At 40.6% G+C, this 71,686-nt stretch overlaps 2 protein-coding genes and 1 long non-coding RNA gene across 9 annotated transcripts; 2 read left to right on the top strand and 1 right to left on the bottom strand.

Moving 5' to 3' along the window:
- The first annotated feature begins 14,813 nt into the window (after window positions 1-14,813).
- On the top strand, window positions 14,814-36,920 carry MAMU-DQA1 (major histocompatibility complex, class II, DQ alpha 1). 5 transcript variants are annotated; one of them, XM_078000325.1, is made up of 7 exons: window positions 14,814-14,872; window positions 16,376-16,515; window positions 28,602-28,721; window positions 32,552-32,800; window positions 33,213-33,494; window positions 33,843-34,017; window positions 34,184-36,920. In XM_078000325.1, exons 3-6 carry the CDS (start codon window positions 28,637-28,639, stop codon window positions 33,995-33,997), a joined length of 771 nt encoding a protein of 256 aa, XP_077856451.1. In that variant the 5' UTR covers window positions 14,814-14,872; window positions 16,376-16,515; window positions 28,602-28,636; the 3' UTR covers window positions 33,998-34,017; window positions 34,184-36,920. The 5 variants fall into 5 exon arrangements, with proteins under 5 accessions (XP_077856451.1, XP_077856449.1, XP_077856450.1 ...); XM_078000324.1 differs by lacking the exons at window positions 14,814-14,872; window positions 16,376-16,515 and adding exons at window positions 18,849-19,036; window positions 24,079-24,282; XM_078000323.1 differs by lacking the exons at window positions 14,814-14,872; window positions 16,376-16,515 and adding an exon at window positions 18,783-19,036.
- Window positions 36,921-41,633: 4,713 nt separating this feature from the next.
- On the top strand, window positions 41,634-43,862 carry LOC144340461 (uncharacterized). Its single transcript, XR_013416572.1, has 2 exons — window positions 41,634-41,816; window positions 42,246-43,862. It is a non-coding gene; the product is annotated as an uncharacterized LOC144340461 (long non-coding RNA).
- Window positions 43,863-44,041: 179 nt separating this feature from the next.
- On the bottom strand, window positions 44,042-50,811 carry MAMU-DQB1 (major histocompatibility complex, class II, DQ beta 1). 3 transcript variants are annotated; one of them, XM_078000322.1, is made up of 5 exons: window positions 50,633-50,811; window positions 48,935-49,204; window positions 46,146-46,427; window positions 45,526-45,636; window positions 44,042-44,409 (listed from the first exon to the last, which is right to left on the bottom strand). In XM_078000322.1, the coding sequence occupies exons 1-5, from the start codon at window positions 50,739-50,741 to the stop codon at window positions 44,396-44,398; spliced, it is 786 nt and encodes a 261-aa protein (XP_077856448.1). In that variant the 5' UTR covers window positions 50,742-50,811; the 3' UTR covers window positions 44,042-44,395. The 3 variants fall into 3 exon arrangements, with proteins under 3 accessions (XP_077856448.1, XP_077856447.1, XP_014991568.3); XM_078000321.1 differs by lacking the exon at window positions 44,042-44,409 and adding an exon at window positions 44,941-45,044; XM_015136082.3 differs by lacking the exon at window positions 44,042-44,409 and having other exon boundaries at window positions 45,437-45,636.
- Between the last annotated feature and the right edge of the window lie 20,875 nt (window positions 50,812-71,686).

The following is a 71,686-nucleotide window of genomic DNA, read 5'->3' as shown; positions in this document are numbered from 1 at the left end:
CACTCTAGACTGCTACGGCCCAGAGCACAGGCCTCCCTCTCCCCACAGCTCCGTATCAGAGGGATTTATTTCTAGGAAGGGCAGGAATTCAGAATCCCTCATCCTGCCCCCAGCTGCCTGTTGCTGAGACTGTGCTCCAGACAAGTGCAGTTGAGAAGTGAGAGCACCCTTCTTCTGCCCAACTCCCACTTGTGGAATGGAGAGTCTGCCTTGGGTGTGGTATGCTAAGACTACTGGGGCCCTAATAACCTTTTACCTGGCTCATGAGGGAATGACTCCACTCCAGGAGAGGCAAGCCAATAGGACAGCAGGCTGCTGGCCACATCCTCCACTCAGTGCTCTGTTCCTAGAATTGAGGAGTCACTCAGATAGAAGCTTGCCACAGATACACCCAGCTCCAGAGCCCTGACTTACAGAGTTTGCCTGGAAGGAAAGGCACTGTATTAGGAAAGTATTTTAGGAACATAGAATGTATTTTATATCTATTCTATATGAAATAGAGTAGATATCCTAATACATTCCCAAAGGAAGTGACTTCATTTGGAACAGAGCATTGAGAAAATTAAACCTAAGGGCACTCTCAATTACAGTAGAGGTTGTGGTGAAAAGCAGTGGGGAGGAGATTTGTGCATCTAATGCAGGTACAGTTTAGACTGTAGGTTGGTTAGTTTATAGAAGAGATTTAGAGAATAAAATAGATGGGAGGAGCCCTCCTGAAGTAGAACAAATATCGAACACTAACCTCAGAAACTTTCATAGAAGGACTCACTATTTTATTGGATTACTTTGTAGAGGAATTTTGCCCCAGGGTGTTATTGAAAACAGTGATAATTAACAGACTTCAGTGGCTGGGTTGGTGAGGGAAAGAGTGAAAAAGAGTCCTACAGGACCACTGTCATTTCAGGGTAACCCTGGATATACTCAAAGGTGGGCCTCCTTGAGGTAACATCAAAAGCTTAACACTGTGGGATGAGGAAATGAAGACAGACTTTATTAAAAGAATCCAGATGATCATTGTTAATCACATAAACAAACAAGCAAATAAGCACGGTGTGGGAGTAGTACCCAGAGTTGCTATAATATAGTTCCTAAAATGTTCATTTTTCAACAAAAATTATGAGCTATGCAAAGAAACAAGAAAGTATGACTAATACACCAGAAAAATAGAAGGCAGCAGAAATTGCTCATGAGAACAAATTTAACAGAAAAATATTTAAAGTAGCCACTATACATATGTTTAAATATATTCAATGTTTTAGTCAGGATTCTCCAGAGAAACAGAACCAAAAAGATATGTATGGTGATTGACTTGCTCAATTATGGACGCCACAAAGTGCCACAATATGCCATCTGCAAGTAAGAGACCCAGGAAAGCAGGTGGTGTAATTCGGTGAGAGTCAGAAGGGTTGCAGATCAAGAGAGCCAATGGTACAATTCCCAGTCTGAGGCCAAAGGCCTGAGAACCAGGACGTGGGCTGGAGTCATGGTGGGAGGAGGGGAAGAAGGAGTTCTGGTGTCCAGGGCTAGAAGTAGATGTATGTCTCAGCTCAAAGAGAAAGAGAATTCACACTTTCTCCCCTTTTTTGTTCTATTTGGGTCCTCACTGGACTAAATGATGACCACCCATATTAGTGAGGGATATCTTCTTTATTCAGTCTTCTGATTCAAATACTAAAATATTCTGGAAACACCCTGACAGTCACACTCAGAAACAATGTTTTACCAGCTGTCTGGGCATCCCTCAGCCAACTCAAGTTGATACATAAAATTATCCATTATATTCATAGATCTTAAGGAAAGGATGACTAAAGAAGTGAAGGAAGGTGTGATGGTAATGTTGTATCAAAGAGAGAATAACAATAAGAAGAGGTGCAGCTGGGCTTCCTGGTTCGAGTACAGGCTCAGAAAACTGTGAAACTCACTCATTTCCTGCATCAGGACTTACTTCGGTCCTGGATGAATAACACTGAAGATATACGCTTAAAATATTGCTAACACCAGGATTTGTGTATGGGTTTTCTTCCCCAAGAAAGCTATAAACAGCGAAAATTTTGCTGTTTCCCTGTGTCTTTCTTTCCCTCTCTCCCTTCCCCCTTACCCAAAACTAAAGACAAAAGGAATGTTAACTGCCCGTTTTTTCTGTAACCAGCAAATCTTATCTAACTTCTCAATTCCAATTCCTTGTGAACACACTTTATAAAGTCCTGTAAGATCCTGTCTCTTTTGCCATGCCACTACAAGGTCATAAAGTAAATAAAACCTAGGTTGCAATTCTGGTTTTCCTCAAGATCTAAGACATGGCACAAAATAATTTACTGCCTTTGTTTCTCACTCTGGTAACATCTTCCCACTGCACGTATTTCCCGCCTTTCTGGTAACATCTTCCCACCAGCACGTATTTCCTGCCTTAAAGAGTTTAAAAGGCAATCACCCAAAACCAGCAGTGGCTACCCATTCAGGACCGCTTCCACGCTGTGGAAGCTTTGTACTTTCACTCTGCTCAATAAAGCCTACAGCTTTTTCTCTCTATTGGTCCGTGTCTCTATCACTTGCCGCAGGCAGCCGCCACACCACTTCTTTGGCGTTACAACAATAGTGATAATAGTCAGTTGTCTTAGTCCATTCAGCTGCTATAATAAAATGCCTTAGACTAGGTAATTTATATACAACAGAAATTTATTGCTCACAGTTCTGGAGGCTAGGAAATCCAAGATAGAAGAAACAGCAGTTTCAGTGTCTGGCAAGGGCTTATCTGTTTCTCGGACAGTGCCTTCCACCTGTGTTTTCATACAATGGAAGTGGTGAATAAGCTCCCTCAGCTTCTTTTCCAAGAGCACTAATTCCATTAATGAAGACTCTACCTTCATAACCTAATCACCTCCCAAAGACCCCACCTCTTAATACCACATACTAAAAACTGGGAATTGGGCTTCAAAATATAAATCTGGGGGCAGGGGACACAAATGTTTAGACAATAGTATAATAAAAAGGAACCAAATAGAAATTATGGAGTTGAAAGTACAATAATTGAAATAAAAATTCACTAAAGGGGGCTCAACCATAGGTTTGACCTAGCAGAAGAAAGAATTACAGAAAAAAGTTTAAACTATATTTCAAAAGATTTTGGTAGGTCTATGCCGTACTTCTTCCTCATTATCTCTGCCTTTTAAAATCTAAAGACATATTCAAAGTGTATTTAATTGTAACATTTCCCTTCAAAGTACGCATTATTCTCCAAATGTGCATAATTTATCTTTTTCTAAGAAACCACCTACTACTTAACATTATAAATGGGTACTTCTTTTGTGTCCTATTAGACCATAAGCCCCTTAAGTTTAGACCCTGTTTTCCACAAGTCTGCATATTCCACCGAGCCTAGAAAATACCCTTTATTCAAAAACGATTTCTTGTGTCTTTAAACAAATTGAGCTGAGTTTCACACAGAGGGGTGTTTTTCTACAACTCTACACTGTCCCTACATTCTCTAGTGTTTTCATATTATACTTACCTCCCACACATTTAATTGTTCCTGGTCTCACTCTTCTTCAGTCATAAGTTACAACTAACAAATGAATTATATAAAAACAATAACAACTGCTTACCTCATTCTCATGTGTGCTTTTTTAGGTACAAATTTCTAGGGATTAATTCAAACACAAGGACTTGCATCTGTAAATTTAGAAGCTGGAATTCTCTAATGATAGAGATTGCCTTGTAAGTCTTGTCTGGCCAAGACTAGCACTGTCTTTAGTCAAGATGCAAATGTATACTTCCTCTCCCATTTGTCTATAAGCTCAATCACACGTAGATAAGTCAACTTATCATGTAATATAACTGGTTGCAAAAGAAGGGTACCAGGGCTTTGGAATTAGGCAGAACTTAGTTTAACTTTTACCCTGCTATATCCTGGATGTCAGACTTTGGGCAATTTTAATGGTCTCTCTGAATTTCAACTTTCTAACCCACACAATATGTTAAGCAAGTCTTATATCAACAAATAATTGGACAACATTAAAATTAAAGTTAGGTATACTATCTATAAATCTAACAAGTTATAGAGATCTGTTACATCAGGGTTTTACATTGAACTAAATAAAATTGGTCAAAATTCTTTTTGATCAAAACCAGATATTTGTTGGTAATTTTAGGTAGTTTAAGCTAACATTTCATTAAAAGACATTAGAGACGGGGTGCAGTGGGCTCATGCCTGTAATCCCAGCACTTTGGGAGGCCAAGGCAGTGGATCACTTGAGGCCAGGAGTTCAGGACCAGCCTGGCCAACACAGCAAAACCTTGTCTGTACTAAAATTACAAAAATTAACTGGGCATGATGTCGTGAGTCTGTAATCCCAGCTACTCAGGTGGGTGAGACGTAAGAAAGGCTGGAACCTGTGAGTCAGAGGTTGCAGTGAGCCGAGATTGTGCCACTGCACTCCAGCCTCTAGACAATGTGAGATTCTGTCAAAAAAAAAAAAAAAAAAAAAAAAAAAAAAAGACATTAGAGATACCTATGTAAATGGAAAGATATACTATATTCATGAATAAAATATTCAAAAAATGAACAAAATTTTTCTCTGAATTAATCTATAGAGCCAATGCAGTTCTATTCAAAATCCCAACATAATATTGTGGACTCACCATGCTGAGTCTAAATAATTATAGAAGAGCAATTGTTTAAGACTAGCCTACAAGATAGTTACATAGGCAATAAACAATTTGGTTTCTTTACTAGTTATAGATAGAAAGAAACAGCTTGGTAAGATTTTGCCCAGCTAGTCCTCACTTTATTATCAAACTTAAGTATAAATAGGAGAGTGATATTGATGCATGAATATAGACAAATGAACAAAAGCAACAGGCCCAGAACCAACTCACTCATATGTAAAATCATATTTGTGTTGGAGTTGGCCTTGGAATTTATTTATGAAATAGTGCAGTAAGTCATCCTGAGATAATTTGTTCTCCAGAGGGAAAACTCAATTTTGGATTCATACAACATAATATCCACAAAAATTAATTCAATTCAGACTAATCAAACATGAACAGGAACCACAATGAAATATCATCTTATCCCAGTCGGAATGCCTACCATCAAAAAGGCAAAAAAAAAAAAAAAAAAAGTTGGCAAGGAGGAGGGGAAAATGGAACTTTTATACTCCATTGGTAGGAATGTAAATTAGTACAGCCATTATGGAAAACTGTATGGAGGTTTCCCAAAAAAATAAAAATAAAGCTATCATATCATCTAGCAATCCCATTACTGAATATTTAGCCAAAGGAAAGGTAATTATTAAATTTTTAAAATAGAAAATTTAGAAGATTATTTTATGGGGGTCCTGGAGCAAGATGGCCGAATAGGAACAGCTCCAGCCTCCAGCTCCCAGCACGAGTGATACAGAAGATGGGTGATTTCTGCATTTTCAACTGAGGTACAGGCTTCAGCTCACTGGGGAGTACCAGACAATCGGTGCTGGTCAGCTGGTACAGCCCGACCAGTGAAAGCTGAAGCAGGGCAAGGCATTGCCTCACCTGGGAAGTGCAAGGGGGAAGGGAATCCCTTTTCTTAGCCAATGGAAACTGAGACACACAACACCTGGAAAATCGGGTAACTCCTGCCCTAATACTGCGTTTTACCAAGGGTCTTAGCAAATGGCACACCAGGAGATTATATCCCACACCTGGCCAGGAGGGTCCCACACCCACGGAGCCTCTCTCATTGCTAGCACAGCAGTCTGTGATCTAACTACAAGGCAGCAGCGAGGCTGGGGGAGGGGCGCTTGCCATTGCTGAGGCTTAAGTAGGTAAACAAAGCCGCTGGGAAGCTCAAATAGGGTGGAGCCCACAGCAGCTCAAGGAGGCCTGCCTGTCTTTGTGGACTCCACCTCTGGGGACAGGGCATAGCCAAACAAAAAGCAGCAGAAACCTCTGCAGATGTAAATGACCCTGTCTGACAGCTTTGAAGAGAGCAGTGGATCTCCCAACACGGAGGTTGAGATCTGAGAATGGATAGACTGCCTGCTCAAGTGGGTCTGGAGTGGACCTCAAGCAATCTCCAACAGACCTACAGCTGAGGGTCCTGACTGTTAGAAGGAAAACTAACAAACAGAAAGGACACCCACACCAAAACCCCATCAGTACGTCACCATCATCAAAGACCGAAGGCAGATAAAGCCACAAAGATGTGGAAAAAACAGTGCAGAAAAGCTGGAAATTCAAAAAATCAGAGCGCATCTCCCCCTCCAAGGAACGCAGCTCATCGCCAGCAATGGACCAAAGATGGACGGAGAATGACTTTGACGAGTTGAGAGAAGAAGACTAGAGTCGATCAAACTTCTCAGAGCTAAAGGAGGAACTATATACCCAGCGCAAAGAAACTAAAAATCTTCACAAAAAGAACGGAAGAATGGATAACTAGAATAACCAAGGCAGAGAAGGCCATAAACGGACTGACAGAGATAAAAACCATGACACGAGAAATACGTGACAAATGCACAAGCTTCAGTAACCGACTCGATCAACTGGAAGAAAGAGTATCAGCGATTGAAGATCAAATGAATGAAATGAAGTGAGAAGAGCAGTCTAGAGAAAAAAGAGGAAAAAGAAATAAACAAAGCCTCCAAGAAGTATGGGACTATGTGAAAAGACCAAATCTACGTCTGATTGGTGTGCCTGAAAGTGACAGGGAAAATGGACCGAGTTGGAAAACACTCTGCAGGATATCATCCAGGAGAACTTCCCCAATCTAGTAAGGCAGGCCAACATTCAAATTCAGGAAATACAGAGAACGCCACAAAGATACTCCTTGAAAAGAGCAACTCCAAGACACACAATTGTCAGATTCACCAAAGTTGAAATGAAGGAAAAAATGTTAAGGGCAGCCAGAGAGAAAGGTCGGATTACCTACAAATGGAAGCCAATCAGACTAACAGCTAATCTCTCGGCAGAAACTCTACAAGCCAGAAGAGAGTGGGGGCCAATATTCAACATTCTTAAAGAAAAGAATTTTCAACCCAGAATTTCATATCCAGCCAAACTAAGTTTCATAAGTGAAGAAGAAATAAAATCCTTTAAAGACAAGCAAATGCTTAGAAATTTTGTCACCTCCAGGCTTGCCCTACAAGAGACCCTGAAGGAAGCACTAAACATGGAAAGGAACAGCTGGTACCAGCCATTGCAAAAACATGCCAAAATGTAAAGACCATCGAAGCTAGGAAGAAACTGCATCAACTAACGAGCAAAATAACCAGCTAATATCACAATGATAGGATCAAGTTCACACATAACAATATTAACCTTAAATGTAAATGGACTAAATGGTCCAATTAAAAGACACAGACTGGCAAATTGGATAAAGAGTCAAGACCCATCAGTTTGCTGTGTTCAGGAGACCCATCTCACATGCAGAGACACACATAGGCTCAAAATAAAGGGATGGAGGAAGACCTACCAAGCAAATGGAGAACAAAAAAAAAAGCAGGGGTTGCAGTCCTAGTCTCTGATAAAACAGACTTTAAACCATCAAAGATCAAAAGAGACAAAGAAGGCCATTACATAATGGTAAAGGGATCAATTCAACAGGAAGAGATAACTATCCTAAATATATATGCACCCAATACAGGGGCACCCAGATTCATAAAGCAAGTCCTTAGAGACTTACAAAGAGACTTACACTCCTATACAATAATAATGGGAGACTTCAATACCTCACTGTCAACATTAGACAGATTAATAAGACAGAAAGTTGACAAGGATGTCCAGGAATTGAATTCAACTCTGCACCAAGCGGACCTAACAGACATCAACAGAACTCGCCACCCCAAATCAACAGAATATACATTCTTCTCAGCACCACATCACACTTATTCCAAAATTGACCACATAGTTGGAAGTAAAGTACTCCTCAGCAAATGTAAGAGAACAGAAATTATAACAAACTGTCTCTCAGACCACAGTGCAATCAAACTAGAACTCAGGACTATGAAACTCAATCAAAACCACTCAGCTACATGGAAACTTAACAACCTGCTCCTGAATGACTACTGGGTACATAATGAAATGAAGGCAGAAATAAAGATGTTCTTTGAAACCAATGAGAACAAAGATACAACATACCAGGGACATGTTTCTCTGGGACACATTTAAAGCAGTGTGTAGAGGGAAATTTATAACACTAAATGCCCACAAGAGAAAGCTGGAAAGATCTAAAATTGACACCCTAACATCACAAGTAAAAGAACTAGAGAAGCAAGAGCAAACACATTCAAAAGCTAGCAGAAGGCAAGAAATAACTAAGAACTGAAGGAGATAGAGACACATAAAACCCTCCAGAAAATCAATGAATCCAGGAGCTGGTTTTTTGAAAAGATCAACAAGATCAATAGACTGCTAGCAAGATTAATAAAGAAGAAAAGAGAGAAGAATCAAATAGATGCAATAAAAAATGATAAAGGGGATATCACCACCGACCCCACAGAAATACAAACTGCCATCAGAGAATACTATAAACACCTCTACACAAATAAGCTAGAAAACCTAGAAGAAAGGGATAATTTCCTGGACACTTACACTCTCCCAAGACTAAACCAGGAAGAAGTTGAATCCCTGAATAGACCAATAACAGGCTCTGAAATTGAGGCAATAATTAACAGCCTACCACCCAAAAAAAAGTTCAGGACCAGACGGATTCACAGCCAAATTCTACCAGAGGTACAAGGAGGAGTTGGTACTATTCCTTCTGAAACTATTTCAATCAATAGAAAAAGAGGGAATCCTCCCTAACTCATTTGATGAGGCCAACATCATCCTGATACCAAAGCCTGGCAGAGACACAACAAAAAAAGAGAATTTTAGACCAATATCCCTGATGAACATCGATGCAAAAATCGTCAATGAAATACTGGCAAATGGAATCCAGCAGCACATCAAAATGCTTATCCACCATGATCAAGTGGGTTTCATCCCTGGGATGCAAGGCTGGTTCAACATATGCAAATCAATAAACGTAATCCAGCATATAAACAGAACCAAAGACAAAAAGCACATGATTATCTCAATAGATGCAGAAAAGGCCTTCGACAAAATTCAACAACCCTTTATGCTAAAAACTCTCAATAAATTCGGTATTGATGGAACGTATCTCAAAATAATAAGAGTTATTTATGACAAACCCACAGCCAAGACCATACTGAATGGGCAAAAAACTGGAAGCATTCCCTTTGAAAACTGGCACAAGACAGGGATGCCCTCTCTCACCACTCCTATTCAACATAGTGTTGGAAGTTCTGGCTAGGGCAATCAGGCAAGAGAAAGAAATACAGGGTATTCAGTTAGGAAAAGAAGAAGTCAAATTGTCCCTGTTTGCAGATGACATGACTGTATATTTAGAAAACTCCATCATCTCAGCCCAAAATCTCCTTAATCTGATAAGCAACTTCAGCAAAGTCTCAGATACAAAATCAATGTGCAAAAATCACAAGCATTCTCATACACCAGTAACAGACAAACAGAGAGCCAAATCATGAATGAACTCCCATTCACAATAGCTTCAAAGCAAATAAAATACCTAGGAATCCAACTTACAAGGGATGTAAAGGACCTCTTCAAGGAGAACTACAAACCACTGCTCAATGAAATCAAAGAGGACACAAATTAATGGAAGAACATACCATGCTCATGGATAGGAAGAATCGATATCGTGAAAATGACCATACTGCCCAAGGTAATTTATAGATTCAATGCCATCCCGATTAAGCTACCACTGACTTTCTTCACAGAATTGGAAAAAACTGCTTTAAAGTTCATATGGAACCAAAAGAGAGCCGCATTGCCAAGACAATCCTAAGTCAAAAGGACAAAGCTGGAGGCATCATGCTACCTGACTTCAAACTATACTATAAGGCTACAGTAACCTAAACAACATGGTACTGGTACCAAAACAAAGATATAGACCAATGGAACAGAACAGAGCCCTCAGAAATAATACCACATATCTACAGCCATCTGATCTTTGACAAACCTGACAAAAACAAGAAATAGGGAAAGGATTCCCTATTTAATAAATGGTGCTGGGAAAATTGGCTAGCCATAAGTAGAAAGCTGAAACTGGATCCTTTCCTTACTCTTTATACAAAAATTAATTCAAGATGGTTTAGAGACTTGATGTTAGACATAAAACCATAAAAACCCTAGAAGAAAACCTAGGTAATACCATTCAGGACATAGGGATGGGCAAGGACTTCATGTCTAAAACACCAAAAGCAATGGCAACAAAAGCCAAAATTGACAAATTGGATCTAATTAAACTAAAGAGCTTCTGCACAGCAAAAGAAACTACCATCAGAGTGAACCAGCAACCTACAGAATGTGAGAAAATTTTTGCAATCTAGTCATCTGACAAAGGGCTAATATCTAGAACCTACAAAGAACTCAAACAAATTTACAAGAAAAAAACAAACGACCCCATCAAAAAGTGGGCAAAGGATATGAACAGATATTTCTCAAAAGAAGACATGCATACAGCCAACAGACACAAGAAAAAATGCTCGTCATCACTCGTCATCAGAGAAATGCAAATCAAAACCACAATGAGATACCATCTCACACCAGTTAGAATGGCAATCATTATAAAGTCAGGAAACAACAGGTGCTGGAGAGGATGAGGAGAAATAAGAACAGTTTTACACTGTTGGTGGGATTGTATACTAGTTCAACCATTGTGGAAAACAGTATGGCAATTCCTCAAGGATCTAGAACTAGAAATACCATATGACCCAACCATCCCATTACTGGGTATATACCCAAAGGATTATAAATCATGCTGCTATAAAGACACATGCACACGTATGTTTATTGTGGCACTATTCACAACAACAAAGACTTGGAATCAATTCAAATGTCCATCAGTGACAGACTGGATTAAGAAAATGTGGAACATATACACCATGGAATACTATGCAGCCATAAAAAAAGGATGAGTTTGTGTCCTTTGTAGGGACATGGATGCAGCTGGAAACCATCATTCTCATCAAACTATCACAAGAACAGAAGACCAAACACCGCATGTTCTCACTTATAGGTGGGAATTGAACAATGAGATCACTTGGACTCGGCAGAGGGAACATTACACACCAGGGCCTATTATGGGGATGGGGGATGGGGGAGGGATGGCATTGGGAGTTATGCCTGATGTAAATGACGAGTGAATGGGTGCTGACTAGTTGATGGGTGCAACACACCAACATGGCACAAGTATACATATGTAACAAACCTGCACATTGTGCACATGTACCCTAGAACTTAAAGTATAATAATAATAATAAAAGAATATTGTAATGTAAAAAAACATGTATATAGTGTATATACATGTATATAATTTTATAACGAACTTAATAAAAATTAAAAATAGAATCACAGTTCAAAATTAAAAAACAAAAAAAAAGAAGATTATTTTATGAACTGAAATAGGGAAGCATTTCTTAACAGGGACGAAATAGCAAAAAAAACAACATTTAAGATTTTTAACAAATATACTTTAATACATAGTTTTAAAAACTTAATCAAAATACACTTTAAAAATATGACACAAATTGGAAGAAGTTATTTTTAATACATATAATATAGGAAAATTAAATTGTAAAAAGAGTCTTAAAGCTTATTATCTATACATATGACTTTATATATATATAAAAATAATAAGAAATTCAGTGCCACTCCAGGGATGAGAGCTAGTTTATGAAAAGGAAGCATAGCAGGTCAATACATAATGTGAAAAGATTTCTGCCCTTATTAGTAATCAGATAAACACATTTTAAATCACTAGGAATTATTATTTAATTCTCAAGAGATGGGAAAAATGAAAAGTCTGACAATAATTTATTGGCAAGAAAATTCATTAGTGTGAACAATTGAACACTTCTAGTGGGAGTACAAATTCATACAACTAGTTACAGTAAAGTTGTAAACAAAAATATAGTACATAAAACTTCTAGTCTTAGGCATTTGTTCTAAAGAAACATTAGGTATGTGGACAAGGAAGCATGCACAGGGATGCTGACAGAGGTGTAGGTCATAATAGTAAACAAAGAAAGAAAAACAGAAATAACCAGAATTCTATCACGGGAAAGGTTCTCAGAAGCAAAATTCCTGCACCCTTGGTTGTGGATCCACAGGGGTTTAATGTGAAGTGGCATTCAGATCAAATGCTCAAAGTGGAGTAAGATATCATTGTCTTTCACAGAATCACTTAATAGACTGCAGTAAATCTCCCTTGACCAACCCCCTGAAACCAGTCAAATTCTTCAGTTTCCCCAAGGTGAGGACTCCCACATTAAGAAGCCCTCAGTACTGAGATAACTAGCAGATAAATTTATCCATTGCAAGGGTGGTCCTGATGCAGGGCCGGCAAGCCTCAAAAATTGGGGTTTTGAGAGTGTTCTTGGCTTCACTTGGGAAAGATACCAAGGATGCGACAGTGATTTTAGACAGCAACTTTTATTGAATCAAGCTATTCCTTGCAGAGCAGAGTTATCCCATAGGCAGTGTGCGCAGAATAGTAGTTCAGAGGCAGTTCTGCAGTCATATTTATATTCACTTTCAGTTACATGCAAATTAAGGGGTGGATTATGCAGAAATGTCTAGAAATAGGGTAGAAATTTCTGCATAATTCACTCCTTAATTTATAGATGGTAACTCCAATTACCACTTCAATAACCCCAGTGGGTCATTATTGCCATGGAAAGATGTGGTAGCCTCTGGGTGTTGCCATGGCAATGGTAAACTGACATGGCACACTGGTAGGATGTCTTATGGAGAGGTGCTTCTGCCCCATCCCTGTTTTAGTTAATTCTCAATTTGATCTGGTGTCTGAGCCCCATCTACTACTTCAGTCTTATGACCCCCAGACTCACCAGTTAATAAGAAGATGCATGAATAAAGGAGGAAATTGAGAAATGCTTCCTTTCAGTGTCCAAGTGCCAAAAAGGATTCCTAGTCTTAATTAAAATTTAGATACAAAAAAATCTACTGGAAGAAAGTGATTACAGAATTTACAAGTTGACTTGGTGATGCCTCAGCAAGAGTGAGAAAGATACAAAAACTACAAGACAGAAAATTCACAAGAGCTAAAAATGAGCATTTTGTGCTACCAATCTTGCTGTAAAAGTCTTAATGTTTTGTGTATCTTTCTCAGCACTAGACTAAAACATATATGCCAACGGGTAGTGAGACACATCTGTCACTGGTAAAGTTGTATACCAATTCACAATCCTATTCTCATGCCCCAGCTACCACTACACATTGCTCTTGAGTCAGTGACTGCATTTGCCACCCTGGCTCAAAATATCAGCCGTCACATTTAGTAAATTCTGTAATACAAAGCAAATTAGCACTGATTTATCAGATTTACCATTGGTGGGGTGAGGAGGAGGAGGGTGCTGGCTGACTTAGCCCAGACCCTGAAGAGCCCTGTTCCAGAGAATAGACTTGTGCTCTTCCTCATGGCCCAGCATATGCACAGGGCTCCAGGCATTTGCCTCCAGCAGGGGGCTCTTCACACTCACTCACAGTCAGCTGGGTTCCAATCTCTGTTCAAGTGTGAGCAATGCAGATCCAGCCCCTGATTAATGTAGTCCTCACTGTTCAAACCCAGTCTCTTTCAGATGTTGAGACAATGGCCCTAATTCTGTGTGACTGGCCCAGAGCTGTACACCTACCCTCACTGTTATACCACATGATTTCAGATCCTTGCTGTCATGGGTTGCCCATCTACTTTTTTTTCTTCGGGTGAAACCTCCACAATGTAGTTTCTAATATGTTGAATTCATACTCCAGAAAGTGTCCTGTAGAATAACGTCGTACTGAAAATAGCCATCACAGCCAGGAGTGCTTAACTACACTCTTTTGATACCCTTAGTTACAGAGAGTTTGCTGTCATGTTCTTCACATCTTGTGTGAAGATGGTTCGAGGGTTGGCCGAAGGATATGTCACTATCTAAAATTCACATTGAGAACCTCAGAGTAACTAATAATACGTTTGATGCTTGTAGGAAAGGAAGAGCTGTTTGGTCACAGGATGTGGTTCTTAGAACAGGGTTGCGGTTGAAGGGGAAGGATGGTGACATAGATCTTTGCATAAACCACATTAACATGAAACCTTGACATTATAATTACATACTTTTCTTTTTATCTAATAAGGCAAAGTAGGGAAGTCAGCGTCATTTGTCTCTGGCAGACTGAACTGTCAAGAAGGCATACCCAAGGTTGATGGTAGGGGGAGCTTCATTAGCATTAGGAATAATAGAAAATATCAAAGAATAAGTTTTGTAAGAAATATATAGACTCAACAGAAAGTAAAAAATGTACTTTACTGAAAAGAAAACAAACTACAAATGAATCATGAAGTTGCATGGAGATACAATCTATAGATTTAAAACTACTTTTATTAAAAATCCTCATGAGATTTTAAAAAATAATAAATGTCCTGAAAGTCTAGGATAAGTATACTGTCCTGTATTGTTAATTTTTTAAAGAGTAGTAGAGTGTATTATATAGCATATTATATAAAGGCATGGGCCTGAGTTAGGCAGTCTTTTTGTTTGTTGAGGTAAAATTCACATAACAAAATTAACCCATTTTAAGGTGCACAACTCAGTAGCATTTAGTGCATTCACCATGTTGTACAACCATCACTTCTATGTAGTCCAAAACATTTTCATCACCTCCAAAGGAAACCTTGTACCCGTTAAGCAGTCACTCCCCATTCCCACTTCCTCCTCAGCAACCACAATCCGATTTTAGACAGGCCTTGTTTTGCATCTAGGGTAGTGATTTCTACATCAATCTATGCAGAAGGAGCTTAGGCCCAGAATTCTGCATGGTGGGTAGGGGCTGTGGCTTGTCTTGAAGCTGGGTTTGCTCTTTATTTATGTGTGTTTGGGTTATTTAAAAAAGAATGTCTTACAAATATTATGGCTATATTGTTAATTTTCAAAGTGTTTTTGTTGTTTTACCTATGGAGAAAAGATTAATAGCAATTTGATTTGTTTTACAAAGGGACTACCTTCTCCAATGTTTGTGAAAATAATAATTAAAATTTTGTTTGGCTTTGTTCTGTGTATATATTTAAAACTGTCTTGAATTTCTAATCTCTCTGTTTTAAGTTTTTTGTTTTTGTTTATGCTTATGTCTCTCTTAAAATGTCTTCTGTTTCTTCATATTATTTTACATGTAAGAGTGACTAAAAAATGGTCATAAGTTCGAAGAAATCAGATGAAATTTGGTAGGAATTTGGGGCTAATGTTTCAGGGTCTGATTCCTTCACTGGGGGACCATGAGGGCCATAGCGTGGAATTATTTTCTCTGGGCCTATTCAATTTCTTCTGAGAGGAAACTTCATGTATTTTGTTTGAGGGATAGATGCCAGCCACCCATGTGGCAGAGGTCAGAATGGAAGAGAGGTGGGGCTAACTATTCTCCATATGATCTTTCAATTAATTTCCTTAAGTGTCCCCAAGTTTTTTTTTAAAAATGTTTAAATAAATACTATTTCAAGTGTATGGTGATTTTTTTTTTTTTTGAAACGGAGTCTCAGTCTGTCACCCAGGTTGGAGTATAGTGGTGTGATCTTGGCTCACTGCCAGCTCCACCTCCTGGGTTCCTGCCATTCTCCTGCCTCAGCCTCCCCAGCAGCTGGGATTATAGGCACCTGCCACTATGCCCGGCTAATTTTTTGTATTTTTAGTAGAGACGGAGTTTCACTGTGTTAGCCAGGATGGTCTCGATCTCCTGACCTCATGATCCACCCGCCTCAGCCTCCCAAAGTGCTGGGATTACAGGCGTGAGCCACTGCGCCTGGCCATGGTGATGTTTTTATAGCCACTAAAGATTTTATGAGACTGTTTAGTGATGTAAAAGATTGCCTAATCTGCAGGAAATTATCCACAGATTAAGTTAAAAAAAAAAAAAAGAAAACTACAAAGACCAAATATACATTTACCAATATGTAAATGTATCTATACTGTGATATTCATATTTATAAAAACAGGAAGGATCTTAATGACACTCAAAAGACTAGAATTAGGTGATAGAAGAACTACTACATTTTTCTCCTCCCAACAGTCTTAATAGGGCCTGCAGGTCTGAGGTGAGTGGCCTTGAAAAATCTCTGCTCAGGGAAATTTGTATGGAACATTTTAATGTGGAGCATTGTGTAGAATTTCACATATACTGTCCCTGTAGTGTCTTTTTTCCTCTCCTGCAGGTCTTCATGGTCCCCTGGGATCATTGCCACAAAATTTCTGTTCTCAGTTGAGCTCTCAGGTCTACTTTTCAATCCTTTTACATAACTTTACTCATCTCTACCTCTCCCTTCCCTCCAAAGGGTTCTTTTTTATCCACTGTCCTCATGGAAGTAAAATGACGACCTCACTGTACCTCACAAATAAACAGAAGAAGAAAGATGTGAATCCTCCCTAAATCTGATATCTTCAACTTGAAACCCATGAACCCTGTGGTACTCAGGTGAGCAGAGATAGAAGAACACTACGCAGGTTCACACTCTTTTCCCCGAAGAAGGAAAAATTCAGAAAAAAACTCCAGTCTGTAGTTTTAGAGCAACTTTTGTGGGGGACTCTCCCAGATTGAAAATTTCTGGTCCCCCTCTTCTGGGGTTGGGAGCAAGCCCTGACTCTTCAGTGCCATGTAGCCTCGTCTAAGCTCAGGAACATTTGGTTTTTGACAAAGCTGCAACATTGTATTAGCCATAACATGTTTGAACCTGTGAGATTTCTAAGTGAGTTTGACAGTAAAATTTTGGATTCTTCTGCTGACCATGAAGACTTCAAAGTGCATTCTCTCTTTAAGTCACCTGTAGATGAATTATGCTGGACTTGACCAAGAGTGTTTATCTGTGCATAAATCTAATACAGTCGACTTTCCCTATCCAAGGTTCTACATCTGTGGATTCAACCTACCATGGATTTAAATCCACAGCCATGGGTTATTACAGCATTTCATAGAAGAGACTGAGCATCCACAGATTTTGGTATCAGCTGGGGTCCTGGAACCAATCTCCTGGGGGTACAGAGCCACAGTCAAGTATGAGAAACAAAGGGAAGAGGAAGGGCCCATTTCTGTCCATAAGGCATCTACAGGGGAGGGCTTAATCAGCCACATTAATGCCAATTTCCACCTCAGGGCTTGCCCTGGAGAAACACCTCTAAATGAAGACAGTTGGATGTATAAGTGGCCAGATCCATGTGCAATTACTTCTTTAGAAGAATTAAGTTGTAACTTGACAAATGGTTCCTTGCCTGTGATAGGAATTGTGGCATAAATTCGATTCTGGGCTACAGTATAGCACAATTGTCCTCTTTCTATCCTGTCACTCTGAAGTTAGACTGCCTGGGTTTGAATTCTGGCTCCATTTCTTACTAGTGGTGTAGCTTTAGTCAAGTATCCGACTCTTCCATGCTGCAATTTACTAATTGGTAAAATGGGGGAAGGAGATATAATAATACACCTACTTAATGGTATCATTCTAAAAATTAAGTCAGTTAATACTAGTATGGTAAAGCAATTAGAAGAACAGCTGGCATGTGGTAAGTACTCAATACATATCAGGTACTATTATCATCATTACTATCAATTATTATTATCATCATCATGACTGGGAGGTAACACGGCAATTTGTCGACATTTTCTCACCAGCCTGGCTAATAAACATCCAGTATATCTGAAGAGAAAGTTTCAGAGTCAAAAGCAAAAAGAGGCCTGGCTTTCTTTATATTGGGAGGGAATAAGGAGGAGGGAAGGAATGTGAGAGGAATAGGCAATTTGTCCTTTTGGTTTTATTTTAACTACCTCCAGGAAATTAACCTATTCTCACACATCTGGAGAAACAATCGAGTCCATTCCTTCACTTTAATTCTGATTTTTTCCCACAATGTACACATCCCAGGATTTTTGGCTGACTTTAAACTGCAAACATCAGGTTCATACCAGTAAGCCAAACTCATAGTTGATTTGGAGGTTCATTGTCAATTTAGTAAACAGTGCCTAGACCATAGAGTCAACTGGCACATCCTGAAACTCACTGGAGACTGCGTGGACTCAAGAAATGAAGCATCCTCTACTTTTTCCACAAGTGCAAACACATTAAGATGCTGCTATTTACAGCAGTTACTCTTTCCCTATAGACCTGTGGGCATGAGCTGTCCTTGTTTAAGTCACTTGGTAGTGACTCAAAGCACAAAGCACAGGGTAATGCCTGTTCTTTTTTTTTTTTTTTTTGAGACAGAATTTCGCTCTTGTTGCCCAGGCTGGAGTGCAGTGGCACCATCTCGGCTCACTGCAACCTCCATCTCCCAGGTTCAAGCAATCTCCTGCCTCAGCCTCCCAAGTAGCTGGGATTACAGGCATGTGCCACCATACCCAGCTCATTTTGTATGTTTAGTAGAGATGGGGTTTCACCATGTTGGTCAGGCTGGTCTTGAACTCCTGACCTCTGGTGATCTACCCACCTTGGCTTCCCAAAGTGCTGGGATTACAGGCGTTAGCCACTACGCCCAGCCTACCTGTTCTTTAATCTGACTGTTGAACCCTTCACTTCTCTGGTTAGTTAATTCTCCAGACAGAGAGCGCTGAAAGGACACCCATCATTTGTTATTTACAATTCCTCACCCCAACCCCCAATCTCCACAATTTCACTCCCTTCTAGTCAGATTTTGGTGACAATCGGCCCTTGCAGAAGCTGGGTTTAAGTGAAACCAAAATAAGACATTAAACATTTTCCTCTTCAGCAAATCAGAACCCTGTGGGAAGCAGCATCATCTGTCTCTGGCAGACTAAGCCATAAAGATTGTAAGAAAAAGTATTTAGTGATGGAGGAAGGAAAAAAGTATCTGTTAACAAGAGCAAAATAATATAAAAAGTATTTAACAAGGAATATAAAGAATCATCAGAGAAAATGTTACAAAACTTTGAGACCACAAGAGAAGATGAATAAGTGGAGAAGAACATGATGTTCATAGAGAGAAATATAGTAGGTAGAACCAATACAGTTTCGAATTATATATTTTCCTGTTGTTGGGTGGAGTGCTCTGTAAATGTAACTTAGTCAAGTTACTTGATAGCATTGTTCAGTTATTCTGTATCCTTACTGACTTTCTGCTTAATTTTTCTATGAAATACTAAGAAATTTGTATAAAATCTCCAATGATAATTTTGGATTTTTCTATTTCTCTTTCTTTCTTTCTTTTTTTTTTTTTTTTTTTTGAGATAGAGTCTGGCTCTGTCTCCCAGGCTGGAGTACAGTGGTGCAATCTCTGCTCACTGCAAGCTCCGCCTCCCGGGTTCACGCCATTCTCCTGCCTCAGCCTCCCGAGTAGCTGGGACTACAGGTGCCCACCACCGCGCCCTGTTAATTTTTTGTAGTTTTAGTGGAGATAGGGTTTCACCATGTTAGCCAGGAAGGTCTCGATCTCCTGACCTCATGATCCGCCCGTCTCGGCCTCCCAAAGTGCTGGGATTACAAGCGTGAGCCACCGCGCCCGTCCTTCTCCTTTCTTTTATGTCAACTTTGTCTCCTGTATTTTGAAGCTCTGTTGTCAGGTGCTCATGCACTTAAGATTGTTATGTCTCTTTGGAGAAATAACCCTTTATCATTGAGTGATGTCTGTTTTTATCCCTATTAACATTTCTCGCTCTAATTTCTACTTTGTCTAGTATTGCCATAATCATTTCGACTTTCTTTTGATTTCTTTTGCATGGTATATATTTCCCTTCTTTTTACTTTTAATGAAGGTATGTCTTTACATTTAAAATGGGTTGCTGATAGGTTACAGTTCAATATTCCATTTTTATTCAGTCTGTTCTTCTCTATCATTTAATTGGTCTGTCTGGACCAACTATATTTAATGTGCTTATTAATATGGTTGAATTATTTTTGCTAGATATTTCTATTAATTCTATGAAATATTTATTTTTAAAATAAATTTTTTGCTTTCTTTTGGATTGGTTGTTGTCCTAGAATTTTACATATATGTATAATCTATCGTCAAATCTACCTTAGATTAGTATACTCCAGATTTCTCTCTTATTCATTGTGCAATTGTTGTCGTATACTTTCTTTCTCATATTCCATAAACACACAATACATTGCTACTATTTTTATTTTAGAGAGTCTATTACCTTATAAAGCAATTATTCTTAAATGGGGGCAATTTTTCTCTCCAGTGACATTTGACAACATCTGGAGATAGTTTTTGTTGTCACTACTGGGGAGGGTGCTACTGGCATGTGTTGGGTAGAGGCCAGGGGTGCTGTTAAAAGTCCTGTAACACACATGACAGCCTCCCACAAAAAAATAATCATCATCTGGCTCAAAATATTAATAGTTCTCAGATTGAAAAACCTCATTTTAGAGCATTTTTTAAACTTTTAAGTTCAAGGGTACATGTTCAGATCTGTTACATAGGTAAACATGTGTCATAGGGGTTTGTTTTATAGATTATTTCATCACCCAGGTATTAAACTTAGTAACAAAGAGCAAGTTTTCCTGATCCTCTCCCTCCTCCCACCCTCCACTCTTCAATATGTCCTAGTGTGTGTGGTTCCCCTCTATGTGTCCATGTATGCGTTGCCACAATTTCGCTCCCACTCGTAAGTGAGAACATGTGGTATTTGGTTTTCTGTTCCTACATTAGTCTGCTAAGGATAATGGTCTATAGCTCCATCCATGTCCCTGCAAAGAACATGATCTCATTCTGTTTTTTTTTTTTTTTCTTAAGACCCAGTCTCAGGCCGGGCGCGGTGGCTCAAGCCTGTAATCCCAGCACTTTGGGAGGCTGAGACGGGCGGATCACGAGGTCAGGAGATCGAGACCATCCTGGCTAACACGGTGAAACCCCGTCTCTACTAAAAAGTGCAAAAAACTAGCCGGGCGAGGTGGCAGGCACCTGTAGTCCCAGCTACCTACTTGGGAGGCTGAGGCAAGAGAATGGCGTAAACCCGGGAGGCGGAGCTTGCAGTGAGCTGAGATCCGGCCACTGCACTCCAGCCTGGGTGACAGAGCGAGACTCCGTCTCAAAAAAAAAAAAAAAAAAAAAAAAAAGACGGAGTCTCGTTCTGTCGCCCAGGCTGGAGTGCGTTGGCACGATCTCTGCTCACTGCAAGCTCCGCCTCCCGGGTTCACGCCATTCTCCTGCCTCAGCCTCCCGAGCAGCCACCACGCCGGGCTAATTTGTTTGTATTTTTAGTAGAGATAGGATTTCACCGTGTTAGCCAGGATGGTCTCAATCTCCTGACCTCGTGATCCACCCTCCTTGGCCTCCCAAATTGCTGGGATTACAGACGTGAGCCACTGCATCTGGTGGATCTCATTCTTTTTTATAGCTGCATAGTATTCCATGGTGTATATGTAACAAATTTCCTTTATCCAGTCTATCATTGATGGTTATTTAGGTTGATTCTATGTCTTTGCTATTGTGAATAGTGCTGCAATGAACATACGTGTACATGTGTCTTTATAATAGAATGATTTACATTCCTTTGAGTATATAGCCGGTAATTGGATTGCTGTGTCAAATGGTATGTCTGCCTTTGGGTCTTTGAGGTATTGCCACACTGTCTTCCTCAATGGTTGAACTAGTTTACACTCCTGCCAAGTGTATAAACGTTCCTTTTTCTCCACAACCTCCCGGCATCTGTTAGTTTTTGACTTTTTAATAAGTCATTTAGAATGGTGTGAGATGGTATCTCATTGTGGTCTTGATTTGCATTTCTCTAATGATCAGTGATGTTGAGCTGTTTTTCATATGATTGTTGGCTACATGTATGTCTTCTTTTGAGAAGTGTCCATTCATGCCCTTTGCCCACTTTTTTATGGAGTTGTTCATTTTTTTCTTGTACATTTGTTTAAGTTTCTTATAGATGCTGGATATTAGACCTTTGTTGGATGCAAAGTTTACAAAGCCTTTCTCCCATTCTGTATGTTGTCTGTTCACTCTGCTGACAGTTTATTTTGCTGTGCAGAAGCTCTTTAGTTTAATTAGATCCCATTTGTCAATTTTTGCTTTTGTTGCAATTACTTTTGGCATCTTCATCATGAAATCGTTGCCCACGCCTATGTCCTGAGTAGCATTGCCTAAGTTGTCTTCCAGGGTTTTTATAGTTTTAGGTTTTACATTTAAGTCTTTAATCCATCTTAAGTTAATTTTTGCATATGGTATAAGGAAGGGTTGCGGTTTCAATCTTCTGCATACGGCTAGCCAGTTCTCCTGGCACCATTTATTGAGTAGGAAATCCTTTCCCCATTGCTTGTTTTTGTCAGGCTTGTTGAAGATCAGATAGTTGTAGGTATGAGGTCTTATTTCTGGGTTCTCTATTCTGCTCCATTGGTCTATGTGTCTGTTCTTGTACCAGTACCATGCTGTTCTGGTTACTGTAGCCCCGTAGTATAGATTGAAGTCAGGTGGTGTGATGCCTCCAGCTTTGTTCTTTTTGGTTAAGATTGCCTTGGCTATTCAGGCTCTCTCTAGTTCTGTGAAGAATCTCAATGGTAGTTTTTAATAGGAATAACATTGAATCTATAAATTTCTTTGGGCAGCACTTTCTTTTAAAGTTTTTATCAAAAATTATTTGTCATTTGTTTAATGATTAATGCTAAGGAAAGGTATCCGTATATCCTGGTGGCATGGTGTGCCCCTGTAGTCCCAGCTACTTGGAAGACTGAGGTGGGGCCTGGGAGTTTGAGGCCAGCCTAAGCAACACAGTGAGAACCCATCTCTAAAATTAAATAAGTAAATAAAAAGATCTATACAAAGAATGTTTACAATACATACATTAGGACTGGGGAGTTCCTGGGAAGAGAATCAGTCACTACTGGACGTGAGGAGTATCGGTCTTCAGGCAGTCAGCTCTGTAAACTGATTCAGATGATTAAGAATTTCAGTCCAAGTCAACAAGTATTTATTCATTACATACCATAGTCTCTGCAAAGTCTTCATGGAATAACCTATTCGGTTTAGCTGTAAAGTACTCTTGAGCTATGGAGAAGGTAGATCTGGACATGGAGGTAATTTTGCATGTTTTTCAGTAGAAGATCATTACAAAGCAATCTTTCCTCTTATTATTATTATTATTATTTTTGAGATGAAGTCTCGCTCTGTCACCCAAGCTGGAGTGCAGTGGCGCGATTTCGGTTCACTGCAAGCTCCATCTCCCGTGTTCACGCCATTCTCCTGCCTCAGTCTCCTGAGTAGCTGGGACTACAGGCACCCACCACCATGACTGGCTAATTTTGTTTTTGTATTTTTAGTAAAGATGGGGTTTCACCGTGTTAGCCAGGATGGTCTCAATCTCCTGACCTCATGATCCACCTGCCTTGGCCTCCCAAAGTGCTGGGATTACAGGCGTGAGCCACCGTGCCCAGCCTCCTCATATTATTTTGTATTGTGCAGTTTATTCGAGTGAGTTATTTAAAGCAACTAGTTCATACACGTAGGAGTTGTTGCTGACATAATTGGTGGAAATGATATTAAATAAGAAATAATTATTTTTATAAGTTTCCTCTGCTTCATTAATTTTATGATTGTAGGAGACCATGTGACTGGATATCAGCATACAGGACTTTGTATCAGAATATGAGCTTGGCAGTCATAAGAGATCACTTACAATTCTCCACATTTCTGTATTTTCATCTGTAAAACTCCATAAAGTTTTTTATAAGAATAAACTGTAGCACCTTATTCATATTGGAATTCAACAGTTCTTAGTTCAAGTCTCCTTTCAGAAAGTTTCACTGTGTTTTTAAAGCAGATTAATAAAAATAAGATCTTGACTGGTAGGTGAGTGGGTGTAATGTATTTTAAATATGAGGGCTGTCCAACGCTCGCACACCAAATTCATTTACATATTGCCAAAAGCCAGAGGATATTTACGATAAGTTGCAAAAATAGCTACAAATTATTTGTAGCCCATTTTGTCAAGAAATGCAATGTATTAACCCACCTCTTGATGTGAGCTAGTACTATGACTTGCTTTGAATAATAGAATGTAATGGAAGTGATGTTGTGAGTTTTTAAGTTTCAGCTCAAGACACCTGCTGTTTCTATCTTGCACAGGAGAGCTTTGCAGCACCTGTGATAAGCCTCAGCCGGCCTGCAGGATAATGAGCCCACATGGATGGAGACAGGCACCCTATCCCTGCCAAACTTATTGATGCTACAGAGATGTGAGGGAGCCCACCTGAGAAAAGCTGAACCTGCCCAGTACATAAAGACCACTCAGGTGGGCTGAGCACAATGTGCTGTCTTACAGAATCATGAGGAGATACTAAACCATTATTTGAAGTCATTAAATTTTGGAGTACTTCGTTACATAGAAAAATCTGACAGATATAACAGTCTTCAAAAAAATTTTGTTTTTCAGCAATGTCTGAGTGCTTCTGTGGCTCACAGGCTCCCACATGCCTGGAGAGCTACAGGGAGGAGGTTAAATGAATGAGGAAAAATTGATAGGCTTTCCCAGCCCAAAGCATGATGTTATTATCATTATCATTATTTATATTTGTCTTTATGTAGCAGCTACCACTCGGGAATAGTTGCTTATGTCAGACACTGGATTGTATTTAACTTTATAATTGTACTTATCTATCATTTCATTTTACCATATTAACTGTCATCTAATAATTTTCCTTCTGTTTTATAGAAAATAACCTTAAGGCTCAGGTATTTTGAGTGACTTGCCCAAGGTGCTGCAGCTGATAAAATCAAAAGCAGCATGGAATACATATTTATCTTATTACAAAATCTATATTCTTTTGACTTCGCTACACTAGATTCTGTTATTGTTGTGAAGCACCTTTAACTACTGCAAGATAGAAGTCTTGGCCTTCAGAGTAAAACTTCACCAGTGCATAAAGTCAGACTAAAACAATTTGAAAATATACAGAGTCTTAGAGAATGTTATAACTGTTTATTAGAACTAACATAAATTCTGCCTAATTTCTTAGAGGGCTCTTAATGATGTCAACTATAATGGCACATCCTATTGCTATTTGGTTATGGAATCAATGGTATGTCAATAAGTGCTTTCTAAGAAAATTATTGGACAAAGTACTATTTTGAACTCCAGATTTTATTCCCACTATTAATCTATAAAGAGGGCCTTTTCTCTTTCTACTACACAAAGATAACAAATTAGTTTTTGTTAAAATGGTATACTGTTCTTCTGAGTTTCATTTACTTACTATTTTACCTTACATTAAAATTATGACCTGAAGACAGAAGCAGCTGGAACAAGGTTCACTGTGTTATGGCTGGATGAAGCAGGAAGAGGAGAGAGACAAAACTAGGTTAAAGATAGAAAGGGCATCTATTATCTCTTCAATGACTTTGCCTTGCTTGGACTTTCCCTTTACCTCACAGGATGTGAGATCTGAAACAGCACCCTCAACTTCCCATCCAAGATACAATTCTAATCCCACATTTAACACCCTAACTTCTTAACTGGAGCTAAGATATTTAAACTGTAATATTAATAGGTGGAATTCTGGAGTACCATCGCAAAACATTTTGTTCATTTGCCAAAATCCTAATGAATTTCCATGAGATACATAGCAGGTAAGTCTGGATACAGGAAAAAAGAAACAAATGTGTTACTTGCTACACAGCAAGAAGGATATTGAGTGGTAAAGGGAGCACATCTCAAATGGGACCTCAAAAACCCTCTTCATTCACAATGGCAGGAGATAGAAAGAATAAAGCCACCTATAGGGTCAAATATCTCTCCTAACCATGTTAAGGCACTGGATTCTGAATCCACACAGAAGGAGACACTCGCCTATCACTCCTCACAAGGATCCATGGCTTGCCCCATAGCATCTCATCTTTACTACTTACCAGCTGTGTGACCCTGGAAAAAGTCCTTCAACTCTCTGGGCTTTAATGTCCTTGGAAAATGAGGATGATATTAAAATATGACAAGTATATATATGTAAAGAGTCCTAGGAACTTTTCACTCCAGGTACAGTATATGTACATTCCTCACAACTGCCTAATGAGGTACCTCAATGCCTCCAGCCAAAGACCAGCAGTAGCATACCTTTGAATAAACAAGTCAACTTTATTGTTCATTGAATGATGGATAAAACTCAACATGAGAATCGTGCAGCCCCTCAGTAAGAGATTGTTGGAACCAAAGAAGTAGAACCAGGAGAATACACATATTAAGAGAATGATACAAGGAATTAATTTTTGCATCCACAGTGGTGGGCTAAGCAAGTCAGAGATCCACTGGGAGGTAGTTGTCAGGAAGGGCAGGCTGGAACTCTCAGCACAGGCTGACATGATGTCCAGAGTGGAATTTCTGTTTCCTCAGAGAAACCTCAGCTCTGCTCTTAAGGCTTTTCAACAGTTTAGATTAAGCTCACCCAGTTTTTCTAGGATAAATTCTTAAAGCCAACTGATTATGAACTTCAATGACATCTATAAAATATCTTCACGGCAACATCTAGATTATTAGTGTTTGATCTGATAACTGGGGATCAGAGTCTAGCTGACACATAAAATTGACCATTAGTCAATTGTAAGGTTTGTGCTTGTTTTAGGTGATTTTGGGGAGGATTTAAGAAAGAGGGATTTTTGCTTTTAATTGGATTCTGACAGAAAGTGGAGGGTTGGGGTGGCAATGCTATGATTGGGTAGCTTCATAAATCCTACCTAGAGGGACGGAAGACTATCCTGAGGCTACAGATGTGATTGGTAAAGAAGCAGCAAGCACTCCCTAGAGAGATGTGCCTGGTCATTTTTGTGGTTTGGACAATATTCATGTTTTGTCTGGGTTCAGACGTGATGACTGAGCATTCTGGTGCTCTCTCTCAATCCACTGTGCTCACAAAGTACCTGCCTGCTTCTGATGTCCTATGAAATCTTTTATCTTCAACAGGAGAACCAAAACCACCTGGGAGTGCCAGGCTAGCTCCTAGCAACCATGAGGACTTGTTAATCGCATCCCGGCAGCTCTCAGGTGTCAGGGCACGTTTTTTGTTTCATCTTTTCCTTTTTTTTTTTTTTTTTTACAGTTTCTGCCAGTGGGAGGTAAAGCATAGTGCTGAGAATCTCAAAAGGCCATTTAGCAAGGACAGAGTGATGCTAAATAGAAGTTCCATTAACTCATGTTTTCTATTACATACAGAAAATAGATGCATCTGAAAAAAAATAACAAGTTTCCCTCTAACGACTAACTTTAGCTCAATCCTTAGTCCCTTGCAAATATCTGGAATTTTAATATGGTAGGATAACAAATTTTAAAAGATCTGGTAGTTTAAGAAAAGAAAACCATTTTTCTAAGTCGGTGCAATTCTCCTTATTTTACCCTCAAGTTTTGACTTGACATTCTTAATTTTTTTAAACAATTCTTAGAGTAATTGAGCCTGCCAAATTTTAAATATAACCAGTGTCCCTAAATTTCCTTTAAATATATTCAAGAAGCACCAAAACACAGAATGTAAACATTACTCAACGCAAAGAAAAACTGTATAAAATATCATACAGTTACTATAGACAACACCATCTGACATTATAACCTCTTTTTATTGCCCTGGCAAAAACCGACTGGATCTTTTGAGAGCTTGAGAAGAACTTGCCAAACTGGATTTATACAAGTAGAAAAAGCAAAGGTATTTCTCGGCTACCACCAGCAGAGATCCCTAGGTAGGTGGGGTCAACTTAACATTTGGAGAATTCCATATGCACTATGGAAGCAAAAAGAAAAACAGCTAACCCACATACAGAAGCTAGAGAAAGGGGAGGGGATGGGGACTGCCAGGGAGGAAAATTGACTCAGGGAAAAATTCCTGGAGGTTGTAACCCAGAAAATCCTGAAGAATGCCATTTAATTGATGACCTCGTCTATCCATGAGGCTGCTCAGAAACGCCCACCCCGCCTGGGCGACAGAGCGAGACTCCGTCTCAAAAAAAAAAAAAAAAATGCCCACCCCTGGCCAAGGCATGGTGGCTCATGCCTGTAATTCTAACACTTTGGGAGGCTGAGACAGGCAGATCACGAGGTCAGGAGTTCGAGACCAGCCTGGCCAACATAGTGAAACTTCATCTCTACTAAAAATACAAAAATTAGCCGGGCATAGTGGCAGGTGCCTGTAATCCCAGCTACTTGGGAGGGTGAGGCAGGAGAATCGCTTGAACCTGGGAGACAGAGGTTGCAGTGAGCCTAGACCATGCCATTGCACCTCAGCCTGGGTGACAGAGTGAGACTACATCTCAAAAAAAATAAAAATAAAAATAAATAAAAGAAATAAATGCCCACCCCTTTTGCCACTGGCAGACATGCACACACAAGAGAAGATTCCAATTTAGTGTCCTCCCTCTATTCATAGAACATTTCCTCAAGTCCACTCTGAATAGAGGCTGCATCACAACCAGGGGATTGCCCTGTCTCCTCCCAGGGCTCTTAATACAAACTCTTCAACTAGTAATTGAGGTGTCATCAGAGGAGATTTTTCTGATTGGCCAAAACTTGACCTGGCAGGGTTTGGTTTGGGTATCTTTAGATTTCCTTGTCTCGAGGTCCTCACAATTGCTCTAGAGCTCAGAACGGCAACTGCTGAGGCTACCTTGGGAAGATGATGATCCTAAACAAAGCTCTGTTGCTGGGGGCCCTCGCTCTGACCACCGTGATGAGCCCCTGTGGAGGTGAAGACATAGTGGGTGAGTGCATGAGTGAGGGATGTTCTCTGGAGCTGGAAGACAGGAAATTGAAGGAAAAGAGAGAAAACAATTTGCAGAGAAACTAGAGATTTCCTAAGGGCCCTTTCAGTATTAAGAGATTTAAAAATTATGGCTGTTCCTCCTTCAGGAAACCAGAGCCCCAACCTACTCTTTTTGTTATCTATGATGTTGACGTTCACTAAGGACGCTATTCTGTTTATATTCTATTCAGTGACTACAGCCTGGAGGTCTCTATGTCATTCCATCATGATTTCCTCAAAAATGAGTGAGATTTGCATTGGTGGAGAATTTTTTATTATTAAAAATGTGTGAAGTGTCACTCTCAAATTTCTCTGAACAACTTTTGAAGCTTTTCGTATGTCTCCTGTAGTTGACCTTGGGGTAAATAGTTCCATTAATTATATACTGTATAGATATTAAGAAAAATGCCCTTTTCTTTCTCTCAGACTTACATTTCCACATGGGAACTGGCACAGGTGGGGAGTGGGTAAAGGAGTCCAGCAGGCTGAATGCCTTCAACAATCATTTTATCACATGGTCCTCACTTACTCTCAGCTGCCTCATATGTGTTACCTCACAAATAATCAAATAAAATGGGCATGTAGCTAAACTTTATAAATAGTGAAAACATGAATGTCAATTTTTTCCATATTTCTATCACAGGTGTAACTTCACATTTCTTTTCTTTAGCAAAATAAGGAATCCTTTTATTTTAAAATTGAGAATTTATAGCAGAAAAACTTGGTAAATTAAATCATTTTATTATCAAATTATCAACCCAAATTACCTGTTCTTCACCTCATCTAATGAAGTCCTATAAAAAGAAAAGTGATCCAGACATGGTGGCTCATGCCTGTAATCCCACCACTTTGAGAGGCCGAGGCAGGAGGATCATTTGAGCCCAGGAGTTTGAGACTAGCCTGGGCAATATAGCAAGACCTCATCTCTACAAAAAAGAAAAATAAAAATTAACCAGGCATGGTGGTGCATGCCTGTGGTGCCAACTACTCAGAAGGCTGCAGTGGGAGGACCACTTGAGTCCAGGAGGTAGAAGCTGCAGTGAGCCATGATGGCACCACTACACTCCAGCCGGGGCAACAGAAAGAGACCCTGTCACAAAAAGAAAGAGGAAAGAAAGAGAGGAAGGAAGGAAGAAAGGAAAGAAGGAAGGAAGGAAGGAAGGGAGGGAGGGAGGGAGGGAGGGAGGGAGGGGAAAGGGAAGGAAGGATGGAAAAAAGAAAGAAAAAGGAAGGAAGGAAGCACAGTTCCTTTTTATAAGACACCAATTATTTGGTCCCTTATAATTATTAGTCTCCTCTGTCTTTGTCGTCCATCTCTTTCCACCTCTCTTCATGCATTCCCTTCTCCCTCTTCCTTTTCAGGATCCATCTCTGGCTCCCTGCTCCTTTATAGAGATGGACAGTGGGTTTGTAAAACAAAAGTTGAAAAGTCAGATAGTTAAAGGGGAAGTGAAATGGAAGATACTCTAAACTTTCACAACCTTATTAACCGTGGCTGCTCCCATTCTGATTTTGTTTGGCAGTGGAAGTTTCACCGGCTTCTCCAGAGCACTTGACTTCTTTGTTCCAAATTTCCTTTCTTCAATCTCACACCAGAGTGCGCTGGTCAGGCTCGGCTCATCCATTAGGCACAATGTGGACAGTGCAGGGGAGCCTCCATACTGTAAAGCCACATGAGAATGTTTCAACTCCTTTTAAAATTAGAAAAAAAATGAAGTTTTGGAGCCTAAGAAAATGTTTTAACTTTTAATTCAGCCTAGATTATATTGCCTTTATACCAAATCAGTCATAAAACATAATTTTCCATATTTTTATGGAATAAGGGGCCCATACAAGCAAGAGTGCTTGGGGATCACAAGTCAGAATGCAGCCCTGGTCATTGGCTGATCCTGGCCTTCCTATGGTTCTGCTACCTGTGTGCCTGTCCATCTTCCCCAAAATCTATGTGGTCCTCCAATACAGCAACTGTCATTCAATACACATGTTTGAGCACACAGTGAGCTAAGTTTTAAGGATTCAAAGATGGAAAGTCATGCTGCCTCCCCTGCAGAGGGTGCTCAGACTAGTGATGGAAACTGTATGGGGTGAAAGAAAGCAGAAGGCCATTGCTGAGCAGGCAGTGGACTCAGCAGAGGCTGAAACTATACAAGTGACTTGGTTCCAACTGGGCCAGCAGGGTGACCAGATGAAAAGAAGGATTGCATATATTCCATATATATTTATGTTTGAACAAAAAGTCAAAGTTTATTGCAAGGATAAGAAGGTTTTGTTGGAGGCTCTGTTAAGACCATCCGGGGCAGTTATACTGGATAGGGAAGAAGGTGAGCTGGAAGAGGAACAGACAAACTTGGACGGCCAGATGTTGAGATGGAGGAGTTGGAGGTCATAACGTGGTCAAAAACATGTTGATGAGAGGCCTTAACAACTACAAAGTTGTTAACTTAAGCAGAAACCTCAAGGATGGATTTTTGGATTTCTCCAGAAAGTCCTAAAAGATAATTTCATTTCAGGGAAAAAACAACAGACCACTGCAAAGACCAGGGAACATGAAAGGATAATGTAGTTTGGTTTGCTTGGCAGATACTTGTGAAGGATGTTGGACTGTAAGACTGTCGATATCCTCCTCACAGAACTTACTACAGTACATTGTAATCTGCTCCCTTACCTACCTGACTCTTCCACTGTTCAGTTTGTTCCTTAATAGTAGACCATGCCTGATTGGTGTTTTACACATCCCCTGCTATGTCTGACACTTGTGGATGCTCAGAAAGTGGGGAAGGAAGGAAAGCTACGATGGTAAAAGGCTTACACATGTCTTGACAAGAATGTCCAGTTTGGCTCATTTGGCTGGAGTTGTACTGCATGGCTGCCATTCTGCTCTGGCATCCTCAGACAAGCACACTGCCCATTAGAGGAAAAAGGGTTTAATTTACCTGAGTCCTCAAGTGAATATAAATGTTGAGTCAGAATGCTGTAGACATTTAGTAACCTCCTTCAAAGGAAAAAAAAGGTGGGAAAAGGTGGGGGGAATGACAGAAATCCAAAACCTAGTAGAGCTTCCACTTTTCATTTCAGAAGAAATCAGTTGCTCTCCTCCAAGGATCATTACTATTAACAAAACAGAGACCTTAGAAGGAAGCATTGTTTATTTCTTATATATTTATTGTTATATATTATATGTTATTTTTATATATTTTAACAGTAATGTTATTACCACTCTTATTATACTCTTTCTTATACCCTACAATTGTTAGCAGAAATTATTTTGAATTAATAAGATCATGCATGCACTTCCTTTTTTAAAAAAAGAAAGATCTCTGTGTAGAGTGTCCTGTTCTAAGCCAGTCCTGAGAGGAAAGGAAGTATACTCAATTTGTTATTAACTCATGAAAGAATTAAGTGAAAGATAAATCTTAGGAAGCAGAGAGAAGTAAACCTAATCTATGACTAAGAAAGCTAAATACTATGATAACTAATTCATTCCTTCTTTTGTTCATTTATATTATTTAATAACAAGTCCATGATGTGCCAGGCACTCAGGAAATAGTAAAAATTGGACATGCAATATTCTGCCCTTGTGTAGCGCACACTAGAGTGGGAAAGAAAGCGCACTTTTAACTGGACAACTACCAACACGAAGAGGGGAGGAAGCAGGGGCTGGAAATGTCCACAGACTGTGCCAAAGAGGAAGCCCTTAATATTTGAATGTCAGTTTCTCCATCATTTTGTGTATTAAGGTTCTTTCTTCCCCTGTTCTCCGCCTTCCTGCTTGTCATCTTCACTCATCAGCTGACCACGTTGCGTCTTACGGTGTAAACATGTACCAGTCTTACGGTCCCTCTGGCCAGTACACCCATGAATTTGATGGAGACGAGGAGTTCTATGTGGACCTGGAGAGGAAGGAGACCGTCTGGCAGTTGCCTCTGTTCAGCAAATTTAGAAGTTTTGACCCGCAGGGTGCACTGAGAAACTTGGCTGTGGGAAAACACAACTTGAACATCCTGATTAAACGCTCCAACTCTACCGCTGCTACCAATGGTATGTGTCCACCATTCTGCCTCTCTTTACTCAATCTATCCCTTCATGCCAAGTTTCATTATTTTCTTTCCAAGAGGTCCCCAGATCTTCTCATGGCAATTGCTGAAGTTTTATCATCTCCCATCTCTAAAATCACATATTCCCATGGAATACAAGGGTCTTTCCATTATCCATTAATTAAATCCTTCTAGGAGAGGTCTCATCAACCTCCTACTTTATTAAACATGCCCACAGAGAGAAGGGCACAGGAATAAAGCAGAGGCAAAGTGTCGTTACTCCCAAGAGAAGGTACATAAGACCTCTTTGACCAGCAGGAGAGGAAATGCTGGTAGGAGGGCTCTTCCAGGATGTAATGCAGAAGCTCAGGGCAGAGCTACTCACACTTCACATCAGTGCTGTTTCCTCACCACAGAGGTTCCTGAGGTCACAGTGTTTTCCAAGTCTCCCGTGACACTGGGTCACCCCAACACCCTCATCTGTCTTGTGGACAACATCTTTCCTCCTGTGGTGAACATCACATGGTTGAGCAATGGGCGCTCAGTCACAGAAGGGGTTTCTGAGACCAGCTTCCTCTCCAAGAGTGATCATTCCTTCTTCAAGATCAGTTACCTCACCTTCCTCCCTTCTGCTGATGAGATTTATGACTGCAAGGTGGAGCACTGGGGCCTGGACGAGCCTCTTCTGAAACACTGGGGTAAGGATGAGTTCCACCGTTTTTTGATGCTTTCTTGTCTGTCAAGTTCAGAAATTCCTGCCTTTTACTCTTATAACCCAAAACTTGTTTTCCACCCTTCATTAGTCTCTTTTATCTTTTTCTTGAAAGAATAAAGCAACAAAAGTGGAGATGTATTAAAAATGAAAGTACACTCCACAGGGTGGGAGCAGGCCTGCCACTTCATGGATTTCTAATGATAGACTTCACTCTCCTCCCTAAGCCGGGGGCCTTGAGTCTTTGCAGAGCCAACCCTCCACCCCATGCCATCCCACACACGTGCACACGAGCACACTCTGCTTTCTCACCTCAACAACTTCACTTCCACAGAGCCGGAGATTCCAGCACCCATGTCAGAGCTCACAGAAACTGTGGTCTGCGCCCTGGGGTTGTCTATGGGCCTCGTGGGCATTGTGGTGGGGACCGTCTTGATCATCCGAGGCCTGCGTTCAGTTGGTGCCTCCAGACACCAAGGGCCCTTGTGAATCCCATCCTGGAAGGGAAGGTAAGCATTGAGACTTGTTAGAGCTGAAGCCTCAGTATGAGAGGAAGGAAAGTGGGAGGAGGCTGTGGACATGAATGGTTGAAAGTTGTAGGGGAATTGGGAAGTGGTATGATGATGACATAGAAGTGGCCTAGCACCCACCGATCTCATGTCTGTCCTGTTGCAGGTGCATCACCATCTACAGGAGCAGAAGAGTGGACTTGCTACATGACCTAGCATTATTTTCTGGCCCAATGTATCATATTCCTTTTTTCCTCCAAATATTTCTCCTCTCACCTCTTCTGTGGGCCTTAAATTGCTATATCCGCTCAGAGCTCATAAATGCCTTTGAATTCTTTCCCTGACTTCCTGATTTTTTCTTTTCTCAAGTGTTACCTACCAAGAGATGCCTGGGGTAAGCCACCCAGCTACCTAATTCCTCAGTAACCTCCATCTATAATCTCCATGGAAGCAACACATTCCCTTTATGAGACCTATGTCAAATTTTTCCATTTTTCATCCAGGGCTGACTGAAACTATGTCTAAGAATTGGGAGGCTCTTATGTTTCAAGCCAATTTAACCTCATTTCCCAGACCATTTGTCATGTCCAGTAACACAGAAGCAACCAAGTACATTATAGCCTGATAATATGTTGATTTCTTAGCTGACATTAATATTTCTTTCTTCCTTGTGTTCCCACCCTTGGCACTGCCACCCACCCTTCAATTAAGGCAACAATGAAGTTAATAGATATCCTCTGCCTTTGGCTCAGAATTGTTACAGCAAAAATTTTTAAATCAAAAAGTAAGTCTGTACTAATTTCAATATGACTTTGGAAAGTATGACAGAGAAATAGGTTAGGATAAAGGAACTTTGAATCTCAAAAATATCAATAGTGAAAATTTATTCTCAAAACTTTAAGTTTGTGAAGAATGATGACAGTAGAAAGCTTCCTCTGCCCTCCTCATCTTGAGGGAATAAAAATTCCTTAGGCAGGAAAAGAAATGGAAGTCAGAAAAACATTAGAATAAGACGATAATGTGGGTATCTGAAAAGGAATAAGTACTTATTCCTCACATAGGGTTAGTGACAATGGGGAAAAAGGATGGGAGTAGAAGCTGCAGACATATCTAGGAGCCCTAGAATAGAGGCGCAGTCTGCCTCACCTCCTGAATGAAGCTTTGCTAGATAACCATGTAGCTTTCCCTGTGCCACCCTGGCATGAAGGAGACAGTATAATAGATATGGCTGCAGGATGTTTCTAGAAAGCATGCCGATAAAAAAACAATGCCAATATCTTCAGAAATCCTCAGCCCTTTCACCTCACCCCTCCTGGCTAAGGAAAGCACTAGCTTATGAGACAAACCCTAGGAGGAACAACACTGTTGAGACAGTGTAGCAGCAGCTGTGGGTGCTGTGTCCTCCACTGTGTTGGCTGTCTCCTGGCAGAAACTCTTGCAGAGGAAATGGGTCAGCAGTGACCTCATGGCTCTAAACAGCTATGAAATCTGTGAGGATATTTCTAACTGCGCTACCTGCATCAGTGAGTTTAAATTTTAATTGGAGAAAAAAACCCAAAACATTAACACAGTAATTGATACAGTGTAGTTTGGTACAAAGAACCCTAAATCCAAATCCAGGACTCAGCACTTTGAAGCTAGTATTTTAAACTTTATAAATGGGTAAAGTAGCTAACATTTCTGGCCTTATTTTTCTCATCTACAATGTAGGAATGATAATAATTTCCTCACAGAGTTATCGATGGAATTTGAATAATCTTGATATATAGTCAATGCCTTACATATAGTATATAAATACACAAGAAAACATGGTGGTTATATTTATAATTAATTTATTTAAAAGAATGGATCACGTTATATGAAAAGTACTTTTGTTTTTCTCAGTCCCTTAATGATTTAGGAGATACAAATGTAGAGCTATGAATGAATTTCTTTTCATATGATCATTGGAGGGTATTTTTTTCTCCAGAATGAGAGAGGCTGAGATCGATTGCTAAGAGAACTCTTAGGACGAGAAATTGTAGTATTTGATTTTGGTTTTCAACTCTCTAAGAAGGGATATATTCCCTCCTTACAGCCCATAAGTGTTTATTCAAGGTATTTCATATGCAACAGATGTTAATGCATGTTTACTTTGGGGAGGAGAAGAAAGTTCAAGGAGAAAATGATTTAAAATGCAGACTGGGAATCAGCACAGGAAGTCGGAACCAGTGATGATCATGAAAATGTGAGCACAGAGGATTTTTAGGGCAATGAAACTACTCTATTTGATACCACAATGGTGAAAAATGTCATTATGCATTTGCCCAAATCCACAGAATGTACAACACCAAGAGTGAGACTTAATATAAACTGTGGACTTTGGGTGATAATGATGTGCCTGTGTAAGTTCATAAATTATAGCAAATGTACCACTCAGGTGGGAAACGTTGCTAATGGGGGAGGCTATGCATGTGTGGGAGCAGAGTGTGTCTGGCAGCAGTCCCTAGCCTTTTTTTTGGCACCAGGGACCAGTTTTATGGAAGACAATTTTTCCACAGATCGTGGGGGGAATGTGGGTGTGATTTGGGGATGAAACTGTGAAACTGTTCCACCTCAGACCAACAAGCATTAGTTAGATTCTCAAAAGGAACATGCAACTTGGGTCTCTTGCATGCACAGTTAACAATAGGGTTCGCGCTCCTATGAGAATCTAATGCCACCACTGATCTGACAGAAGGCCGGGCTCAGTTGGTAATGCTGGCTCACCCACTACGTGGCTGTTTCTAACAGGCCACCAACTGGTACCGGTCCATGGCCGGGGGTTTGGGGACCTCTGGGGTATCTCTGTACCTTCTGCTCAGTTTTTCTGTGAACCTACAACTGCTTCAAAATAAAGTCTATTTTTAAAAAGGAGAAGAAAAGGTAACTAATTATGATCCCAAATATATAAAATAAAAATTTTAGTTTGAAAAATAGTCACATTAAAATGCACAAATGTGCTAAGAAATTTATAGCAATAGGGTTTCAAATAAATTGCATATAAATTTCAATGATTCATGAGGCAAGAACCCAGTATTTTGGGGTTGTGTGCTTTTGTGTGCATGTGTGTGTGTATGTGTGTGTGTGTGTGTAATATAAGGGCTGTACTGAATGGCATAATGATCAGAGTTGTGAAGAAATCTACAAATGCTGCGCAACTCAGGCTTCTTCCTCAGGAAGTATTGTGGAAAGCTTTTAATAAAATGATAGTTGCATTTTGTTAAAAGTATGTATTCAAAAAATGAGTATGTCATGTTAAAATAGCAGAATTAAAACTAATTCTAAAAAATAAGAGTAAATATTTCTATCAGCTAAAAAAAGAGTCATTATTGACATTACTGTAAATAGGGTTACCAATCCACCTGCATGATTTTAAATCATGCGATTCTTAAAACCTTATTTGAGTTGTTTGAATTATTTCAGATTACATACATAAAGTATGACTTCATTAATATTTAATATCACACTGTTTAAAATTTACAAAATTAGGGGGTCACAGAGACTCATGCCTGTGATCTTAGCACTTCGGAGGCCAATGAGGGAGAATTGCTTGAAGCCAGGAGTTCAACAGCTGCCTGGGCAAATTAAAAAAAGTTAATTTATTTGTAATTAAAAATAAATTAGTTAGCCCAGTGTGGTGGCTCACACCTGTAATTCCAGCACTTTGGGAGGCTGAGGCGGATGGATCACCTGAGGTTGGGAGTTTGAGACCAGCCTGACCAACATGGAGAAACCCCATCTCTACTAAAAATAAAAAAGAAAAAGAAAAAAAAATTAATTCTCAAAAATAAATAAATAAATAAATAAATAAGCTCATGGTGGCGCTCCTGTCCCAGCTACTCTGGAGGCTGATGTGAGAGGAGTGCTTGAGCCAGGGAGTTCAAGGCTTCAGTGGGCTAGGATTGTGCCACTGCGCTCACCCCAGCCCAGGCAACAGAGCAAGACCCCATCTCTAAAAATAAATAATAAATAAAATTTACAAAATTCTAAAAATCACATGAAATATTTCAGGCTTGTACTTACCACATACAAACTAGAGATTTGAAGAATTAAACATTTTATTACAGATGAAGCACTTCATGCACAGACTGGCATATAGTAAGTAGTCAATAGGTGTTAACAACTGGTGTTATTGTTATTTTCTGGAGTCCAACTAACAAATCCCATGGTGAATGACACCACAGGGATGCAACCAACAAGATCCAGAATATGGGAACTTCTAGATAAACAACTCCATTTCTTCAGCAACAATTCAAAGAGAGAGAGAGAAGAAAAGCTATACATTTTTAAAAGGCTGAAGAAATATATGAACCAAATTTACATGAGGCAATCAGAAAAATTGACACTGACAGTATTAAAGTATTCTCTAATTTTAGTGTGGTAATGGCATTGCTGTTATGTTTCTAAAAAGTCACTACGCTTTAGATTTTCATAATAAAATAATCATGAATGAAATATGATATCTGAAAGTATCTTCAAAACAAACCAGTGTGCAAGTATGATTAATTGGGTGGGTTTACAAAATTGCCCATGAATTGAGCATTGTTAAAGCTGGGATGTTAAAACATGATATTTGGCCAGGCGCAGTGACTCACGCCTGTAATCCCAGCACTTTGGGAGGCCCAGGCGGGCAGATCGCCTGAGGTCAGGAGTTTGAGACCATCCTGGCCAACATGGTGAAACCCCTTCTTTACTAAAAATATAAAAAATTAGCTGGGCATGGTGGTGGGCGCCTATAATCCCAGTTACTTGGGAGGCTGAGGCAGGAGAATCGCTTGAACCTGGGAGGTGGAGGTTGCAGTGAGCTGAGATTGCACCACTGCACTCCAGCCCAGGTGACAGAGTGAGACTACGCGACAAGAGTGAAACTCCATCTCAAAAACAAAAAACAAAAAACAAAAAAAAAACCATTATGTAAGATGGTTCATGAATTAAAGCAGGGTTTTAGAAATTGGACTATCATTCAGTCACAAAAAGTCTTCAGACTAATCCCCAGGGAGTTCTGAAGCTGTAAGAGGCCTTTGGAGTTGGCCCAACTTAGGGAAGGGGTTTAGGATCTTTATACCCCGACACTGACCAGTCATTATAGGTGGGTTCTTCCTGGGTAGTGGAGTAAAATTCAATGAGGAAGCTTTCATCACCTAAGGGAATTCCAGGGGATAACTGACAGCTGAGGGCAGTCAGCCAGCAACATTCCCAGCAATGAGAGAATAAATCCTTCAGTCCCAAAGAGGGGAGTTTAGGTAGAACAGAATAGCATCCACAACAGAAACGGTGTCTAGTTCCTGGGAATACATATATAGTCACGTGGAAGGAAACAAACAAGAGTGTGTGTGTGTGTGTGTGTGTGTGTGTGTGTGTGTGTGTGTGTTTTGAGATGGAGTCTCACTCTGTCACCCAGGCTGGAGTGCAATGGCGTGGTCTCGGCTCACTGCAACCTCTGCCTCCTGGGTTCAAGTAATTCTCCCACCTCAGCCTTCTGAGTAGCTGGGACTACAGGTGTGTGCCACCATGCCCGGTTAATTTTTGTATTTTTAGTAGACACAGAGTTTCACCATGTTGATCAGACTGGTTTTGAACTCCTGACTTCGTGATCCACCCTCCTTGGCCTCCCAAAGTGCTGGGATTACAGGCATGAGCCACTGCACCTGGAGCACCCAGCCCAAATAAATGTTTTTTAAAATTCATCGTCTATTTAAAAATTTAAAATAGAACTACCACATGATCCAGCAATTCCACTCCTGGGTACATCGACAAAGAAAATGAAATCAGTGTATCAAAGAGCTATCTGCCCTCCAATGTTCATTGCAGCACTACTCACAATGGCCAAGAGATGGAATCAACCTAAGTGTCCATCAGCAGATGAGTGGAAAAAGAAACTGTGGTCTATGCATGCAATGGAATACTATGTAGCCTTGTAAAAGAAGGAAATCTTTTACATTATTTACAACATGGATGAACCTGGGGGACATTATGTTAAGTGAAATAAGCCAGGCACAGAAAGACAAATACCGCATGACCTCACTGACATGTGGAATCTAAAAAAGTCAAAATCATGGCAAGTGGGGGAGTGAGGGTAGTAGGGAGGGGGACAAGGAGGAATGAGAAGATGTTGGTCAAAAGGTACAAAGAAGGGCATGGTGTGGTGGCTCATGCCTGTAATCCCACCACTTTGGGAGGCTGAGGTAGGTGGATTCGTTGAGCCCAGGAGTTCAAGACCAGCTGGGCAGCATGGTGAAACCCTGTCTTTACAAAAAATACAAAAATTAGCCAGGCATGATGGCACATGCCAGTAGTCCCAGCTACTCCAGAGACTCAGGTGGGAGGATGGATTGAGCCTGAGAAGTCAAGGCAGCAGTGAGCTGTGATCACACTACTGCACTCCAGCCAGAACTAGACCCTGTCTCAGAAAAAAGTACAAAGTTTCAGTTAGGCGGAGGAATAACTACTGGAGATCAATTGTACAGCATGGTGACTACGGTTCATAATAATGTATAGTCGTCCCTCGGCATCCATGAGGAATTGGTTCCAGGACCCTCCCTGTATACCAAAATCTGAGAATGCTCAAGTTTCTTCTTAAAAAATGGCTTAGTTTTTGCATATAACCTAAGCCTAACCTCCCATATACTTTAAATCATCTCTAGATTACTTATAATACCCAGTGCAATGTAAATGCTATGTAAATGGTTGTTACACTGTGTTATTTTTGAATTGGAATTATTTTTACTGTTATATTTCATTTTTTTCTAAATATTTTCAATCCACAGTTGAATGAATCAGAGGATGTGGAACCCACAGATACAGACGGCCAACTGTATTGTATATTTGAAAATTGCTAATAGAGTAGACTGTAAATATTCATACCACAAAAAAAAAATGTGAAGTGATGGATATGTTAATTAGCCTGGTTTAACACATGTATCAAAAAGTCATTTAGTACCCTGTAAATACAGTTTGTTGTCAATTAAAAATAATTAATGAATTTAAAATTCTTTTGAAGTATAACATTCTTAACTTTTTCTTGTTCAAATAAAGTTTTCTGTTTTTAAATTTTTTTTAACTTGTTTAAAAAATCATCTCTTAACTTCCATTAACTCAATTGGTTCACCCTTTTAACTTAAGAACTCTCTTCCTTAAGTTAAACATTTCATGGGCCAGGTGTGGTGGCTCACTCCTGTAATCCCAGCACTTTGGGAGGCCCAGGCAGGCGGATCATGAGGTCAGGAGATCGAGACCATCCTGGCTAACATGGTGAACACCTGGCTAACACCGTCTCTACTAAAAAATATAAAAAATCAGCCGGGCATGGTGGCGGGCCCCTGTAGACCCAGCTACTCAGGAGGCTGAGGCAGGAGAATGGCGTGAACCTGGGAGGCGGAGCTTGCAGTGAGCCAAGATCATGCCACTACACTCCAGCCTGGGCAACAGAGCGAGATTGTCTCAAAAAAAACAAAACAAAACAAAACAAAAAAAACAAAAAAGACATTTTATGATAATCAGGAAAGGCAAGGTTATGTTGTAATATCTTAACCCACAGTAAAAAGTAGATCTCTGGCTTAACTCAATAAGGAGACTTAAATCCACAGTTATTCAAGGGACTCAGGTTATGGAGTTTCCAGCATCTCATACACCATCAGGCACCGACTTGCAAGTTCCATTGGCTACTGTTAGGCAAATGACCCTGACCTAACAGCAGAGAAGACTGGGAAATGTACAGGAGCTTTGGAATATTGGCGAGGACCACTGTCTCCAAAAGATATACTGTTAATATCCGTAAGGTAAGGAAAAATGTTCAAGACTGGTAGGTTGTTCTCTAGAATACCTACATACTTTCCTCCAAGTTATATGCTGTCTAAGACTCAGTTCTTCGTGTTAGCAAACTTATTTTTACAGGATGTGCTTGTCCTTTTAATCAAATTATCCATGAAATATTATACTATCCAATGACATCTGGGTGCAAAAAAAAATAGTTGTTTCTATGAAACTGTCAATGGAAGAAAGAGAAGAAGATTTTGACCCTCTCATTAATAAAGAATCTTCCAGCATGTGCTCAGTGTGACAATGCTGAACTGTAAGAATGTCCAAGAATATGATCTACCACCCACCCCGATTATAGGGCTTACGCTTCAACTAGAAAAATCAGATCTTGATATCTCCCTAAACTTTGAGTCTGGTGCAATCCCCAGCCCTGCCTCTTCCCTTTGCAGGGTCAAAAGCCAGGAGCTATACATAGAGACTGAGGACACCCTGGACAACCCAGCACATGCCTTCCCCATTTCCCCAAAAGCATCACTCCCTTTGGATCCCTATGGTGAATGACAATGCACACTCTGAGGAAGAGGACAAAATCGGCACAAAACTTTCGACTCCCTTCAGCATTTTGCTTGGGGAAAATTCAGACCATAACCCTGGGGAGCAGAATCTCAAGTGTCAGTGCCTCTTTGTGCGCCAGTGTCCCTGTCTGAGGACCTGCATGACAGCCTGGAGTACAGGAGATGAAGGTCCCAAGGAGACCGAGTTCTCCATTCTGACCTCATCCATAAGAAGGAAGAGCCTGCCAAAGACTCCTCAGGACCAGTGTGTGGGTGAGGGAGAAAGGAAGATGGTATGTCTGCTTTCAGAGTCATGGCCTTCCATAACCTCGCAGAAGCTCCGACTCTGTCTTCATGACGAAACTCAGACACTGAGATGTAGACCAGCTTCAGGGCTGGGCCCGCATCAAAGGGACCACAGTGTGTAGTGACCTCCCTCATAACCGGGAAGAGAGTGTCATCAGGAATCAACGGGTTACTGTGTCAATGACAAAGGGAGCTCAGACAAGGAGTGGAATGACTGTGAACAGGTACTCCCAATGAGAGACCCTAGAACCAGAGGGAGCTCTGCCATTTGTCCTGTGGGCCCCACAAGAAACAAACTGCCCCTTATACCCCTCCACTGAGAGAAGGCTCAGGAGGCTGAGGTGCTCCACATGGCTGGTGTAGACATCTGCATACTGGAAGTCATTTCCAGTACCACAAGGATCTGGAAAATCCAGTCCTCCTTCCTAATAAGAGGGATGAGCATGCTGGCTGTAAGCCTCCCATGCACAGGATGGTGTGTGTGAGAGGTGTGCATGTTACCCAGGCTTGGCCAATCAGAATCTTTCCTAAAGTTGTTAAAACTCTGGTAGACATTCTAGAAACATATAATGGAGACAGACAAACAGACACACACACACACACACAGAGCAAGAGAGAGAGATGAGATAAGATGTGAAGTGATAAGGAAGAGAAATACAGAAAAATAGATGCAAAAAGAAACACGGAGATAGAAAAAATACAGATAAATAGTGACAATGGATTAGAAAAATAGAAAGAAAGGCAACAATGTAGTGAAAGACACAACAAGGGGGCAGAGACAAAGGTGCAGAGAGACACACAGAAAGAAATACAGGGACAAAGAGGCACAGAGAAAGAGAGACAGATTCACAGATAGAGGTAAAACAGAGAGAGGTGAAGATCCCATTGTGTATCTGGAACTAGTCACTTCTGAAATCAGCTTGACTCTAGGCTTCCTTTGTACCATGAACAAAATATATTTGGGTTTCTATCATTTAGAATCAAAAATAGTACTCTTATTGCTGGTTATACTTTCTTAAAAGTAAAAATTACTATTGATTGATGTGACTTGCCAGAATGTTTGAAACACCAGTGACCCAGGGTCACTATATCTGTCCCCAAACAATTCCACCATGCTTACTTACACAGCACTCACCAAACCAGAAGAGAGGCTGGGATATTCTCAGGCCACTGCACTGAACATCAATATGAAAGAACCATGAATGATGTGACAACTGAGTTGATTTTCTACCTCCTCTGCCCACCCTGACTTTGCACCCCAAATTCTTTCAGTGTCTTTTCAAGGTACAACCCTCCTGGCCACAGGTTGGCTGGGTCACCTCAAGGTATGTTCCTTCATTCTGCAGTGATTTCCTGCCTCTGCTCACTTAAGGAAGTTCAGAATACAGATAACTCAGGATCATGTTTAATTATGTAAAAAAGCTCTAAAGTCAGGTAATGGTTTTTATGTGCTTGTCTTGAGCAGTCTGAGGAGAGAATAGAAACAGAAACCCCTTGGGGCCTCAGTAGACGCAGCTGGTCAAGCACAGGCAGAGGCTCTGGGTCAGTGCAGGAAGCAGGGTCACAGCCAGCGCCTTGCGGTGGGGATGAAAGGAGATGACCTGGTGGCTGTGTGACAGCCACTGTAGGACTCTGATCTCAGGGGCACAGGCTGACACAGGCAGCTGGGAATTCTGGGCAGGGACAAGTAGGCATTACAGAAGAGTGATAACCAATCCCAGTTAAAATAGTCTCAGGAGTCAGTGCGGGAGCCCTGGAGAAGAGAGAAGAGGCATGATCAGCACAGGGCACGCTGGTGGGCCTGCCATCTCCCCCACCCCTCAGGGGCCCCCTGCAGCTTCAGACAGAGAAAGCTGAGGACCAGGGTGTATTGTCATCACCTCCCCCAACATCTCTGCAAAGGTGAAATCAGCTCACAAAGACATAGAACTTCAACTTGATGCAGATGTGTAGGGAGTAGGGGAACAGCTGTTACTCTTCTGGGGAATATGAAGGGTTCAATCTTTTTAGGAAATTGGATGGTACCTCATCCCTACCACTAGCAGCCTCTACCAGTCACTGGAAAATGCCTACAGGCAGTATCCACAAAAACATGGCACAAAGTGGGCATCATCCTAGTGTCTAACATTTAAGCTGTGGTTCTGGCTCCACTTTTCACAAGAATATGTCACCAAAGTTAAGGCTTGGTTCTAGCGAACAACCTCTGGAGATTCCCAGAAACTGGCAAACTTCGCCCCTAAATCTTCATTCTCATAGCAGCAAATATACCATAAACAGAGACCATTATGATCAGGTACACTCAGCTCATGCTCTTCCCTCTTACACCTGCGCCCTCCCCACACTGGATCACAGCTGAAATATTAACTGCTGGTGGAGGCCCTTGAGGTCTTACAAAAGGAAGTTATGTAGAGAAAGGTCTCATTACACAAATAGCCACTCTCTCACCCCAAAATAAAATGACACATGTGACTTAGAGTTACATTCTCTTCCCACCCATGTTCTTCAAGGCCTTAAGCACCTTAATTGAAAATCCCCTAAAACAAAGGAAATTGTCACTAGAAGGCAAGGAGGCCGAGGCTGTGACCCTCTTCATGGAGGAAGCTTTTGGAAAGGAGCCAGTGAGACAATGATGAACGGTAAGGACGCCCTGGAATAAGCTCTATCAGTCATCTCTGTGACAGGGCTACCTTTCAAATAGTAAAATCAGATTCCAATGCCTCCTCCAATCTTGTCCTGTCTCCTCCCACCTCCAGCTCAGCCTTCTTCCTCTCAGGGTCAGGAGGAAAGAGCTACATCTAGAGACAGGTCCTCTCTGAACAGAGGGTCCGGGTCACAGCCCATCTTCCCCTTTTCCCCTGAGGTTCCTCACCTTTCTGACTCCTGTGATGGATGATAAGGCCCAGCCCAAGGAAGATCAGTCCCAGCACGAAGCCTCCAACGCCACTCAGCATCTTGCTCTGGGCAGATTCAGACTGAGCCCCTAAGAAATACAGCCTGAGTATCAGTGTTTGTCCCCCTACCCCATAGCATCCCTACTGGGGAGCTGAAGTCCAGTCTGAGATGCAGGAGGTGAAGGCGTCAAAAGAACCTAGTTCTCCATTCAGACCACCCCAAAGGGAGGGAAAGGCCAGACAATAGGTCCTTGGATACAGTGAGGAAGTGAGAGAGTGGCGAAGCAGAGCTCCACTCCTCAGGAACTCATCCATAACCTTAAACCCTAAGATCCCAGTCACCAGCCCTAATAATCAATCCCTCTGAGCTGTCAGGACTGGGATCCAGAGCAACAGTATGTAGAGTAATTTCCCTAGCATTGGAAGGTGTTGAGATCAGTATTCTTCTGATGCACTTGCCATGGAGCTAGAGGTACCCTAGTCTCCTGTGATTCCCAGCTCAGTAGTGATATCAGGGATAAGAGACGGGAAGGGATGGGTCAGAAGTTGCTCTTTGTCTTCTGGGACCCATAGTAACAGAAACTCAATATCTCCTTACGCCACTCCACGGTGATGGGGCTCTGGAGGCTGGGGTGCTCCACGTGGCAGGTGTAGACATCTCCCCGCTGGGGAGTCATTTCCAGCATCACCAGGATCTGGAAGGTCCAGTCGCCGTTCCTAATAAGGGGGGTGGACACAATGCCGGCTGTCTCCTGCTGGTCATTCCGAAACCACCGGACTTTGATCTGGCCTGGATAGAAATCTGTCACCGAGCAGACCAGCAGGTTGTGGTGGTTGAGGGCCTCTGTCCTGGATGGGGAGATGGTCACTGTGGGCTCCACTGAGGGCAATAACAGACAGGAAAAGACATAGGAGTGAGATGTGGGACCACACAGCACGTCTGCCATGGGGAAGGGTCCCTCCTTGGAACCAGAGTGGGAAGATACCTGGAGTCCAAGTCTTGGATTAAGATTCGTTCAACAAATATAAATATGATAATCACTGAGAATCCAAAAATAAACAACAGACCCTGGTTCCTGCCTTTACAGAATGTACAATCTAGTAACAGAGACCAGAAAACAAAAAGAATCTTATTTTAAAAGTTTGTAATATTTGAAAAAAAGTAGGCAGGCCTTCAAAACAAGTAACACTGATTAAACATCATGTTTGCCCATAACTCAATTCCTTTATCTTCTCAGATTGCTGCTCATAGTAAAAAAAATTACACACCTTTCCCTGCCTCTTCACACATCTCATCCTTTACCTTTCAGGCCACTTTATTGCACTTCCTTTATTCTCTTAGTGCGAAACTATAGTACATATTTAATGTATTGTTCTCTCATTTTCTTTTTTTCCTTAATTTATGTTTAACACACAAGTGAGTTTAATTACTAGCTGTCTACCCTACTCCATTCCCTTGCTATTGAGAATTACTGTCTTGTCCTGAAATCAGACATTATCATGTATGTTCTCCATGGAAAATATTCTGAGATCCTTGCAGAGGTCTGCCTAGGTTAATAAGCCTGTAATGTGAACATATAAATATAGTTGAGATTTCCTGAGGTCAGCAGGTTGCACCCCAATTAAATGGCACTCATGAGCCATCATCTGGAAGGAATCACGGTTTCTACTTGGACTTGAACTTTTCTTTGGTTCTCCTTCCTGGAGTCCCACTGAAATCACAGTCAGCTATGTGGCTTTATAAGATTTGTTCATCTTACCCAGATTGGTGGTAAAAGCAGAGGGCACAAATTTATGAGAAAAGATGATAAAATAAATTTTATGGAAATATAACTGAAATAGCAAAAGTACAAGTACTTGCTGGCACTAGGATGTGAGTCAAAAGAAGGCAAGGGAGTATAAAGTAAACTAAAAGTTTTGTGAATTTGCATAGATAACACTGGAGTCAGACTAGGGATTGATTAATCATAAATTTTCAATGCCTTGAAAGTATCATTTTGTCCCATTAACATGGAGATCAAACAGGAATAAACTCATTGCTATTCTGGTCAAAACTGGCTTTAACAAGGCTTTATGTCCGTTTGACCTACAGATGTGTAGGGAAGAACATAAAGAATGTTGTGTACTTTTGGAGCTTAAGATCTTGGTAAGTAATTGTGGGCTGATTACTTAAAGTGCTTATCATGTACTAATATTAGGATACACAAAGTGGTGACGCTAATCTCTAATGCACAGGTAACTGTGAGGTTAAATGACATAACATATATGGTATTTGATAAGGCAACTGTCTAGAAATAAGTGCTCACTAAATGAGTAAATTGACTTTCAGCATGTTTATTCCTGAAGTGGATAGTGATGAGGGGGAGGTGAGAACCTAGGCCAAAAGCAACCTGAAACTATTTTTAACCAACAATTTAATGGCTTCAATCTATTTATTCCAAAACTTCTGCTCTTTGCATTGTGCCATTTGTTCAACTTTTCTAAGAAATTAAAACTGCCTTACAAACATCACTCAAGTGTTGTTTTTATTTTTAGCAAACACTTTTTTCCTCAGACTTTTTATTCACAAACTATTAAGATTCAAGTCAATAAGAGTTTACTTTAAAGAATTAAGCAAAATGATAGAAAATAATTAATAAAAGTCAATTTTTAAGGTTCTGTTTACTTCTGTTTTTTCTTGAATCTAAGTGGACTGGCAGCTGAGTACATTTATTCATTAATTTAACAGAAGATCATTGAGCTCATACCACACACTCCAGTCAATGTGTCAGATACCAGGCATCCAATGATTAAAACAGCCTCACCTCAAAGAGCTCCGCCATGAATGAGAGCCATTTAAGAACACAGAATTACGATAAATAACAATTTGAAGCCAAAAGTCAAAATATCTTATTTCACAACTGTAATTGCTGGATGCCCTGCGCGCAATTGTGGAGCAACCCTAACTCCACCAGGTCAAGCCTGAAGCTTCCTGCTGCATGAGCTGCGCACGTGGGCCTTGCTGGGTGGGGCAGAGCTATCGGGGCAGGTGGGCAGGGGAAGAGGGCGGAAACTCGGGGCAAGAGAACTGCTTAGCCAAGGTAAGGCACGAAGAGGCAAACGCATAAGGCACGAGGCAAGAACGTGCAGAGCAGAGGATGAGGCCCACGGATGTGGAGGCTGGGGCCAAACTAGGCAGCTTGACCAACTCTGCCTGTCCCCCTGCTCTGCCGTGAGTACCTGCCCCTCCGATGCACCAGCCCCCAGCACCCCCACTGCCGCCTCCTTTTCCCTGGGGTGGAACGAACAAGGCTTAGGTTCCAGAGGCCCGTCCCCTTCATCCCTCCCGGCGCAGAGACTCGGGGCCCCTGCCAAGGGTGGGCCTCGCAGAGGGGCGACGACGCTCACCTCGCCGCTGCAACGTCGTGCGGAGCTCTGACTGGTAGTTGTGTCTGCACACCGTGTCCGCCTCCGCCCGGGTGCTCTCCAGGATGTCCTTCTGGCTGTTCCAGTACTCGGCGTCAGGTCGCCCCAGCGGCGTCACCGCCCGGTACTCCCCCCAGTCGCTGTCGAAGCGCGCGTACTCCTCTCGGTTATAGATGTATCTGGTCACATGACGCACGCGCTCCGTCCCGTTGGTGAAGTAGCACAGGCCCTTAAACTGGACCACGAAATCCTCTGCGGGGAATCACCGGCCGGTCAGTCAGGTCCCAGCCCGGCCCCAGCCCGGCTGCCACAGCAGCCGCCGCCCTGACCCGGCCTGGAGCTGTGGAACCGACGGCGCGACCTCCAGTTCCCGCTCGCCAGTGCCTGGCGCTCCAGACCCGGGATCCTCCCGGCGGCTCTGCCCAGCCCTGCCCGCCCTCTCTGGGGGTTTCGGGAATCCGCCTTCCTACAGGCAGGAAAGGGCGGAAAGCCCTGCCTCTGCCTGAGCCTGTGAACCCAGCGAAGAGGCAGTCGGGCTGATTTTACGTGGACCTCTGCACTTAGAGGGATCAGGGCGTTCTCGTATGAAATCCCATTTTTCATGGAGCTCCTGGAAACCTCAGAGATAAAATTATCCACATAAACCTGTGAGTTCAAGGGAATGATGAGACAAGGAATTAAGCCTGTCCTGGTTCTGATACGCGTACTCTCTTGGTCCCTCGGTAAAATACCTTCCTTCCCATGCCCGGATTTACCCTCCCGAGTGCCGTGTGAGGGTCACTCACTTCTGTGTTAGAAAGGACCTACACCTCCGAGTCCTAGAAAGAAACATTTATTCATGGAAAGAGCACAAACTTTTGAATTTGATAAACTAGATTCCAATTAAACTGTGGCAGTCACCAGCTCGGGCAGGTTATGTAACATAATATCCATATCACAAGTATAATTGTGTAAAAGAAAATCATGATATCTACACACAGGATGTTAGAAGGAGTGACAGAGAATTTATGTAAAGTATTGTTCTGTGTCTGAAATGAGTGGTTTCACAATATATGTTATTTCCCTTCTTTACATCCTCCTTTCTACTAAATTTAGTCCACCACCAACTCGGGTCTCTGAATCCCACTCAAGTCACCATTTGCCCATAGATCAGTGAAACTTGAAGATCCCCTGTCTGTGGTCAGCCAGTCAGCTTCCCTCCGTACCAAGATTTTGTCTCCACAAACGCTCCAGTCGGTCAGGAATACAGAAAACTTTTCCTCAAATACGGAGACTACAGACACCATTGCTGCCTTACATTTCCCAATGCAGGATCCCATAATATTTAGTCCAGGCAAAGTCTTGGGGCACGCTGAAATGACAAATCCTACTGTGTCTTTGGAGGAATTCATATCTTCAAAAATAACCCCATGCTCACTTTGTCCTATCACTGGTAGTAAATGTACACTTTGTCTCCTCTTTCCTCTCCTCTCTCCTCCTCTTCCAGGCTTAAGCCTGTAGAATGGGTATTGGACTGTGCTCACCTCATCACTAAAAGATAAATGGGAATGCAACATTGTTCTCTTTCCCCAAAGAGAGGAAATGTGGATAAAAGATGTGTCCGAGATCTTAGAAATCACCATCCCCCTACCCTAGCCCAAGGAGCGCCTGTTCCCAGAGTGGCCGCTGTCCTGCACTTACCGGGAGAGTCTCTGCCCTCAGCCACTGGGGTGCTCAGCATCGCCAGCATCAAGGTCACAGTTGTCCCCCAAAGGCCTCCGGGGATCCGCAAAGCCTTCTTCCGAGGCATAATTGAGACGAAGGGAAAAGTAGTGGTAGTCAATACAGCTCGAACCTGATGGATCTGATGTACCTGGCAGAAAGAATAAAAATCTGTGGACGTTTCCGTGAGTGGTAGGGTTGGATGGTCCCTTGGAAAAGAACCAATCAGCACTGGAGCTGAAGGACCTCATCTGTCTCCGGGCAGACATTTTTTTGTGTGTGAAGGTTCTCAATCCCGTGCCTGACACTGTGAAGTCCTTCAAACTGCTCTGGATGAACGTTTGAGGAGAAAATTTCCTCTCAATTATAGAAGAGCTGAAGATTGAATGCCTAAGGGATTTTAAGAAGCCAAAGAAAAATGCGATTCAACAGTAAACATATTTGTAATATTGATTAAAAACCGGTTGTTCTTACACTTGGGATTCTTTCAATAGGGCAAATTAAGTGGGGATCATATTTCAGGGGAGAGAAAATTGCTGTAATAGAAATTTTTACTGCTGTTATCTTAGACACGCTGAGGAGCCTTAAGTTTTGGTGAGAAGAGCAAAGTTCTTAGAAGCAAATAATGGTGAGTTGCAGTTCCACCACTAATGTACTTTAGAAGAGTCAACAAATTACTGAATTTATTTTCGCCCCAGGCTTCTCTTTGTAAAATGTGGGTCATGTCTCATGCGTTTTACATCTAGATCTTCACATATACAAATGTAAGATTAATATGACTTGTTTAATGTTACAAAAGGCTCCTCAACTGTTATGTGTAACTATCAGGTTAATATGTGGAACAAGAAAATAAACCAAAAACAAAATGACACCCATTCCTGCTGGTAAATTATTCTTCATTATGCAAGAATATATTGTATTTATGCTCCTCGAGTGAAAGTATTTGAAACGTTAATTAAATTGACATTTCTTTTTTAAGTTCTTCAGCTGTTTAAATCCTCCCTGAACCATGAAATAGATGCATCTGATATCAGCAAAGGCACAATACACAAATCTTTACAGTATTCAGACATAGCTATGTTTAGATTTGAGGAGAGAGAGCAAAAGCTGTGGAGAAGCATTTCCTAGGTCCTGAATAGTATTAATGGTGGAAAAAATGTTTAGAGTCACAGACTGTACTGTGCCAGCCCTAAACATCAAATCCCAAAGAGCAGAGGTATCAACGTGGTTTTTTCCAATTCTATATATTTTTTTATTTAACAGTTCCTCATGGACATATCTACATCAGTGTGCTTTTATAAATAAACATAACTTATCAGGCTCCTCTTGCCAGTGACTAGGGGCAGTACTAATGGTTACAAAGCAATTAGAACAATGCCTGGCAAACATTACTTCTGACCCCAACCAAGACAATAAATATCTCCACCTCTCTTCTTCTCTCCCTTTCTCTCTTTCTTTTCCCAAAATTGTAGGTTCTGCTTTTAAAGTAGAGAATACAATCTAAAATCAGAATATAAGTTTACCAGGTAAAAAGAAGCAGTGAAGAGGCAACAGCAAGAGGTTTGCAATAGTGGCACATGAAAGCGTTGAGTCACTCCAATATTCTGTATTATTCAGTGCATATTTCTAGAGCACCTGAGACTGGGAAGATTGCCACTGTGTGTCCAGCAGCAATGGTGTACTCAGAATCAGGATAAGCCCAGTCTAAGGAGGGTCTCCACTGCTGTGATGGATGTATAAAGGAGGAACCATACTCACACCTGAAATGGAGGTGGGACAAGGAAGAATAGGCAGAGAGATCTGAAGGTGCCCTCAATGTCCTTCCTCAGCCCCCACCTCAGTGTCCCTCAGAATCCTCTCCTTCCTGTCTAAGGGAAAAACTTCCCGCAGGTTGATTCTGAGGCAAAGGCTGCGTCAGACCTGGGGATTCCCCAGTCTCACAGGCCTCTTCGCACAGACTTTTCAGCTAGCAACAAGTGTCAATTTTGAGCCTTTTTCTGATTGACTAAAATCTCACTGGAAATATTTTGCTTTGAGCTTCTGCCAGCTGTGTCTGCCTGACCCAGCCTTCTCTACAGTTGTCTATGCTGGCCATGGCCCTGCTGCATTATTCAGGGCATTCAGGCAGAAGAAGGCCAGAGAAGAAAGAAACTAGGTCAAACATCCTTATTCAGAGTGTCTCACCTGAATTGCCTGCCAAGCCTCTGTGGGGGCAGAGCAATTACAGCATTTACCCCATGTGGGTAAATGGGCTAAAAAGACACTGCCATTAGTAGGGAGGGTCAGGGTTACAGTAGGGAGACTCTCTTCAAGGGACATCCTCTCTTCCTTCAGGACAGAAGAAAAAGTCATGGACTCCTTCTTTGTAGAATCAAGGGAGAAATCATCTTCCCTGGTCAGCATCTCTTGGAATTTGTGCTTGGTCAATGGAGTTGAATGTGAACATAGGAGTCATCCTGTCACCAGAAGGACCATCCAGGACCCTACCTTGCATTTATTTCAGGAATCAAGAATCACTGTATATTCTGAAAGGTTCTGTGGCCTCCTTAATGCCAATGGTAATATAACTAGGAATGCTGCTCCCAGAATATTGTTTTCCTTTAATTAAAATTTATCAAGCAGTTATCCCTAAATTTTTCAAAATCTTTGTGAAGCCACTTACGTATTTCTTTTATATCAACTTCTAGGTAACCAGTTATATATAAGAATTTTTCGTGGCACATATAAACTAGGTCCTTTCTCTTGGCACAAAGTTATCTCTTTAAAATCTTTCTACAGAATCTGAAGAAACAGCCACATCAGTAGCATTCAGGAGCTGTGTTCAGACAGTGGCTCCCACAAGCAAGTGGCCATGGGGAAACTCCAGGGTGGAAGTCAGGTAAGAATTGGAGGATAATGGAGGGTGAAGGAGTAGGAGCATAGGAAAAGCTTTAGCAGGAAGATAGAAAATCAGGTGATACAAAGCATTTGGAACATTTGAGGGGAAATGAGGAATGTGGGTGATCTTGGCACAGAAGCCCAGACCTCACTAGTCCCATGGCTCCTCATGCTGTATGAAAAGAGTCCCTGAAGACAGAAGACTGGGATGAAAACCAAGCTGCCTGCAGTGGATATGCTGATAGTGATATGAACAATGAGGCTTTGTTTCCTGATCTATCATTTCAGGTTCCTTCTTCCTGTCAATCTCCTCATCCACACATCACCTCAGTTGGACCACTGGTGATTAAATCACCCAGAGCTAACCTACACATGTCACTCTTTCCAACACACCTCTACCTGTCTCTACTTCTCGTTCCTTAGTGATGCCTGGGATATTTCCAGAGACAGCTCTTCCCCCAGCCTCTAGATTAGCAGTCACCATGTTCCTTCATTCCCAGAAAAAACTTAAATATCTGTCTCTGAGATCTTTATAATGTCTCCTTTTTCTGTAAGTTCTTACAGAAAGAGAGGCCCTAATATTCAGCCACATAAAAATATATATAGTTCTTGAGTACTTAAACCCATATCCAAGTACTCAAGAACTCATGTATCCAAGAACTCAGCTCAAGGCTATGGTTCATGCAAAACAGCGACATTAGCAGTAATATTTTGGGGAGAGTACTTTTATATCCTCAGATAGGAAAACTTAAGATATTCCATTTAAACCACAATGACACATCACCTCACATCTGTCAGAATGGCTATTATCAAAAAGACAAAAAGTAACAAGTGTTAAGGATATAGACAAAAGGAAACATTTGTATGCTGTTGGTGGGAATGTAAATTAGTGCAACCATTATGGAAAACAATATGGAAGTTCCTCAAAAAATTAAAAATAGAAATATCATATGATGTAGTAATCCCACTTGCAGGATGTAGGCAAAGAATTTAAAATTAATATGTCAGAAATATACCTATACTCCTATGTTCCATGAAATATTCACAATAGTCAAGATATAGAATCAGCCTGTGTCATTCAACAGATGAGTAGATAAAGAAAATGTGGTATGTATACGCAATTATATCCCATTCAGGGCCAGGTGCGGTGGCTCACGTTTGTAATTCCAGCACTTTGGGAGGCCAAGGCAGGCAGATCACAAGGTCAGGAGATCGAGACCATCCTGGCTAACATGGTGAAACCCCATCTCTACTAAAAATACAAAAAATTAGCTAGGCGTGGTGGCGGACGCCTGTAGTCCCAGCTACTCGGGAGGCTGAGGCAGGAGAATGATGTGAACCCAGGAGGCGGAGCTTGCAGTGAGCCGAGATGGTGCCACTGCACTCCAGCCTGGGTGAGAGTGCAAGACTCCATCTCAAAAACAAAAACAAAAAAATCCTATTCAGGCTTTAAAAAGAAGGAAATCCTGTTGTAAGTCAAAAAGTGACTGAGGTAGGTCTCAATCAATTAAAGGTTTATTTTGCCAAGGTTGAGGAATACACCTGGGAAAAACACAAATCACAGGAGCATCTGGGATCCATGCTTTTGCCAAAGAGGGTTTTGAGAACTTCCATATTTAAAGGAGAAAGAGCAAGCAGGAGGGGAAGGAGACAAAAAAAGAGGAAGAGTGGGCCATGACACAAGTGGTTACATTCCTGAGTCTTTGATTAGCCTCAGTAAATCTACATTTTACTTGTGAAAAGAGAGTAGAAGAAAAAGTTGATCATAAATTATCTTATGCTCAGTAAATCTACATTTTACATAAAATTAAGTAAACATGTGAAAAGAGGGAATGAGTAGAGGAAACAAGGTTATTACATGGGGTTGTGAAATTACCATTAATTTTGGGAACAAAAGGAAGACAGTCCTCAAAATTAACTTTCCCTTGGCATAGTGAGTTTGGGGTCCCAAGATTCTATTTTTCTTTCACACTATTACTTGTGACAACATGCATGAACCTAGAGGACATTATGCTAAGTGAAATAAGCCAGACGTGGAAAGACAAGTAATGCATGATCTTATATGAGGAATCTAAAGAATCCCATTTTTGAATTGAATTGTTTCTTTTTTTTGTTTTATGTTCTAGAGTACATGTTGTAGGACATGTAGATTTGTTACATGAGAAAATGTGTGGCATGGCCATTTGCTGCACCTATCAACCCATCACCTAGGTATTAAGCCCAGCATGCATGAGCTATTTATCCTAATGTTCTCCCTGCCCCTGCCCCTCATAGGCCCCAGTGTGTGTTGTTCCCCTCCCTATGGCCATGTGTTCTCATTGTTCAACTCCCACTTATTAGTGAGGACATGCAGTATTTGGTTTTCTGTTCCTGCATTAGTTTGCTGAGGATAATGGCTTCCAGCTCCATCCATGTCCCTGCAAAGGACATAATCTCATTCCTTTTTGTGGCTGCATAGTATTCCGTGGTGTGTATGTACCATATTTTCTTTATCTAGTCTATCATTGATGGACATTTAGGGTGATTCCATGCCTTTGTTATTGTGAATAGTGCTTCAATAAACATACACATTCACGTATCTTTATAATAGAATGATTTATAGTCCTTTGGGTGTATACCCAATGATATGGTTTGGCTGTGTCCCCACCCAAATCTCAACTTGAATTGTATCTCCCAGAATTCCCATGTGTTGTGGGAGGGATCCCGGGGAGGTAATTCAGTCATGGGGGCCAGTCTTTCCCATGCTATTCTCATAATAGTGAATAAGCCTCACAATATCCGATGGGTTTATCAGGGGTTTCTCTTTTTGTTCCTTCCTCATTTTCTCTTGCTGCAAGAGAAAATGAGGTGACTTTCACCTCCCACCATGATTCTGAGACCTCCCCAGTCAAGTGGAACTGTAAGTCCAATTAAACCTCTTATTCTTCCCAGTCTCCGGTATGTCTTTAATCAGCAGTGTGAAACGAACTCGTATAGTAAATTGGTTCCAGGAGTGGGGTGTTTTTGAAAAGATACCTAAAAATGTGGAGGCAACTTTGGACTGGGTAACAGACAGAGGTTGGAACAGTTTGGAGGACTCCAAAGAGGATAGGAAAATGTGGGAAAGTTTGGAACCCCCTAAAGATTTGTTGACTAGCTTTAACAAAAATGCTGATAGTGATATGACCAATAAGGTCCAGGCTGAGGTGGTCTCAGATGGAGATGAGAAATTTCTTGGGAACTAGAGCAAAGGTGACTCTTGTTATGTTTTAGCAAAGAGACTGGTGGCATTTTGCCCTTGGCCTAGAGATTTGTGGAACTTTAAACTTGAGAGAGATGATTTAGAGTATCTGGCAGAAGAAATTTCTAAGCAGCAAAACATTCAAGAGGTGACTTGGGTACTGTTAAAAGCATTCTGTTTTAAAAGGGAAACAGAGCATAACAGTTCAGAAAAACTGCAGTCTGGTGATGCAGTAGAAAAGAAAAACCCATTTTTTAGGAAAAATTCAAGCCAGCTGCAGAAATCTGCATAAGTAGCAAGGAGCCTAATATTAATCCCCAAGACCATGGGAAAATGTCTCCAGGCCATATTCAGAGACCTTCACAGCAGTCCCTCCCATCACAGAACCAGAGGCCCAGGAGGAAAAAATGGTTTTGTGGACCAGGCCCATGGTTCCTGTGCTATGTGCAGCCTAGGGACTTGGTGCCCTGTGTTCCAGCTGCTCCAGCCATGACTGAAAGAGGCCAATGTACAGCTCAGGCTGTGGCTTCAGAGGATGGAAGCCCCAAGCCTTGGCAGCTTCCATGTGGTGTTGAGCCTGCGGGTGCACAGAAGTCAAGAATTGAGGTTTGGAAACCTCCACCTAGATTTCAGAAGATGTAGGGAAATGCCCAAATGCCCAGGCAAATATTTGCTTCAGGGGCAGGGACCTCATGGAGAACCTCTGCTAGGGCAATGTGGAAGAGAAATGTGAGGTCATAGCCCCCACATAGAGTCCTTACTGAGGAACTGCCTAGTGGAGCTGTGAGAAGAGGGCCACCATCCTCCAGACCACAGAATAGTAGATCCACTGACAGCTTGCACTGGAAAAGCCACAGATAGTCAAAGTCAGCCCTTGAAAGCAGTCAGGAGGGAGGCTGTACCCTGCACAGCCACAGAGGCAGAGCTACCCAAGACCAAGGGAACCCACCTCTTGTATCAGCGTGACCTGGATGTGAGACCTGGAATCAAAGGAGATCATTTTGGAGCTTTAAAATTTGACTGCGGCTGGGCACAGTAGCTCATGCCTGTAATCCCAGCACTTTGGAAGACCGAGGTGGGCAGACCACGAGGTCAGGAGATTGAGACCATCCTGGCTAACACAGTGAAACCCCGTCTCTACTAAAAATATAAAAAAGTTAGCCAGGCATGGTGGTGGGCACCTGTAGTCCCAGCTACTCAGGAGGCTGAGGCAGAAGAATGGCGTGAACCCGGGAGGCAGAGCTGGCATTGGGAAGAGATCATGCCACTGCACTCCAGACTGGATGACAGAGTGAGACTCCATCTCAAAAAAATAAACAAATAAAAATAAAATAATAAAATAAAAAAAATTTGACTGCCCCACTGGATTTCAGACTTGCATGGGCCCTGTAACTGCTTTGTTTTGGAAAGGCTGTATTTACCCAATACCTATACTCCCGTTGTATCTAAAAAGTAACTAGCTTGCTTTTGATTTTACAGGCTCATATGTGGAAGGGACTTGCCTTGTCTCAGATGAGACTTTGGACTACGGACTTTTGGGTTAATGCTGAAATGAGTTAAGACTTTGGGGAACTGTTGGGAAGGCATGATTGGTTTTGAAATGTGAGGAAATGAGATTTGGAGGGGCCAGGGGAAGAATCATGTAGTTTGTCTGTGTCCCCACCCAAATCTCAACTTGAATTGTATCTCCCAGAAATCCCACGTGTTGTGGGAGGTACCCAGGGTGAGGTAACTGAGTAATGGGAGCTGGTCTTTCCCGTGCTATTCTCATGATAGTGGATAAGTCTCATGAGATCTGATGGGTTTATCAGGGGTTTCTGCTTTTGCTTCTTCCTCATTTTCTCCTGCCACTGCCATGTAAGAAGTGCCTTTCACCTCCCACCATGATTCTGAGGCCTCCCCAGTCATGTGGAACTGTAAGTCCAATTACACCTCCTTTTCTTCCCAGTCTCAGGTACGTCTTTATCAGCAGCATGAAAATGAACTAATACACTCAGTAATGGGATTGTTGGGTGAAATGGTATTTCTGGTTCTAGGCCTGTGAAGAATTGCCACACTGTCTTCCACAATGGTTGAACTAATTTACATTCCCACCAACAGTGTAAAAGTGTTTATTTTTCTCTGAAGCCTCAATAGCATCTGTTGTTTCTTGAGTTTTTAGTAATCGCCATACTGACTGGCATGAGATGGTATCTCATTGTGATTTTAATTTACATTTCTCTAATGATCAGTGACATTAAGCTTTTTTCATATGTTTGTTTGCTACATAAATGTCTTCTTTTGAGAAGTGTCTATTAATGTCCTTTGCCCACTTCTTAATTTTTTTTTTCTTGCAAATATGTTTCAGTTCCTTGTAGACTCTGTATATTAGACCTTTGTGAGATGGATAGGTTACAAAATTTTTCTCACATTCTGTTGGTTGTCTGCTCACTCTGATAATAGTTTATTTTGCTGTAGAGAAGCTCTTTAGTTTAATTAGATCCTATTTGTCAGTATTTGCTTTTGTTGCAATTACTTTTGATGTTTTTGTCATGAAGTCTTTGCCCATGTCTAGGTCCTGAATGGTGTTACATAGATTTTCTTCTTGGATTTTTATAGTTTTGGGTTTTACATTTAAGTCTTTTGTCCGTCCTGAGTTAATTTTTGTATAAGGTGTAAGGAAGGGGTCCAGTTTCAACTTTATGCATATGGCTAGCCAGTTCTCCCAGCACCATTTATTAAATAGGGAATCCTTCCCCATTGCTTGTTTTTATCAGGTTTTTTGAAGATCGGATGGTTGTAGATGTGTGGTCTTACTTCTGAGTTCTGTATTCTGTTTCATTGGTCTGTTTTTGTAGCAGTACCATGCTGTTTTGGTTACTTCAACCTTGTAGTATAGTTTGAAGTCTGGTAGCATGATGTCTCCAACTTTGTTCTTTTTGCTTAGGAGGATTGTCTTGCCTATATGGGCTTTTTTTTGGCTCCATGTGAAGTTTTAAATAGTTTTTTCTAATTCTGTGAAGAATGTCAGTGGTAGTTTGACGGGAATAGCATTGAATCTACAAATTACTTTGGGCAGTATGGCCATTTTCTTGATATTGATTTTTTGTATTCATGAGCATGGGGTATTTGTCCATTTGTTTATGTCCTCTGTCATTTCCTTGAACAGTGGTTTATAATTCTCTTTTGTTAGCTGTATTCCTAGGTATTTATTCTCTTTGTAGCAATTGTGAATGGGAGTTCATTCATGGTTTGGCTCTCTGCTTGTCTGTTGTTGGCGTATAGGAATGCTTGTGATTTCTGCACATTGATTTTGCATCCTAAGACTGCTGAAGTTCCTTATGAGCTTAAGAAGATTTTGGACTGAGACAATGGGATTTTCTAGGATCTAGGATCATGTCATCTGCAAAGAAAGACAATGTGACTTCTTCTCTTCCTATTTGAATGCGCTTTATTTCTTTTTCTTGCCTGATTGCCTTGGCCAGAAATTCCAATACTGTGTTGAATAGGAGTGGTGACAGTGGACATTGCTGTTTTCTGCATGTTTTTAAGGGAAATGTTTCTGGCTTTTGCCCGTTCAGTATGATATTATCTGTGGGCTTGTCATAAGTGACTCTTATTATTTTGAGGTATGCTCTTTCAATACCTAGTTTATTGAGAGTTTTTAACATGAAGTGATGTTGAATTTTTTTGAAGGCCTTTTCTTTGTCTATTGAGATGATCGTGTGATTTTTATCTTTAGTTCTGTTTATGTAATGAATTATGTTTATTGATTTTCATATGTTGAAACAGCCTGGCATCCTAGGGATGAAGGCATCCTGGGGCATCATGGGGGATAAACTTTTTGATGTGCTGGTGGATTCGGCTTGCCAGTATTTTATTGAGGATTTTTTTATCAGGGTCCATCAGGGATATTGGCCTGAAGTTTTCTTTTTTTGTTGTAACCTCAGGTTTTGGTATCAGGATGATGCTGGCCTCATAAAATGACTTAGGGAGGAGTCTCTCCTTTTCAATTATTTGGAATAGCTTCAGAAGAAATGGTACCAGCTCTTCTTTGTACCTCTGGTGGAATTCAGCTGTAAATCTTTCTGGTCCCCAGCTTTTATTTTTGTTGGTAGGCTATTTATTATGCCTCAGTTCCAGAACTCGTTATTGGTCTATTAAGGGATTCAATTTCTTCCTGGTTCAATCTAGGGAGGGTGTACATGTCCAGGAATTTCTTTTAGATGTTTTAGTTTATACACATAGAGGTGTTTATAGTATTCTCTGATGGTTGGTTGTATTTCCGTGAAGTCACTGGTGATATCCCCTTTATCATTTTTTATTGCGTCTATTTGATTTTTCTATTATTCTTTATTAGTCTAGTTGGAAGTCTGTCTATATTATTAATATTTTCAAAAGACCAGATCCTGGATTCATTGATTTTTTGAAGGGTTTCTTTGGTGTCTCCATCTTCTTCAGTTCCAGTCTGATTTTGGTTATTTCTTGTCTTCTGCTAGCTTCGGGGTTTGTTCTTGGTTCTCTAGTTCTTTCAGTTGTAATGTCAGGATGTCGTGAAGTTAGGAAGACTTGAAATCTTTCTAACTTTTTGGTGTGTGCATGTAGTACTATAAAGTTCCCGCTTAACACTGCTTTAGCTGCATCCCAGAGATTCTGATACGTTGTCTCTTTGTTCTCATTGGTTTCAAAGAACTTCCTGATTTCTGCATTAATTTCATTATTTACCCAGGAGTCATAAAGGAGCAGGTTGTTCAATTTCCATGTCGTTGTGTGGTTTTGAGTGAGTTCCTTAATCCTGAGTTCTAATTTGATTTCACTATGGTCTGAGAGACTGTTTGTTATTATTTCAGTTCTTTTGCATTTGCTGAGGAGTGTTTTACTTCCAAATATGTGATCAATTTTAGAATAAGTGCCATGTGGCACCAAGAAGGATGTATAGTCTGTTTTTTTGGGTGGAGAGCTCTGTAGACATCTATCAGGTCCACTTGATCCAGTGCTGAGTTCAAGTCCTGAATATCTTTGTTAATTTCCTGTCTCAATGATCTAATATTGAAAGTGGGGTGTTAAAGTCTCCCACTATTATTGTGTGAGAGTCTAAGTATCTTTATAGGTCTCTAAGAATTTGTTTCATGAATCTGGGTGCTCTTGTGTTGGGTGGATGTGTATTTAGGTTAGTTAGCTCCTCTTGTTGAATTGAACCCTTTACCATTATATAATGCTCTTCTTTGTCTTTTCTGATCTTTGTCGGTTTAAAGTCTGTTTTGTCAGAAACTAGGATTGCAACCCCTGCTTTTTTTCTGCTTCCCATTTGCTTGGTAGATTTTCCTCCATTCCTTTATTTTGAGTGTATGCATGTCTTCGCACATGAGATGGGTCTGTTGCATACAACACACTGATGAGTCTTGACTCTTTGTCCGGCTTGTCATTCTGTGTCTTTTAATTGGGGCATTTAGCCTACTTATATTTAAGGTTAATATTGTTATGTGTGAATTTGATCCTGTCATCATGATGCTGTCTGGTTGTTTTGCAGACTTGTTTATGTAGTTGCTTCATAGTGTCATTGGTCTGTGTACTTTAGTGTGTTTTTGTAGTGGCTGGTAACGGTTTTTTCCTTTCCATATCCAGTGCTTCCTTCAGGAGCTCTTGCAAGGTAGACCTGGTGGTGACGAATTCTCTCAGCATTTGCTTGGCTGAAAAGGATTTTATTTCTCCTTTGCTTATGAAGCTTAGTTTGGCCAGATATAAAATTCTGGGTTGGAAATTCTTTTCTTTAAGAATGTTGAACATTGGCCCCCAATCTCTTCTGGCTTGTAGGGTGTCTGCTGAGAGGTCTGCTGTTAGTCTTATGGGCTCCCCTTTGCAGGTGACCTGGCCTTTCACTCTGGCTGCCCTTAACATTTTTTCCTGCATTTTGACCTTGTAGAATCTGTTGATTATGTGTCTTGGGGTTGATATTCTCATGGAGTATCTTACTGGGGTTCTCTGAATTTCCTGAATTTGAACGTTGGCCTGTCTTGCTAGTTTGGGGAAGTTCTCCTGGGTGATATCCTAAAGTATGTTTCTCAACTTAGATCATTCTCCTCATCTCTTTGACGCACCCCAATCAGTCATAGCTTCAATCTTTTTTACATAATCTCATAGTTCTTGGAGGTTTTGTTCATTCCTTTTCATTCTTTTTTTCTGTAATATTGTCTGCCTGTCTTATTTCAGTAAGATAGTCTTTAAGTTATGAGACTCTTTCTACTGCTTGGTCCATTTGGCTACTGATACTTGTGGTTGGCTTGCAGAGTCCTTGTGTTGTGTTTTTCAGTTCCATCAAGCTATTTATGTTCCTCTCTAAACTAGTTATTCTGGTTAACCGGTTAACAGCTCCTGTAATGTCTCATCATGGTTCTTAGCTTCTTTGCATTGGGCTGAAACATAACTCCTTTTGCTCATTGAAGTTTATTATTACCCACCATCTGAAGCCTACCTTTGTCAAGTCATCCATCTCAGCTTCAGCCCAGTTCTGTGCCATTGCTGGAGAGGTGTTGCAATCATTTGGAGGAGAAGAGACACTCTGGATTTTTGTATTTTCAGCATTTGTTGTTGACTTTTTTGCATCTTCATGGGTTTATCTACCTTTAATCTCTGAAAATGCTGACCTTTGGTTCGGGTTTTTGTGGGGTCTTTTGTTGTTGTTGTTGTTGTTATTGTCACTATTGTTGCTTTCTGATTATTTTTCTTTTAAAAGTCGGGACCCTCTTCTGCAGAGCTGCTGTGGCTTGCTGGGGGTCCACTCCAGATCCAACTCACCTGGGTCCCTCCCGCACCTGGAGGTGTCACCAGTGGAGGCTGCAGAACAGCAAAGATGGCTGCTTGCTCCTTTCTCTACCAGTACTCCATCTCAGGACACTGACCTGATGCTGGTCAGAACTCTCCTGTATGAACTGTCCAGCAACCCCTGTTGGGAGGTCTCACCTAGTCAGGAGGCATGGGATCATGGGATCATGGGATCAGGGACCAGCTTAAGGAAGCACTCTGGCTGCCCATTGGTGGAGCAGGTGCACTGTGCTGGGGGTAATCCCCCTCCTCTGGATTGCCAGGCTCTTCAGAGCCAACAGGCACAAAAGAGTAAGTTTGCTGAACTGTGGAGACTGTGGCCACCCCTCACCCCAGAGGATGGACAGCCACAGCTTCCACAGTTTATGAACAGAGTTCTGTCCATAAACCCCTAGCTGGAGTTGCTAAAATTCCTGCAGAGAGGCCCCACCAAGTGAAGAGGGACGGATCCAGATCCCACCTAAAGAAGCAGTCTGGCCATGATCTGCCACAGCTGCTGTGCTGCACTGTGGGGAGTTCCTACCAGTCTAAACCATTCAGTCTCCCCAGCACTGGGATGGGAAAATGGCCAACTAGAGCCTCAGTGATGGCAACCATGCCTCCCCCTAGGAACTCAGTTGTTTTAAGCAGTCCTTAACATGCTGCCACTGGCCACAACCCCAGCAGCCACTAAGAGTCTGCACAGTTCTGCGCTTGGGACCCAAGGCTCTGGTGGCATGGGCTCACAAGGACATCTCCTGATCAGGAGTACAGATCAGGCTGCACAGATACATGAAAAAAGCATAGTTTCCCTGGTGGGGTAGCACAATCACCCACCACCTCCCTTGGTTGGGGTGGGAGTTCCCCTTACCCTTTGCGACTCCCAGATGGGCTGTTGCTCCACCCTGCTTTTCTTTACTCTCTGTGAGTTGTGTCAACTGCCTAGTCAATACCAATGAGAAAACCTGGAGTGAAAGGTACAACGTTCACTTGCTGTTTCCATTCTCCTCAGTGGGAGCTACAGACCAGAGCTACTTTTAATCAGCATTCTTGGCCCCTCCCTTGTTTTTTATTGTTGGGTTTTAGTTCTTTACAAATCCTGGATTTCTTTTTAAGAGACAGTGTCTTTATATCTTGCCTACTTGCCTAGGCCGGTCTTGAACTCCTGGGCCTAAGTAATGCTCCTGCCTTAGCCTACCAAGTTGCTGGGATTACAAGTATGAGGCACCATGCCTGACTATATTTTGGATATTGATCTCTTATGAGATATGCTATTTGTCAATATCTTCTTTCATTCTGCTGATTACCATGCTTACTCTAATGAGACTGTCCTTTCATGCACAGAAGTTTTAAAGTTTTTATGTCACATTTATTAAAGAGAAAATTCAAGGCATGATATAGAAGAGTAATAGGAACATGTTTGTCCATATAGTTGCCATTCAACTAAATTAATTGATTTCTGTAATGTGCCATTTGGGGCAAAAACAATAACATTGTAGAATCTTTCCAAGAGATTCACTTTCTATTTTCAAAGACCAACAATTCCACCCAAGTGAATTACTGAATAAGCATCCTGACTGGTCTCCTTGCCTCTACTTTATAATGCAAGCATCGCTCATAAATCCAAGTTAATCTCTCTGAGTGTTAGTTCCTTCAAATGCAAAATGAGAATATCTATTCCATGGAGTAATGCTGAGTATTAAATGAAATGGCAAATATAAAGGACCAAAAACAGTGTTGAACACATAGTAGAAAATAATAATAATTTTTAAAGATTTGTAATATATTTTTATATAAATAGTTTTGGGGGTATAAATGACTTTTTGTTACATGGATAAATTGTACAGTTGTGAAACTTGAGATTTTAGTGCACCTGTCACCCAAGTAGCATAAATTGTACTCAATATGTAGTTTTTTATCCTTCCCATCCCATCCTTCCCTCTTCTGAGTCTCCAATGTCCATTTTACCACCCTGCAAGCCTTTGTGTACCCATAGCCTAGCTCCCACTTGTAAGTGAGAACATATGGTATTTGATTTTCCTTTCCTGAGTTAGAAGTTTCAAATTTTGATGCAGTTCAATTTATGTATTTTTTCTTTTCTTGTCTATGTCTTTGGTATTATGTCCAGGAAATCATAGCCTAATCAAATATCATAAAGATTTTGCTTTATGTTTTTTTCTAATAGTTTGATAGTTTTAATTTTATATTTAGGTCTTTGATTCTTTTTGAGTTCATTTTGTCTATGATCTAAGGTAATAATCCAATTTCATTCTTTTGCATGTGGACTTCAGTTTTCCCAGCACCATTGTTGAAAAGGCTGTCCTTTCCTCAATTAATGGCCTTTGCACCCTTGTTAAAAGTCGTTTGACAATATATGTCAAGATAATTTCTTGGTTTTGATATTGTATTTTAGTTATATAAGATGTAACAATTGGAGAAAACTGGATGAAGGGTATAGAGAATCTTTCTGTACTATCTTGGTAACTTCCTCCGAATCTATAATTATTTCAAAATACACATTGAAAAATAAAGTCAACCAAAATTATATGTTTATTTAAAAAGAAAACCAATTCCATAAGGTACCTAATAAAAATTACCCAAAGTGAAATACTAACAGAAAAGAAGAGTGAGGGAAAAAAAACAAAACAGTGTCCATAAGCTGTAGTACCGTATCAAATGGTACTATATTTTTGCCTGAAAAGTGTTAAAACACTTATTTATTTATTTATTTATTTATTTATTTATTTATTTATTTTTAAACAAGGTCTCACTCTGCTGCCCAGACTAGAGTGCAGTGGTGCAGTCACGGCTCACTGAAGCCTTGACCTCCTGGGCTTAAGTGATCCTCCCGCCTCATCCTCTCAAGTAGCTGGGACTACAGGTCTATACCACCACACTCAGTTAATTTTTTGTAGAGATGGTGTCTCCCCATGTTAACTAGACTGGTCTCAAACTCCTGGGCCCAAGCAGTCCTCCAGCTCTGGCCTCCCAAACTGTTGGGACTGCCACACTTGACCTATTTTTTGAATTTACTTTTACTGTTTGTTTCTCTTTGTGTTTCACTCTGAATAATTTTTATTGATCTATTTCAAATTCATTGATTCTTCCCAGGACTGTGTCAAGTTTGCTGATGAAGTTGTCAAATGTGTTTTTTATTTCTGTTAATGTATTTTTATTTTATTTCAATTTTATTCTTTCTCAGATTTTCCATCTCTTCCAAAATTACCTGTCTAATCCAGCATGTTGTCTACCTTTCCATAAGAGATTTTAGTATATTAATCACAGTTTATGAAGCAGGTTTACTAATTACCAATCCCAAAGGAGGACCCCCACTGTGTAGAGAATAGCAAAGATCACTACTATGCCAATCACTAGGAAAAGAAGTCCAGATACTTCTTTCCACTGCATCCTGAGCTACTGTTTAGGTCCACTATGCACTGGTTACCTATCATCTGAGTCTAATGAAATAAAACATGCCCACACACAAGTTACGTGAAACAGATTTATTACTTACAGATCAGTAGCAAGGGACAGAAGAATCCTCAGCTCCATTGTGAGTCAGTCCCCTAAAGCTCAAGAAAGCTATCTAGGACATACAAAGTATTGACTACACAAATTATTATATAATGATCTAAAGTGTAAGTCACAAGTCAAACTCTTGATCACTTCATTCATATTACATGTTCCAGATTATAACGACTGGAAAACTTCTCTAACAGTAATTTTGCATGAACTCATGTGTTCTAAAACTACAACCAAGTGTGCATTTCTTCCTGATAGGCACTTAACACACTAAGTGACCATGTGAATTAAATTGTCCATATGATGCTGAGGGTTATAAGATTCATAGAATCATAAGTTTGGGCATACCAACCACAACCCATCATTCAATTGAAGTAGTACATTGGAAACTAGACTGCAGCAGGTTTAAAAACTAGGTGGTCGTTCTGGTTTGGTGATAGAGACTGCAATCCCAGAAGGGTTTATGCTCTTGTTTATCTTCTCCTTGATGAATTATAATTGTTTTAGTGTCTACTGTATTTTCATCTAATTTGATCTTGAGGTCTTTCTCACGAGAATAGCTATAAACTAGTTTTGCTCTGCTGGAGCTCTAGGGAATTTGGGTGTGGAGGTTTACAATATACCTTTATGGGATGCCTCTTTATTCTGGAAGATGGTCTAATGCCTGAGTGTCTGATCTGTAACCAAGTGTCCCTCTCACAGGAAACTTGTTTATAATGGAAGACATTTTTTGTGGCTCTTGTCTGACCTGTGTCCAGTTTATTCCTGCCACAATTTCACTCCCTGGGACAGCTCTGTCTGGGAAAGAAGTTAAATTTGAATGTGTCAGTTAGGTAAGACAGAAAGAAGACAATTCAATAAACCACATGAATCAAAATTCCAAAATTCATATTTTAAAACCTAACCCTATTGCCCCCAATGTGATCATTTTAAGAGATGATTAAGTCATGAGGACACGACCCTCAGAGATGGAATTAGGGTCCTTATAAAAGGACTCAAGGTTGAAGGGAGTGCTCCCTTGCCCCTCCACCTTCCACCACGTGATTCACTTTCTGCCATGTGAAGACACTGCAACATGGTCCTTACTAGATGCCAGTACCTTGATCTTGGACTTTCCAGCCTCCAGGACTGTGAGAAAATAAAATTCTGATCTTTGTAATTTATCCAGTCTGTGGTGTTTTTTTATAGCAACACAAACAGTCAAAGACAACATTCTAGAGGGCAGTGTCTTCCCAGTCAGCACCATTCAATTATTCTTTTGGACTGGCTACATCTAGGTAATGGGGTATATATCATTATCCTATTGCTACACTTTCTTTGTTACTAAATGGATTTTGTAGTCTTGAGCAATATTAAACATAGCATCCCATGAGTTTGGATGGCAATGGTTTTGGAGGCAATGTGGGTGAGAATAGCAATTCCATATCCAAAGTGTATACCAATTCCAGAAAGAATAAATCACTTTCCCTCCAAGTTGGAAGGTTTTGATACAGTCAACCTGACACCAACTGGCTGATCCTCAAGTAATGGGGCCTTATGGTGAGTTCAGTGTCATCCTCTACTGCTGGCATGTTGGAACTCAGCAATGCTATTAAGAAGATAATCCTTGTTGACTGTTGACTGTAGTCTTGGTTGTTGAGCCCATGCATATTTCTTTTCCCTTCATTAGGAGAGGACTACGGTTGATAGCCATTCTCATGAGAGATGCCTCAGGAACAAATTAGAGGAAATACAACAATAATCTTTTAGTACTTTTATGCATGGTAATGACTATCAGTAGACACTAAAACAATCATAATCCAGCAAGGACAGAGTAAATAACAGTATAGACCCTTCTGGAATAGTTGTCTCTGTCACCCAAACAGAAAAACAAACTATACTAAATTCAGAGGATGAGGGGAATCAGGAGTTGCTTGTGAAGGAGGGAGATGAATATTAGTTACAGTCATAATGACAACATAGTGGACACTGTAGCAAATTTCACTAACCATCTTGCCTTAATCTTCTAGATCACAATTGACCACTCTTCCTGACTTCCCTATTTGAAGAAAAATTAAAGTATGTTAATTTTTACAGAAAAAAAAATGAGAGGCACCCTATTGGAGTATGGCAGCTTGGATCCCTGAATCACCAGCTGGAGAAGAGCTACTCACAAATCATCGGTATCTTCCTACTATTACATTAGTGAGTTATAAACTTCTACTGTATTTCAGCCATCATATACTTTCAAGTCTAGTTATTGTAGCAGTCTGGCCTATTCTAATTAATATAAAAAGAAGAAAAAATAATTGTAGAAAAAAATTAAATGGAGAATATAACTATTTTAATGGTTTCTCCTGAGCTAGACTTACTTGAAATGGTCCTCATTTTTGTTTTAGTATTACCAGAGATGTAAGACAGAATCTCATGAAAATATTCAAGCTGGTGGATGATGCCAAATTAGGCAACTAGGTTGTGTGTCTGGAATTCAAACCATATAAGTCCTCTCTGCCCACTTTTCATCCTATCCTTTATAGTAGAGCCTGTTTCTCACATATTGTCCCATAAGTCAGTATCAATCAAACCAATTTTTATTATCCTGAAAGCACCTATGGAAATACTACCTTTTTAAAAGTTAAATATGAGCACTCTGCTCCATGCTCTTTTACTGATATTTAGAACTGTACAAATCTATATTCTTTACATTTGTGGGAAATTATTATATTGCAGATGAGCCTAAAATATTCTGTGAATCAAAACTCACTATAACAGATTGTAAAGAACAGCTTTAGTTGAAAGTGAATACATGAAACTAGCAGCCCAAACACTCAAAGCAAGAAGAATAACTAAGTGACCACAAAGGAAATTTTTTAAATCACATGCCTGGCTCTTGCAGGTGGAGAAGGTTGTCTTGCCCAAAGGAAGTGGTTACTACACCAGAGTGTAACCAAATATGGGTTGCTGCTTTAAAAAAAAAAAAAGATTCACAGAAGTTGTGCTTACGTTAAACCACTAAATACTTTCCTCTCCAACCAATGAGAAGGAGTGAAGCAGCATCACTTGTCTCTGGCAGACTAAGCCAATAAGTCTGTTACAGAAAAGATATCACTTAAAAGAGCAATAAACATAGAAAATATCAAAGCAGTGTACTAGTCATGTGTACAATCCACAGAAAAGAATAGAAGTTCACTTAAGAAAAGAAAAGTTTGATAAATAAAAGTACCACATTCTTGAACAGGACAATTTGTGTCAATTCTCCAAACAAAATACATAGACTTTGTGATGCTTTAATCTAAATATCAATAAGATAATTTTGTTAACAAAATGTTTCTAATTTTTTTCAAGAGTAATAAATATACGAAATAACTATTGATAAAAATGAGGGGGAGTTGTTCTAGCAGATGCTTACAAATAATTATAAAGCTAAACAATTAAAACATGTTTATATTGTCATCAAAAAAAAAAGACAACTGTGAAACAATATTGACTGCACAGAAGCAGATCCAAATTTATGTTATGATTAGTGAGATTGAAATTGTATTTATAGTAGTCCCCCCTTATTCACAGGGGAAAATTGCAAGATCCCACAGTAGATGCCTGAAGCCACGGATTGTACCAAACCCTATGTGGACTATGTGTTTTCATACACACACATACCTATGATAAAGCATAATTTATAAATTATTCACAGTCATAGATAAACAAAAACTAATAAGAAAATAGAACAATTATAACAATGTATGGTGATAAAAGTTATGTAAATGGAGTCCCTCTCTCTTTCTCAAAATGTCTTATTGTACTATACTCACTTATTTTCAAACTGTGATTAACCACAGATAACTGAAACTATGGAAAGTGAAACTGAAACTATGGAAAATGGGGCTACTGTATTATATTTCTAGAAGTTGCTAAACCTTTGAGAAAATTTTGGGATGGGAGATAAACATATTTTGAAGAAGCTTCCAGTGTTATACTTTATATTCTTCATTTCTTTGAGGCACAGAAGAACCCACTCCACTCTTTTGGAGTCAGTCCAGGTTTGTGGGGTAAAGGACTGTAGCTAATGAGGATTGGAAGTTAGAGAGATATAAGGGATTAGGAGGCAAGTTTTTGAAATATACTTTAACAGCATGGCACCTATATGGAATGGAAGAGAAAGCAGCATGGTGGTGAGGAAACTGGTGAGTGAAGACATTCTCAGGTGAAATTTTTAGGAGAAGAAGGTATTTTAAAAGAATTTTAAACCATTTTCCTTGGTATTAGAAACAGAATTTTAATTCAGTGTCTTTCAAGAGATTGCACTAATGGTTTGAAGTATTTTAAATGGTGCACTGGGAAGTTCACCCTTGCTTGTTAAAGAATGCCACATTACAACTGCTTTCAAGAACAGAACAAGTTATCCTAAATTTATGTTGGATAAATTTTTAAAATGTAGTACTTAATAAAAGCAGACTTTTAATTCAGTGGAATGAAGAAAATTTACTAAAAATTATGTTGGGTCTATTGGTTATTTAGTAGGAAAATAAAAGGAGCCCATACATACACACATACAGAGATGATATTGAGATAGATTAAAAGTTTAAATGTAAATCAAGAAGGAACTCAAAATATTAAAAAAAGTTAATATTTGTTTTATTAAAAAGTGGTGGAATGAT

The sequence above is a fragment of the Macaca mulatta genome, chromosome 4 (assembly GCF_049350105.2).
Source record: "Macaca mulatta isolate MMU2019108-1 chromosome 4, T2T-MMU8v2.0, whole genome shotgun sequence".
NCBI classification, from domain to species: domain Eukaryota; kingdom Metazoa; phylum Chordata; class Mammalia; order Primates; family Cercopithecidae; genus Macaca; species Macaca mulatta.
The sequence above is the reverse complement of the archived record's forward strand: the minus strand, read 5'-3'. Positions and strand labels throughout refer to the sequence as shown.

What these genes read in the sequence shown, in the direction of transcription:
- MAMU-DQA1 (XM_078000325.1), top strand. Translation starts at nt 28,637, where the DNA reads ATGATGATCCTAAACAAAGCTCTGTTGCTGGGGGCCCTCGCTCTGACC. An exon ending in TGGAGGTGAAGACATAGTGG is followed by an intron (nt 28,722 to 32,551) that starts GTGAGTGCATGA and finishes TTCACTCATCAG; the next exon opens with CTGACCACGTTGCGTCTTAC. An exon ending in GCCTCTTCTGAAACACTGGG is followed by an intron (nt 33,495 to 33,842) that starts GTAAGGATGAGT and finishes TCACTTCCACAG; the next exon opens with AGCCGGAGATTCCAGCACCC.
- MAMU-DQB1 (XM_078000321.1), bottom strand. Translation starts at nt 50,741, where the DNA reads ATGCCTCGGAAGAAGGCTTTGCGGATCCCCGGAGGCCTTTGGGGGACA. An exon ending in TGAGGGCAGAGACTCTCCCG is followed by an intron (nt 49,205 to 50,632) that starts GTAAGTGCAGGA and finishes GATTCCCCGCAG; the next exon opens with AGGATTTCGTGGTCCAGTTT. An exon ending in CACGACGTTGCAGCGGCGAG is followed by an intron (nt 46,428 to 48,934) that starts GTGAGCGTCGTC and finishes TATTGCCCTCAG; the next exon opens with TGGAGCCCACAGTGACCATC.